At 48.7% G+C, this 71,822-nt stretch overlaps 1 protein-coding gene and 1 pseudogene across 2 annotated transcripts; both read right to left on the bottom strand.

Moving 5' to 3' along the window:
- Nucleotides 1–5,274: 5,274 nt before the first annotated feature.
- Nucleotides 5,275–33,852, bottom strand: LOC115466164 (HLA class II histocompatibility antigen, DRB1-10 beta chain-like). Of its 2 annotated transcripts, XR_003941506.1 has the most exons (7): nt 33,666–33,852; nt 12,110–12,379; nt 10,861–11,139; nt 8,385–8,498; nt 7,139–7,171; nt 6,279–6,514; nt 5,275–6,168 (listed from the first exon to the last, which is right to left on the bottom strand). XR_003941506.1 is itself a non-coding variant. In XM_030197249.1 (6 exons), exons 1-6 carry the CDS (start codon nt 33,769–33,771, stop codon nt 6,501–6,503), a joined length of 816 nt encoding a protein of 271 aa, XP_030053109.1. In that variant the 5' UTR covers nt 33,772–33,852; the 3' UTR covers nt 5,275–6,500. The 2 variants fall into 2 exon arrangements, 1 of the variants encoding a protein (XP_030053109.1); XM_030197249.1 differs by having other exon boundaries at nt 5,275–6,514.
- Nucleotides 33,853–63,046: 29,194 nt separating this feature from the next.
- The window catches only part of LOC115464330, a 20,786-nt pseudogene continuing 12,010 nt past the window's right edge, over nt 63,047–71,822 (bottom strand).

The raw sequence follows: 71,822 nt of genomic DNA on the forward strand, positions 1-71,822 counted from the left end.
ATACCCAGCAATTCTCTTCTCTCCCCTGCCCCCCTACCCATCCATGCCGTGCAATTGTCTTCTCTCCTCTGCCCCCCTCTATCCATCCATGCCCAGCAATTGTATTCTCTCCCCTGCCCCCCTCTACCCATCCATGCCCAGCGATTCTCCTCCCTCCCCTGCCCTTCCCTCCTGCTCCCATCCATGTCCAGCTATTTTCCTCCCTCCCCTGCCCTCCCATCCATGTCCAGCGATTCTCCTCCCTCCCCTGCCCTCCCCTCCGGCTCCCATCCATGCCCAGCGATTCTCCTCCCTCCCCTGCCCTTCCCTCCTGCTCCCATCCATGTCCAGCGATTTTTCTCCCTCCCCTGCCCTCCCCTCCCATCTCATGTCCAGCGATTCTCCTCCCTCCCCTGCCCTCCCCTCCGGCTCCCAAACATGCCCAGCGATTGTCCTTCGCCCCCACCGTCGCCCCTCCATCTTTTTTAAATACCTCCTCGCCATTGAAGCGCCGCGTTAAAGTTCTGCTGCGTCTCTAGCTTTCCCTCCCTGTTTGCTGCAGTTCGCGTGAATTTCGTGCCCTTAGTCCCGCCTTCTGATGCATACATGAGAAGGCGGGACTAAGGGCACGAAGTTCACGCATCGTGAACTGCAGCAAACAGGGAGGGAAAGCTAGAGACGCAGCAGCAGGACTTTAACGCGGCGCTTCAACGGCGAGGTATTTCAAAAAGATGGAGGGGACGGTGGGGGCAAAGGACAATCGCTGGGCATGTTTGGGAGTGGGAGGGGAGGTAAGCATGGTGCCCTCCTGCCATGCTTACCTCCTGCAATGGAGCCGGCTCGCCCCGAACAACAACCGGCTCGCAAGAGCTGTCAAAATTTAACAAGCGGCTCTTGCGAGCCGGCTCCAGCACACCACTGCCTGGAGGGTCCCTGTAGTGAGTGCTGTCAGTCCTCTACACTGTCACTATCAGAGATCTCTCTCGGTTTCTTATCTGGAGGGTTCCCGCAGTGAGTTAAGTGGGTTCTCAGCACAGTCAGGATCACTATCAGAACTGCCAGACTGCAGCCCCCAGCTCCAGGCGCTCGGACAGAGACCATCATGTTTTTATTTATTAAACAAAGTAAAAGAAGTGACTAAAGCCAGTAAAGTCCCATTTCTGGGTGTCAGGGAGACTGGCACTGCTGCCCCTACCAGCACACCAGCAAAACCCCTCCCCTGAAATACTGGAGTGATGTGTGTGAGCCAATCAGGTCTTGAAGCTCAGTTGTGTCATCAGTCACCAGGGAGAGAGAAGTGTCAGTGCTACTGAGAGCCTGGAGTTTGTGCACCAGTCAGACAAGACCCGGGACAGGAGGTACATGATGGGGCTTAGAAGTTTTCTTTTCATTTAATAAGGTCTTTTAACTAAATTAATGTGCAGCGCATTGAACAAATGAACATTGGAAAATGCAACTAATATACAATAAAAAGAGTAAAAACAACTTAGCCCCAAAGTACTATAAAGAGATCCTCCGCTTGCTTTATATCAGGCATAAAGGGAACTAAGCACAACCTCACTTTTCAAAAGTTTTTTTTTTGTGTGGAAAATATCTTTATTGACACCAGGAAATAGGTTTATATTACATTATGACTCCGGGGTTTGTAACATTTGTATACATTTTACGATCAATTGCCACTCATATTCTTTCCATCAACACTTTACTTAGTAACCTCCACCCTGCAAAGCAATACCAGACTCCTCCTGGTTTTTCTCTTTAATAATGTTCCCCCCCTCCTCCTTCCTTCCGTCCCCTCACAATCCCCTCCTCCATTCCCTCCTCCCTCTCCAGGTGCCTTCCGCTGAAGCTTAATCGCAGAGCCGGTAGTGAGAGGCGGGGATAGTGCTGGGCAGACTCATACGTCTGTGCCAGAGCCGGTGGTGGGAGGCGGGGCTGGTGGTTGGGGGGCGGGGATAGTGCTGGGCAGACTTATACGGTCTGTGCCCTGAAAGCGACAGGTACAAATCAAGGTAAGGTATACACAAAAAGTGGCACATGTGAGTTTGTCTTGTTGGGCAGACTGGATGGACCGTGCAGGTCTTTTTCTGCCGTCATCTACTATGTTACTATCTGCTACTATGTTAAAGGGATTCAGTGGGGGTTTGCTCCCTTTGTCATATAGCAGAGAATATGTTTTTCAGATGTCTCGATATGCCTTATGTCTACCCTTAGAAGTCAATGTGTATTGCAACTCTACCCACGCTGCCATCTCCTTCATCAGTTGGTGCCAATTCTGGTTTGGAGGCGGTGCTGGCTTTGCCCAGAACTGCAAAATACATTTTTTGACCAGAAGGTACGCCAAAAGAACAAATTTGCCTTGCGCTTCCGATAAGCCCTCTTCTCTTAGCCGATCTATCCCAGTAGCAGTGCTTGAAATGACCACTCTAATTGCTTCTCTACGACGTTTTCAATGACTTCCAGGGAACGAGTCCATAACTCTGCTAATGCCGAGCACTCCGTAAAGGAGTGAAGAAATGTGCCTTTCCCTCCATGGCATTTTATACACCCATCTTCCTCCCACAGTCCCATCTCTTTTCCCCGCTGTCGGGTGATATATACCTTATGAAGTAAATGAAATTGAATATCTTGTAGCGCTGCGTTAGGCATAGTCTTAGAGATATTTTCAAATACTTCGCCCAACCGCTCCTGTGTTATTCTCTCTCCCAATATGTCACTCCACCCTTCCGCTAATCCAGCTAAAGGCTTCCCCCTCCTGAAGTCAACCATGCTCCGATACCATTGGGAGAGCCCATTTGAGGTCAGCGATGTCGCCAGAAACACCTTGTCCAAGGCCGTAAATTGGATTAGGGAACCTGCCACCCTTGCCAATTTTTGACAGTAATCATGCACCTGTAAAAACTGAAAAAATGTGTTTATTAGTTAGATTCCACGTTCTCCTAACTTGGTCAAATGATGGGAATGCCCAGCTCCATCAACTGTCCTATATATTTACACCCTCCCTCTGCCCAGGATTCAAAACTACTTCGCCCCATCCCTGCAGGAAATGCTGGGTTATCTACCAATGAAAAAAATGGGTAGCCTTTCCTTGCCCCTCCTATCACTCCTCTCCATCATTTCCAGCCTTTCCCCAGGGCCACTATAAAGGGGTTCTTGCGAATATGTGCCCCGATAATCCACCCCCCCCCGGCTCCCCAGAGCGGAAAATACGTCAATAGGGGCACACCAGCTCTGCCAGAACTCCGGGAGCGCAAACCTATCGGATCCAGTGTGACATTCATGAAGCCAGCGTAGCAGAGCCACCACATTATATAACCGGATGTCTCAACCCTCCCTCCCTTCTGATCCGAACTAATTTAGCAAACGCGATTCGGGGACTCTTTGCGGTGCACCACCCATAAGGGTATCATTTGCAATGGGTACAATAACTTAGGAAGGAGTACCATCTTAACCAGTGCTATGCGACCTCAAAAACTAACCGGAAGGTCCTTCCACTGCGTGCACATTCTCCGAACCAGTTCTACTTTCTCTATGACATTTTTCCTATACATCCACTCGTAATCAGAACTCAGGTACACCCCTAAGTATTTTATCCCTGTACTAGCCCATAACAACGGGAAGCCTTCCACAGTAGTGCTAAGACACTGAGCCGACACCGCCAGCGCCTCCAACTTCCCAAAGTTATGTTTCAACATTTTTTATTGATGATTACACAGTGTAACACGTTCTTTTGAATGAGTACATGGCAGGTTTTAAATTTGTTGGTCTTATGTACAATATTCCAAAGTCACTATCATCAATTTTTGTTGTTACAGTTTCCTCCCCTCTCCCCCCTTTTACCCCCTTACTTCCATTATCCAACTTCCCAAAGTTAATACGCAACCCGGCAAATTCTCCGAATTCTCTGATTATCTCCATCACTGCCGGTAATGATTCCTGTGCCTTGTCCAATAGCAACAACATGTCATCTGCGAACATGTTAACCCGATACTCAATACCTCCCATACTTATACCCTGCACCTTCCTTTCTTGACGTATCCGAGCTGCCAATGGCTCTAGCGACAGCACAAACAGCAAAGGTGAGAGCGGGCATCCCTGCCGCGTCCCCCGCCCCAACAACATTTTAGACGTGAGGGTCTCATTTACTAACAGCTGGGCCGTGAGGTTACTATATAATACTCGTACCCAATCCAGAAAGGCCCCTCTAATACCAAAACGCTGCAGGACCCAAAAAAGGTATGGCCACAAGACCTTGTCAAAGGCCTTCTTGGCGTCCAAACTTGCTATTATCGCATCTCCCCGCCTGTGTCTACCTTCTCTTAGTATTTGACAGACTTTCAAAATATTTGCTGATGCGAATCTACCCTTTACAAAGCCCACTTGGTCGAAATATTGGTTCAAACAAATGAAAACAAAACTTGAATAACAGATTATGTTCTGGTGAATATAAACAACCTTTATAAAAAATCCTTTGCTAACTGGCTAAAGAGAGAAACAAAGATTAATGAATCATTAGTATGAAAATAATATAAAGAAATGAAACCACAACTGCCCAGAGAGATCAGCCAATGCTGTCCATCTCAAACTAGCTTCCTACCACTGGTTTCCAACAAATTATACTCGGTAAAAAGAGCAATGAAAAGCTCCCCAAAGGGAGAAAAAATTACTTCCAAAAAAGCAGAGTATAGAAAAAGTATTTAATGGCTCCAATATCCAAGTTCTCTTAATTAACAGACTCACATTATCAAACAGTTTCTCAAAAATGAAGCTTCATTCTGTGCACTTATCTGCTACTACTACTACTTAACATTTCTAAAGCGCTACTAGGGTTACGCAGCACTGTACATTTAACAACGAAGGACAGTCCCTGCTCAAAGGAGCTTACAATCTAAAGGACGAAATGTCAAGTTGGGGAAGTCTAGATTTCCTGAATATAGGTATAATGGTTAGGTGCCGAAGGCGACATTGAAGAGGTGGGCTTTGAGCAAGGATTTGAAGATGGGCAGGGAAGGGGCTTGGTGTATGGGCTCAGGGAGTTTATTCCAGACATAGGGTGAGGCAAGGCAGAAAGGGTGGAACCTGGAGTTAGCGGTGGTGGAGAAGGGTACTGAGAGGAGGGATTTGTCCTGTGAGCGGAGGTTTCGGGTAGGAACGTAAGGGGAGATGAGGGTAGAGAGGTAATGAGGGGCTGCAGATCGAGTGCATTTGTAGGTTAGTAGGCGAAGCTTGAACTGTTTGCGGTACCTGATCGGAAGCTAGTGAAGTGACTTAAGGAGAGGGGTGATATGAGTATATCGGTCCAGGCGGAAGATAAGATGTGTGGCAGAGTTCTGAACAGATTGAAGGGGGGGGATAGATGGCTAAGTGGGATTAACTTCACCACTTTTCCCCTGTTCCAGATTTAACATTTAAGAGGGTGGTGTATCCAAACCATAGTCCTGGTTGCTGAAAGGACTTCAAAATCCTCCACAAGGAATAAGGATCCCCCTTGTTTTGCCCTGATGCATCAGGGGGTTTTGTTTTGATCTTGTACACCGTTCTGTTAAAATATTTTCCAGAGCAATTTCTTATTGAAGCAAAATACTACTATCTATCATTTCTATAGCGCTACAAGGCATATGCAGCACTGTACAGCATACACAAAAAAAGACAGTCCCTGCTCAAAGAGCTTACAATCTATAAACCAATCACTTTCAAGTAGCCCATTTACCTGGCTTAATAGCCACTTATCTGGTAAATGACTTTTGGAAATCGCCTGCATTACATATCACCTTTCAAACAAAGTTTAATATTTAAAAGTGAGAGTCCATTTCTGCATTTTTACAGGATGGATGGATAATGTTGGGATAATCAGGATTGTTCCGTTTAATTGGGAAGATCTCATTGTGCACCAGACCTGTTTCACTGCCCCAATTGAGCAGAAGTTTTTTGTTTTGGCTGCTCCCATTTGCACAGCTACAACTGGTTTCAAAACAAACAAACCAATAACACTGACTGCACTGAAGGACCCCATCCCCTGCTTTAAGGTTCTCACAGTAGGATCCACTTGCATGTCAGTCCTTAGTTGTGACTGTCCTGTTGATGTGATCATATCACAAGTCCACCCAGTCCATCAGCTGGTTTCAGAATGAAGATAGTACCACAGTGCAGTAAGTTTCTTGTGTAGTGGAGGGGAGGATGTTATCCAGTCTAGGGGGTGATAATAAATGGGAGAGAATATTTCTGTCAGTCACATATCATAAAGGAATAGATCTGAGATTCTTAAGTGCTTCAGAACATACGGTGCAGGGGCTCCTTACAGGTGGGGTTCAGTCTTCTCCCCATGGTTAGAGAAGGGGCTCAGCTGTAGGTATAAGGAGCACTGGTGGAAACCCCAAGGTGTCAGTCGGGACTGCAGCGGTTCCTCTAAATCCTGGCTGCTGATGCTGGAGGCGCCTTCCTGATCCTTAGGCTGTGAGAGGCTTTAGACATAAGGTTGCGTTGCTGTCTCAGATGATGGATTGGAGGTCTTGGAGATCAACTTAACTCAGGAGACCTAAGGAGGACAAGCATCAGAGACTATCAAAGGTGATAACTTGAGAAGTTATTTTAGAGGGGTAACAAGAATTAGAAAGCTATAAATGAGAGGTGGGGAGGGGGTTATTTCTCAAAATTCTCCTTTGTCCTGCGATACCTCATTAAGTCCGGGATTTGTACATCTTTCCCCCTCTCTCCATCCCATCCTACAGCTGGGCCAAGTTTCTATGCCTGTGTCTCTCCATCACGGTCTTTCTTTCTGTATCAGCTTCTCATGCTTTATGAAGCAGCTTTCCTTACATATCTCTTACTGGGATTAAAACAATAAGGGATATTCTGAACACAGCCTCCTCCCCACCAATGTTTCCTGCCCAACTGTATTGTGGACAAAGAATCCCCAAGAAATGTTACGGGCAAGGGCTCCCTACCAGGTGAATTCTATGTAGGAAACCATCCAAGGTATATACTGCAAAGCCTTCACCCCCACCTATTGTATTAAGTACAAGGTCCCCTACTCTCTGGGTGCATTCTAGACAAACTCTCTTGGGTGTTTTCTGCACACGGTCCCATTCATCATCTTTCTATATGCTGAAGGAAACCGTCAGGCACAGACACTCTCAGTCCTTCTCTAGGGATTATTTACCTTCATTGGGAGGAATGTGAAGTTCAGTTGTACCTGCAAAAAGAAAGAAAGAAATCAATCAATCAATTCAGAGTTATTCCTAAGTCTAGATACAGGAAGATCAGGAATTTGAGCCTGTGAAGATTTTTAGGTTTAGAGCACACCTTTTTCAGTTGTAGATGAAAGTGAGCTACATTCAAGTGCTGAAGGTATTTTCATGTTCCTAGACAGCTGCAATCAGAGGGGCTGATGCACAATCCATCAGCTCAGCTTTAACCTGGTTTTACTGTGGATTTTACTGGCCAATCAGTGCTCAAATGATATTAACGTGCTGAAACTATTACCGCAGACTACATTAAAATGTATTTAAATGCATGTTAATGTGATCATTATGTACCTTGCAGCTATGCTCATAAGATTCCAATGCACGTTTAGCACAGGAAACTTTTCACCAAGTCCAGGGTAAAGTAGAAGGGTTTGTTGAAAGGAGTGGGTGTCTATCGACACCCCCTTCTCTCCCTTCAATCCAAGCACCCTGCCCCGGAGTTCTTGGTGCACCAGCCTATAGCACCCTAGCAGTCTCCCTCCCTCCCTGTCCCTGACCCTACTCAAATACCTCCCCCCATCCCCAGATTAAAGATTCCTCCCCAGTAGTCTAGTGGGCTCCCCGATTGCTTTCCGACTCAGCTCCCCCTCTCTCCCCTTGACATCAAATCCCCGATGGTCTAATGGCCCCCCATTCTAAACCAACCCATTCCCCCAGTCTGAACTCCACACAAATTCTCTGGTTGTCTAGAAGAAAATCTCTGATAGTCTAGCGGGACCCCATATCCCCCATGACCCTAAGCCTAGCCCCTGACCTTGTAACTTGCCCAAAGAGCAATGCGAACTCACTGCTGCCTATGGGCTCTGATACTGTTGAATTGCACCTCTTCGTTCTCTCTCTCTGTTACTAGTTTCCCTTTTCCTTTCTTCCTTCAACTATTTGAATCTAAACAGCTCACAACAGATCTCTAAATAGGCGGTATATCAAATATTGATTAAACTTGGATCACAAAATTGGAGGAACCCCACCCCACACAGTGTATCCTGGGATGTACCATGCGGGGCCTGTCTACCAAATAAAGGAGAAATTCCCCTATATGGTAGATGGGCCTCACCCACTGCATCCCAGGAGAGATGACATTATCTGGCTGTGAGTGTGGATACCTTGAACAGTGATGTGACAGTAATATGAGGTGAGATTATCGAGTTCTGATTATTTTACCTTTTTTATTCTTCAGGTAAATGATGAGTCCCACTATGATGAACACAACCCCCAACACGAACCCCATGATTCCCGTCAACAGTTTGCTCCTCGCAGACTCCGAGGTCTTAGGCTCTGTATAAAGCACAACACAAAGCCTAAGTGTTCACAGGCTGATTGACAGGGAGAGCAGAAGCATAAACTCAGCTACAGATTGAATGATGGGGAGCACAAAACATTTGCCAATCCCTGGAATTAGAGATTATTAGGTGATGTGTACAACAGACACTGTCTCCTCACACTTGTCTGTCCCTAAAAATGATGGGACTGTGGAAAAGTGATTTATTTAAATAAAAAGCATTTTATTCACATAAATTAGCCATCTGAGAATCATACGCCCTCAGTGCCCTTTGGGGGCATTTTTGAAACTCCCCACACTAGTGCATCATCTTTGGGGTCTTTTCCCCACATGATCTCTGCAACAATTTTCATAAAGAAAGTGCATGAAGAGCTTTACTTTGAAAATAGGTGGGTTCAGAGTATGTTCAGGTCACTGTGCAAGAAGAATTTTGCTTGAATCATGAGAAGAAAGGTCTCCAGAAAAATACGGTAGTTAGGATGTGAACTGGGCTGGGCCATTTTGTAGATGGCAGCCCAGAGAAGCGGGAGTGAGTGGGTATTGCTCCTGCTTCCATCTTACAGCTATGGGGGGGGGGGGGGGGGGGGGGGGGGGGAGGGGAGAACACTAGGCCACCAGGGATAACTTCTGATTTGGGGTGTATCTGTGGCCACCAGACCACCAGGAGTTTTTCTTAGTTATGTGGGGGCATGCAGGAGGGGGAGGCATTTTGGGTGGAGCCTGTAAGGGGAAGGGTGTCGCTGTCTCTTCTCTCAACCAACCCTTCTAATGGTAGCTTGGACCTGGCGTTCAGCTTCCAGTCCTAAATGCACCAGTTAGTCTTTTTTTTTTAAGGAATTGCTGTGGTCTCTGCTAGTGAGTTTAGCGCATGTGCTGAAACCATTAGAGGATAGTAACATAGTAGATGACGGCAGAAAAAGACCTGCACGGTCCATCCAGTCTGCCCAAGAAGATAAATTCAAATGTGCTAACTTTTTATTTGTACTGTCCTCTTCAGGGCACAGACCGTATAAGTCTGGCCAGTACTCTCCTCGCCTCCCAACCACCAACCCCGCCTCCCACCACCAGCTCTGGCACAGACTGTATAAGTCTGCCCAGCACTATCCTCGCCTCCCAACTACCAGTTGCGCCTCCCACCACCAGCTCTGGCACAGACCTTATAAGTCTGCCAAGCACTATCCCTGCCTCCCAACCACCAGCCCCGGCACAGACCGTATAAGTCTGCCAAGCACTATCCCTGCCTCCCAGCCACCGGCCCTGCCTCCCACCACCGGCTCTGGCACAGACCGTATAAGTCTGCCCAACACTAGCCCCGCCTCCCAACCACCAGGATTTGGTGCAAAATAGCGTGACTGCTGACCCGGTGGTAACCCCCTTTCAGCGCCGGCTTTAGTTTTGAGCCTTGACCCTACACAGTGTAAACAATTAATTTGCATTTACCTGCTCCTCAATCATATCCCCCCTTAGCCCTCTCTTCTCCAAGCTGACCAGCCCTAACCTCTTTAGACCTTGCTCACATGAGAGTCATTCTATCCCCTTATTCATTTTGATCTCCCTTCTCTGAATCATTTCTAATTCCTCTGAATCTGATTGAAGATGTGGAGACCAGAACTGAACTCTGTATTCAAGAAGTGGTGGCACCAGAGGTGTCATGATATTCTCTGGTTTCTTCTCCACTGGAACCACAAAGTGAGAGTGAAAAGTGAGGGTCTGGGTTCAATCTGCTCAGACCTAAGAGCCTAAAAGTTCCCATTCCCCCTCCATGTGACAAAGGACCAAGAGCTCTTCACCCTGCTGAGGATGGGGGATGGGAGGCTACACTCCTAATAGGACACTTGGGGGGGCTACACTCTGAATAGAAGGACACTAGGGGGCTACACTCTGAATAGGAAATGGGGGGCTGCACTCCTAATAGATGGACACTGGGGAGGGGGGATCATTTTATAAAGGTGTTTCCTTGCACAAAATCTGTTGTCGGCACATAAAAGGTTTTTTAATGAAATTGTCCCCCTCATGAAAATGTGTCTGGTGACAAAAAGGTTTCTCACTTTTACACGACCCAGGCGTGTTCACGGCCCTAGCTTTTGCACAGTGTGGTTGGAGTCAGGAAATGCACACAAAGGTTATAAAACACTCACTGATGCACATTCTTCAGCTTTATACACTTACACCAACCCCTGAGCAGGTGTGAATGGATCCTGGCTGCATTTTAACCACCGTTTCAGCAGATGTTTTTAGGCCTTTAAGTGTATTTCTAAATCAGCCTTAAAATACGTATCTACTTGTCATTGCAACCTAGGGAATTTGCTATAAAATTATTACTCAGATAAAGAGGAGGGGGGGGGGTAGCCATCTTACCCCAATTCACTCTGAGGGGCTGCTGCAGGCTGCTGTGCTCCACCTCACACGTGTAGGTGTCTCCGTGCTCCAGGACAGTCTCCAGTATCGCATCCACCCGATAGGTCCAGTCTCCATTCTGTAAGAGCTGTGCATAGACCACCCTGCTCTCTTCCACCCCGTTTCTCAGCCACTTCACCTGAATCTCAGAGGGGAAGAATCCGCTGACGATACAAACCAGCAGGTTCTGGTGTTCCAAACTGGGAGACCTCGTAGGGGTGATTTTCACTTTGGGGGGGACTGTAAAACAGACACACAGCCTGATTATTATTCTCTGGGGAGGGGCAGATATGGTCTGTGAGATTTGGGACTCCACATAGTAAATTCATCAGAGCTGATGGGAGAGGGAAGAGGCACCACTGAGACCCCAGGAAGCATTAAATGATGGGAGGATCCTGGCTCTATGCCTGGGGTGGGGAAGGAGTCACTTAATGGTGACATCCAGAGGCTGGAATAAAGATCAATGATTACAGGACTCCCCAGACAAAGGAAAGTCTCTACAGTGACCAGACAAGATAAAGGGGAGGGGGAGGGTGAAGGCTGATGGTGCCTTATCTGAACACTGGCTGGAATTCAGCTGGAGGCTGTAATTGGGGGGGGGGGGGGGGGTCAAAAGTAATAACTGAAGGGGAATTATCTGCCTGCAATGTGGGGAGAGGAGCCTATTGCATGTGGCCAGAGGACAGAAAATGACAGGGGTTCAGGGACAGAAGGAGACAGGGTGACAGATGAAGCATGTCACAGGGTCTGGTAGATGGAGAATAGCCTATGGGGGGGGCATCTTTTTCTTTAATCCCCTGAGCTGGGGTCTGTACTGTACTGGTTACCCCTGTTCTGTTCAGGGAAGAGAAGGGGAGGGAGGGAGTTTGGAGCAAACCGGTCACTTGACTGCTAATCCTTGCTCTTGTCGTTGCCCTATCTGCCCCCTTGTTCCTGGTAGGGAGGGGGCCGTTCTGTTATCACCTCTTTTGCGTGCTGTTAGCACTGGGGGGGGGGGGGGTCTGTCCGTCTTCTGTCGAGTTTCTCAGGGGTCTCTGGTTTCTTCTCTCCCAGGTTTATATGCCCGTTATGCGGGAAGTGGTGAGGAGGGGTTGTGCTCGGGTTTTTTTTTCTTTTGGGAGGGGGGGGGGGTTTGTGCTCTGACCTGGCTCTGGATAATGCGGGGGGGGGGGGTGTTCTGTCTCATCTCCTGTGGTCTCTCTGCTCTCACCTCTCCTCTGCTCGGTGAAGGGTTTATATGCCTCGTAGTTGTGTCTGCAGGATGTCTCCACCTCAGCCCGTTTCTGCTCCATAAACGCTGTGTCATTGTTCCAATAATCCACCTGCCACACTCCCCGCTCTGTTCTGCCCACGTAGCGCCCGATGTCACTGTCGAAGTACGCGATCTCCTCCCGGTTAATGATCTGCCGTTCCAGGAGCCGCATCCCGTGCCCGCCGGCTCCAAAGTGACACTCACCCTTCCACTGATAGAGGAAAACCGCTGCGAGAGAGAGAGAGAGAGAGACTGTAATAGTCTGGCAGAAAAACAAGGAGATAGAAAGAGACCACCTCTACCCGAGAGACAGGAGGAGGCCACCGATCACATCCCCACAGAGAGAGAGAGACCTTGTCATCCTGATAACATGGGCAGGCAGCACGCACTCTCGCCCCCCTCCCTCATCATTATCCCGTCGCCCCACAGACGATGCATGAGATAGGTTTTATCTTTGGGAAAATTTGGCCACAGCTTTATTGCAAACACATTAACAACAACACCTCTAGGAAGCACCCGAGCCTTAGGTATGATGCTGTAGATGCTCCGGCCCTCCGCCATGCTCTCCAGCTAGAGGGCCCATGTCTCCATTCAGCATTGCGGCCAGCCATGTCTCCGCCTCCAGCGTGGCCGCACCTTCATCGGATTTTGGCACGTTGCTCCAGACCAGTGTTCCACCTGCCATGTAAACCAGCGAGGTGAATAGTCTGCCAGCGGTGAGTGCCCCAGTCTCTTGCTAGAAGGTCCGATCTTCCTTCTGTCCGTTGTTCATGCACCTCCCAGTATTCCCAGGCTCGGGTGCCTCCGCTGCTGTGACAGCATTCATAATTGGCAAAGCCATGCATAACAGGTAGCAGAGGTAAGTCTATTAAGGCATATCATTGACAAATCATCTTCACAATAGACACTCAAACTTAACATGGTAAACTTGCCAACAATCCATATCCTATTGCTATACATAACAAACTAACCGTTCCCACCCCGCATTGTTTAGTACCCCCTAACTGGTCGGGACAGTCATAATGGGTAACATGGGTACATGCATTAATGCATATAAGTGACAAATCATGTATTAATGCATATAAGTGACAAATCATATTCACAATAAAACCCAAACCTAACATGGTACAACTCGCTAACAATCGGTACCCTATTGGTATAACATAACACACTACTATTCTCACCTCACATTGCTTATTCTAACATAACAGTAAAATTCTCCTAGTGGCCCCCCTCTGCCCGTCTTGACTACAAAACATGCTTGGGGAGGGTGTGGAGGGAAACTCATGTACCGCCCGCTTCAAAAAGACCGCTCAGACCCGCTCGGCAGCCTTTTCTCTTGTGTCTGCAGCCCACCCGCTGTGACCCCGCCCCCTTCCGGCCCCTCCACCAATGACGCAGCGGGTCACCCGCTACGTCACCTGGGATGGCAGGGAAGCCGGAAGCAGGGGGCAATTCGGACCAGGGAGCGAGCATGCGGCAGCCGCCATGTTATGTCCGGCTGCTCTGCATTCGCTTCGCTTGCCTCTTTTAACATGGGCAGGCAGCACGCACTCTCGCCCCCCTCCCTCATCATTATCCCGTCGCCCCACAGACGATGCATGAGATAGGTTTTATCTTTGGGAAAATTTGGCCACAGCTTTATTGCAAACACATTAACAACAACACCTCTAGGAAGCACCCGAGCCTTAGGTATGATGCTGTAGATGCTCCGGCCCTCCGCCATGCTCTCCAGCTAGAGGGCCCATGTCTCCATTCAGCATTGCGGCCAGCCATGTCTCCGCCTCCAGCGTGGCCGCACCTTCATCGGATTTTGGCACGTTGCTCCAGACCAGTGTTCCACCTGCCATGTAAACCAGCGAGGTGAATAGTCTGCCAGCGGTGAGTGCCCCAGTCTCTTGCTAGAAGGTCCGATCTTCCTTCTGTCCGTTGTTCATGCACCTCCCAGTATTCCCAGGCTCGGGTGCCTCCGCCACAACACGGGGGCCTGACAACATGGCCTCCGGGTCCCCCCTTTTACCCTTTAACAATACCTCTCTAGTGCCTCCTGAAAGTCATTGATCAGAAGGTAATCGGCAGCCTCTGAGAGATGCACTCCATCCGGTAAGAAGTACCCGGGGATGAGGGGTGAAGCCCAATGATGCCATATCTTTGCACCACCGAGTTGCTCCACCCACATGCCAACCTGGCGATTGACTTTGGTGACACCTCTGGCCCATAGCCTGGAAGCACACCCACTCCAACGTGGGATGATGTCCGACCAGAGGATGAGGGTCCCGCACATTGCAATAGAGATTTCGTGTAGATCTCGCTTAATTGTGGCAATCAAGCGGCGGCATGGGGTGTGCCCAATGTCGTTGCCCCCCAGGTGAATGAGCAATGTGCCAGGTGGTGGAGCATTATTCAGCAAACGGAGGACAGAGGGGAGAAGCTGCTGCCATCGCATGCCGGGAATTCCTATCCATGTCAGTGTAACCCCTTTCTTATCCAGCCCCAGGTGCCGGCCTGGCTTCCCATCATTCATGCGCTTGGCAGCGTTGGCGATATAGGAGTGTCCGATGATCCACACCACCCCTTGGTGCGGATGGAGACCTGCAAGAGGAAGGAGAATGGTTAACTGGGCTGTGCATGTCGTGGGGGAGGAGGTGGTCTGATATAGGTGCGGAATGCTGCTGACTTCCAGCGGCCCAGCTGCTTGATTGTCTGTGCGGAGAGACCGTACTGGAAGGCCGCAGTTGCCGCCCCTATCCGGAACGAGTGCGTCCCGTAATTGTCGGGGTCCTGTCCTGCTTCAAGGAGAGCTTGCCGGAAGACGGCCGTGAACTGGAATCTTGTGAGGGGGCTGGCGTCCTGATGCATCAAGAGGGGTGTGCCTGCTGATGGTCTGGCCGATAGGTAAGCAACAAGATTGGCTAGTGGGCAGGTCGGCAGATCCGGGACACCATTGAGTGTGATGGTGTGTCCCCTGCCCATCTGGTCCGTTTTGGACCTGGCGACCCGCAGGGAGACCGAACCTTGTGCAATGGAAACATCAGCCATCTGCAGGCCACCAGTCGGCGTAGCCTTGGATTGTACCGTCAACTCGCTTAGACGCAGTGCAGCGAAGAACGCTAGAGAGAAGGCCGCCCTGAATAACGCAGTCTCATATGCATTCTTGCACACCCGTTCCAGCGCCAACCACAGGTGATGCAGTAGTTCGCACGTGACAGGCCTTCTGGTGTCTGGACGCCTCGGAGCAAACCGAGCCCATCCCTTCAAGAGCGTCCGGATCAGGAAGCTGGCCCGAGGGTTGCCCCAACCGCGCAGCTTGGAGTAGAAGGCGAAGCCGGTGATGTTCGAGGCGACCGCTGTCCTGGAGGAACCCGCTTCAAATGCCTCCGTGATGTACCGGGCCATGAGTTGATCTGGGACTGGTCCTCCTGTCCATCCCTGGCCCTGCAGGTGCTCACAGACTTGGCGAAAAGCTCGCCGGTATGTGTATAGAGTAGTCTTGGCTAACGAGCTGGTGATGAGTAGGTGCATGGAGTTGTTGCTAGCTGCCATAGTTGCTCTGGTACTGGAGTGGGCTGCTTGCTTGCTGATGGTGCCAACTGCTGGAAGAGAGAAAAGTGAAAGCGTGAAAGAGCATCAGCTATTCTGTTATCAACACCGGGTACGTGCTTTGCTCGCGCCGTCAAGTTAAGCTGCAAGCAACGTAGCACGAAGTGGCGGAGAAGCGCTGCAGTGTGGGGACAACGCGCCGTTTGCCTGTTTATGATTTCCACTACAGCTGCATTGTCTGACCAAAGGATAACACATTTATTAGCCAGGGCAGCGCCCCAGACGTTGACCGCAGCAACAATGGGGAATAGCTCAAGGAAGGTGATGTTCTTGGTGAGGCCACTGTGTGTCCACTGCAATGGCCAAGGGGCAGCGAACCAGTCTCCGTTGAAGTAAGCCCCGCACCCCACAGTCCCGGCGGCATCTGTATAGAGGTTAAGGTCTATGCTGGACGTTGGGGCTGATTGGATTAGGGCTCTCCCGTTGAAGTCTTGTAGAAAGCGCATCCAAACGATGAGGTCCTGCTTCATGGGAAGGGTTATGCGTAGATGATGGTGCTTGCGTGAAATGCCTGCAGTGGCTGCCGCAAGCCTGCGGACAAATACCCTGCCCATTGGGAGAACCCTACAGGCAAAGTTGAGGGAGCCAATGAGGGATTGCATCTGGTAAAGGGTGATCTTGGTTGAATGCAGGGTAGCAAGGATTTTTTGTGCTAACCCCTGCAGCTTGTCCTCCGGGAGTCTGGTAGTACGAGTTACCGAATCAATCTCTATTCCCAAGAAGGTGATGACTGTGCATGGCCCTGTGGTTTTGCTATCGGCTATGGGCACTCCGAATTCCCGGGCAACGGTGTAGAAGACCTCCATGAGGTCTCTGCAGGTGCTGGAGTCGCGGGGCCCGACGAAGAAGAAGTCATCCAGGTAATGGACAATTGTGCTCACAGTCGCCCGTTGGGACACCACCCAATGCAGGAAGGTGCTGAAGGCTTCGAAGAGATTGCAGGAAACTGCGCATCCCATGGGCATGCATCTGTCGAAGTAAAACTGGTTCTCATGGGCGAATCCTAACAGCGGGAAACAATCCGGGTGGACCGGCAGGAGGCGGAAAGCAGATTCGATATCGACCTTTGCCATGAGCGCCTTCGGACCCGCCTCCCGCACTAAGTCCAACGCCGCATCGAAAGACATGTACTGGACAGATGTCACTCCCTCAGGTATGGAGTCGTTCACTGATTGCCCGGGAGGGTGTGACAGGTTGTGGATGAGGCGATATTTGCCCTGCTCCTTCTTGGGGACGGCCGTGAGGGGAGAGACAAACATTCTTGGGAAAGGGGGGTGCCAAAATGGGCCCGCCACCCGGCCTGCAGATCGCTCGCCCGCTAGTTTGTCTGAAATGATGCGAGCAAGGCGGGGCCTGGGACGCTCTGGTGGTGCCGAGGGGGAGAATGGTATGTCGCCCCGGAACGGTATAGGGAACCCGTCACGGAAGCCACGCAAAAGTAATGCTGCGGCCTGCCGGTTGGGGTACCTCTCCAACCAGGGCACCATGTCATTCAGCCTGATGGGGGTGGGGGCCCTGGTGAATAGCTCAAGGTTTGTGCTGGCCTCCTTGCCTTTGCACTGGTTTTCTTGGGCAAACGGCAAGGGGGTGCGGAGCTCCACATGTGGAACACAGGTGCTTGAATTTGCAGTCGTGGATGTTGCAGGTGCCTTTGTTGTACTTCCAACAGACCTCTCGAGAGAGCGTGGTAGGCCTCCCGTGCCTGTTCCCTGCCCCGGGTGCTTTGTGCTGGGGGGCACGCCTATGTGCATTGTGTGGTCGCGTGAGGACATTTCGCAGCCACAGGCCGCCGTCGTCTGTATCCCAAGCCATTCTAGGGTTTGCCTCCATCTTGTCCCTAAAGTGCTCGTCATACGCTAACCAGGCATAACCCTCGTGTTCACGGTACATGGTTAAAACTGTTTCTAGGTAACAGAGCATGGGATCCATTTGGTCACGCTGCTTCCTGTACACGATGCTCATCATGCGCGCATAGGATATTACCCAGCACGCAAGGTTCCGTGGGAGCTCTCTGTTGTGGTCTGGTAACAGGTCTCCCTTCTTTGCTCGTTTCTTCGCATGTCGCCTGCGTCTGCCTTCCGCCAGCTTAAAAATGTCAAAATACCTCCGGCGCATGACCTTCTTTCGGAGGGACTTGGGGACTCTCTGCCAAAGCCGCTCTGTGGGGACACCTTGGGTGAAGGCAGGCGGAGGGGCCGTGTGTAGTGCGTTGGCGGCTCCGGTAGGGGAGACATAAGAAGAAGATGAAGAAGAAGACGAGGAAGAAGAAGAGGAGGTGTCAGAAGATGATGTGGAACTGGAGCGACCAGATCGCCTACGCTTCTTACCTTTCTTCTTCCGTTTGACCTCCCGGTGCTTCCGCACTGCTGGGTAGAGGCTGTTGTCTCGGTCAGATAAGGCGTGACCCCTGGGATTTGCTCCGGGGGCCACCTGGTGGCTGCTTGATGCCTTCGCTACTTCCTGTGTCGCCTCGCGGCTTGGTGTGCGCCGGGGGCCGTGTCGTACCACATGGGCATCGTCAGTCATGGGTCTGCAGTGGGGTGAAGCTGTCGGTCCCTGCTTGTCTCCCTCAGACTGGGCAGCTGTCGTTGGGAGTCCACTATGAGGTGTATGCCCGCAGGGGGCAAAGCAAGTAGGAGGTGATCTGCAATGGTCGTTCCTGTGCCAAGCTTGAAGCTCATGCCTGTTGTGCGCTGGGTGGTATCCACCGTGGTGTCGGAGGCTGCAGTATGACGGTGATCTACTCCGTCTACGACGGGAGCGGGATCGTTGGCTCCTGGGCCGTTCGGCTGGCCTGCGACTCCCTGTTGCGCTCCTGGATCTGCTGGATCTCACGACCTGACGCAGGTGGGGGGTCTGCACTCGGGGGTGCTGGTCGGTTCGCCGCGACCCATCTGAACTGCTGCTGGAGACGGACCATCTTCTGCGCCGTGTGTCCCCCGCCCGTCTGCTTGGAGATGTCAAGGCCGAATCCGTGTTGTTCATGCCGTGCAGGTCTGGTAGTTCTGGCGAGGACTGCTCCGCAGGTTGTAGTGGTACAGCGGGCGGTCTACCGCGGGCCTCTATAGCTGCAGGCGCGGATGCCCGTGGCAGGGGCAGGTCAGCCGAATCAATATATCTCTCTGGGCGCCTCCTGCGCCGCGTTGATATGCGAGGAGATGTGGCTGCTGTCTCTGGCAGTCCCTCCTCTGCCCGACTTGGGGGTGGCTGAGTAGCTTGCACACGTCGAGGCATGGTGCAAATAAAAGTCTGATGCTCTACCGATGTGGGCTCCTCTAAAGTAAGTCCCACAGCAATGTGCAAAGCCTGCCAACTGCCTACTTGAACAAAACAAAACAAAAGAAAAAAAAAGAAAAACGCGAGTCTAAGGTCTAGCACGGGCGCAGGGAGCTGGGCACTCAAGAAAACAAAGCTCTACTTGCTGACCTGCCTCGGGGCTCGGTTAAAACAAAAGCAAAGTTCTTTGCTTGCTGAGCAGCAGGGAAAAGAAACCTTTTTTTTTTTTTTTTTTTTTTTTTTTTTGCCGACCTGCCTCGGGGCTTGGTCAGAACAAAAGCAAAGTTCCTTGTCTGCTGAGCAGCAGGGAAAAGAAAACTTTTTTCCCACCGACCTGCCTCGGGGCTTGGTTAAAACAAAGCAAAGTTCTTTGCCTGCTGAGCAGCAGGGAAAAGAAAACTTTTTTCCCGCCGACCTGCTCTGGGGCTCGGCTGAAAATGAAAGTGAAATTCTGTACTTGCTGAGCTGCTGCGATCAATCGATCTGCTGGTCTCACTCCGGGTGCTTTCACTGCAGACTGCACGGTCCTAACCGCACGTGGGGAGACAAAGAAACAGAAGCTGTGCGCCCGTGCACCAAACTCATGTACCGCCCGCTTCAAAAAGACCGCTCAGACCCGCTCGGCAGCCTTTTCTCTTGTGTCTGCAGCCCACCCGCTGTGACCCCGCCCCCTTCCGGCCCCTCCACCAATGACGCAGCGGGTCACCCGCTACGTCACCTGGGATGGCAGGGAAGCCGGAAGCAGGGGGCAATTCGGACCAGGGAGCGAGCATGCGGCAGCCGCCATGTTATGTCCGGCTGCTCTGCATTCGCTTCGCTTGCCTCTTTAAGTTAAAGAGAATCCAACCTCCAGAGAGAAACAGACTGTGTTTACATTATCCTCATTGCAGCTCAGTTCTCTGGTGGTTATCAGATCTTAAAACCTATCTTTTGGGGAGTTTTGTAAATGCTTCTTAAATGTTAATATTGATCAAATACTGTACTTTTCTAGAAATGCCCAGTAATGTGTCTCTAAATGGGGTAAATGTGGAAAGAAATGTCAATTGTATTGTATTATAGACTGTCACACTCCTTGACAGCCAGAAGGAGATAGAAAAAGACACCATCTCACCTCTGGCCCTGAGAGACGTTTAAGAAACCATCAATCACATGCAGAGACAGAGAGATTGAAAAGCCCTTAAAAAGAGAGAGAAAAAAAAGACAAAAAAAAGAGAAAGAGAGAAAAAGAGAAATGAAGTATGAGAGAGAGAGAGACTGTAATAGTCTGGCAGAAAAACAGAGAGATAGAAAAAGAGACAGTGAGAGAGAGAGAGAGAGAGAGAGAGAGAGAGAGAGAGAGAGAGAGAGACTGTTCTACTGAATTTTGGGTGGGGGTAGTTGTACAGGATTAGGGAAGGTACCTTTTTTAAGCTCCTCCAGGTCTGAGAGTCAAAATGATGGATAATGACACTGTTCCTCTCTCAGCCCTCTCTCCTGCTCTTCTCTGCATTTCTTCACAGTTTCTCATATTGGAAGTGGTGTGCTGGTAAATTTTTAACAACAGGCTCTCTCCCCAGTCCACCTCATCGCCCCCCCTCCCGTCCACCACTGTGCCCCCCCCCAAAAAAAATTGCAGAGCTGGCTATAGCCGGGGGGGGGGGGGGGGAGCAATGCATTACTGTCTCCAGGAAAAAAAATTTAAATGATCCCAGGTTCCAATCTAATTCATGTTTAATATGGGATAAAATGCCATAAATAAGTAAATAAATATAAACTTTTAACGTTCAGCACCTGATTCTCAAAGTGGACATATTCCAAACACTATAATGAAAATAAGTACATAAGTACATAAGTAGTGCCATACTGGGAAAGACCAAAGGTCCATCTAGCCCAGCATCCTGTCACCGACAGTGGCCAATCCAGGTCAAGGGCACCTGGCACGCTCCCCAAACGTAAAAACATTCCAGACAAGTTATACCTAAAAATGCGGAATTTTTCCAAGTCCATTTAATAGCGGTCTATGGACTTGTCCTTTAGGAATCTATCTAACCCCTTTTTAAACTTCGTCAAGCTAACCGCCCGTACCACGTTCTCCGGCAATGAATTCCAGAGTCTAATTACACGTTGGGTGAAGAAAAATTTTCTCCGATTCGTTTTAAATTTACCACACTGTAGCTTCAACTCATGCCCTCTAGTCCTAGTATTTTTGGATAGCGTGAACAGTCGCTTCACATCCACCCGATCCATTCCACTCATTATTTTATACACTTCTATCATATCTCCCCTCAGCCGTCTCTTCTCCAAGCTGAAAAGCCCTAGCCTTCTCAGCCTCTCTTCATAGGAAAGTCGTCCCATCCCCACTATCATTTTCGTCGCCCTTCGCTGTACCTTTTCCAATTCTACTATATCTTTTTTGAGATACGGAGACCAGTACTGAACACAATACTCCAGGTGCGGTCGCACCATGGAGCGATACAACGGCATTATAACATCCGCACACCTGGACTCCATACCCTTCCTAATAACACCCAACATTCTATTCGCTTTCCTAGCCGCAGCAGCACACTGAGCAGAAGGTTTCAGCGTATCATCGACGACGACACCCAGATCCCTTTCTTGATCCGTAACTCCTAACGTGGAACCTTGCAAGACGTAGCTATAATTCGGGTTCCTCTTACCCACATGCATCACTTTGCACTTGTCAACATTGAACTTCATCTGCCACTTGCACGCCCATTCTCCCAGTCTCGCAAGGTCCTCCTGTAATCGTTCACATTCCTCCTGCGACTTGACGACCCTGAATAATTTTGTGTCATCGGCGAATTTAATTACCTCACTAGTTATTCCCATCTCTAGGTCATTTATAAATACATTAAAAAGCAACGGACCCAGCACAGACCCCTGCGGGACCCCACTAACTACCCTCCTCCACTGGGAATACTGGCCATGCAATCCTACTCTCTGCTTCCTATCTTTCAACTAGTTCTTAATCCATAATAATACCCTACCTCCGATTCCATGACTCTGCAATTTCTTCAGGAGTCTTTCGTGCGGCACTTTGTCAAACGCCTTCTGAAAATCCAGATATACAATATCAACCGGCTCCCCATTGTCCACATGTTTGCTTACCCCCTCAAAAAAATGCATTAGATTGGTGAGGCAAGACTTCCCTTCACTAAATCCGTGCTGACTTTGTCTCATCAGTCCATGTTTTTGTATATGCTCTGCAATTTTATTCTTAATAATAGCCTCCACCATCTTGCCCGGCACCGACGTCAGACTCACCGGTCTATAATTTCCCGGATCTCCTCTGGAACCCTTCTTAAAAATCGGAGTAACATTGGCTACCCTCCAGTCTTCCGGTATTACACTCGATTTTAGGGACAGATTGCATATTTCTAACAGTAGCTCCGCAAGTTCATTTTTTAGTTCTATTAATACTCTGGGATGAATACCATCAGGTCCCGGTGATTTACTACTCTTCAGCTTGCTGAACTGACCCATTACATCCTCCAAGGTTACAGAGAATTTGTTTAGTTTCTCCGACTCCCCCGCTTCAAATATTCTTTCCGGCACCGGTGTCCCCCCCAAATCCTCCTCGGTGAAGACCGAAGCAAAGAATTCATTTAATTTCTCCGCTACGGCTTTGTCCTCCTTGATCGCCCCTTTAACACCATTTTCGTCCAGCGGCCCAACCGACTCTTTGGCCGGTTTCCTGCTTTTAATGTATCTAAAAAAATTTTTACTATGTATTTTTGCTTCCAACGCTAATTTCTTCTCAAAGTCCTTTTTTGCCCTCCTTATCTCCGCTTTGCATTTGGCTTGGCATTCCTTATGATCTATCCTGTTACTTTCAGTTGGTTCTCTTCTCCACTTTCTGAAGGATTGTTTTTTGGCTCTAATGATTTCCTTTATCTTACTGTTTAGCCACGCCGGCTGACGTTTAGTCTTTTTTCCCTTTTTTCTAATACGTGGAATATATTTGTCCTGAACCTCCAGGATGGTGTTTTTAAACAGCATCCACGCCTGATGCAAGTTTTTACTCTGCGAGCTGCTCCTTTCAGTCTTTTTTTCACCATTTTTCTCATTTTGTCGTAATCACCTTTTCTATAGTTAAACGCTAGCGTACTTGATTTCCTAGTTTCACTTCCTTCAATGCCAATATCAAAACCGATCATATTATGATCACTGTTATCAAGCGGCCCTCGTATCGTTACCCCCTGCACTAGATCATGAGCACCACTAAGGACTAAGTCTAGTATTTTTCCTTCTCTTGTCGGCTCCTGAACTAGCTGTTCCATGAAGCTGTCCTTGATTTCATCAAGAAATCTTATGTCCCTTGCGTGTACAGATGTTACATTAACCCAGTCTATATGCGGGTAATTGAAATCCCCCATTGTTATTGTGTTGCCCAGTTTGTTTGCGTCCCTGATTTCCTTTAACATTTCCGCATCCGTCTGTTCGTCCTGGCCAGGCGGACGGTAGTACACTCCTATCACTATCCTTTTCCCCTTTGCACATGGAATTTCAATCCACAGTGATTCCAAGGAGTGTTTTGTTTCCTGCAGAATTTTCAATCTATTTGATTCAAGGCTCTCGTTAATATACAATGCTACCCCTCCACCAATCCGATTCACCCTATCACTACGATATAATTTGTACCCCGATATGACAGTGTCCCACTGGTTATCCTCCTTCCACCAGGTCTCAGAGATGCCTATTATATCTAATTTTTCATTTAGTGCAATATATTCTAACTCCCCCATCTTATTTCTTAGGCTCCTGGCATTCGCATATAGACATTTCAAACTATGTTTGTTGTTCCTAAGTACATCATGCTTAGTACTTGACAGTATTAATTGGCAATCTTTTGTCTGATTTTTATTGTTATTTAAAGATACCCGATCTACTACAATCTCTTTTGCAACCTCACTATCAGGATACTCTATCTTCCCTGTTATGGTGATATCTTTGAAAGATACCTTATCCCGAACCATGCTCTTTTGAGCGACTGTCGGCCTTCCCCCCATTTCTAGTTTAAAAGCTGCTCTATCTCCTTCTTAAACGCCGATGCCAGCAGCCTGGTCCCACTCTGGTTAAGATGGAGCCCATCCTTTCGGAATAGGCTCCCCATTCCCCAGAATGTTGCCCAGTTCCTAACAAATCTAAAGCCCTCCTCCCTGCACCATCGTCTCATCCACGCATTGAGACTCTGGAGCTCTGCCTGTCTCTTGGGCCCTGCGCGTGGCACAGGTAGCATTTCAGAAAATGCTACCCTGGAGGATCTGGATTTCAGCTTTCTACCTAAGAGCCTAAATTTTGCTTCCAGAACCTCTCTCCCACATTTTCCTATGTCATTGGTACCCACATGTACCAAGACAGCGGACTCCTCCCCAGCACTATCTAGAATCCTATCTAGGTGACGCGTGAGGTCCGCCACCTTCGCACCAGGCAGGCAAGTCACCAGGGGATCCTCACGTCCACCAGCCACCCAGCTATCTATATGCCTAATGATCGAATCACCAAGTACAACAGCTGTCCTAACCTTTCCCTCCCGGGCAACATTTGGAGATATATCCTCGGTGCGAAAGGATAATACATCCCCTGGTGGGCAGGTCCTGGCTACAGGAGTACTTCCTACTTCACCAGGGTGATGCTCTCCTTCTAGGAGACCTCCCTCCTCCAAGGTAGCACAGGGGCTACCTGACTGGAGGTGGGACTTCTCTACAACATCCCTGTAGGTCTCCTCTATGTACCTCTCTGTCTCCCTCAGCTCCATCAAGTCTGCTACTCTAGCCTCAAGAGAACGGACACGTTCTCTGAGAGCTAGGAGCTCTTTGCATCGGGTACACACATATGACACCTCACCAATTGGGAGATAATCATACATGTGACACTCAATGCAAAAGACTGGATAGCACCCCTCTCGCTGCTGGACTGCTGACTCCATCTTAGTGTTTTTTGAGTTTTTCCGTAATTTAAAACTTGCTAAAGTATTAAGGATATCAGCCTATCACTAACTTACAGTTCCTCCTTTAAACCCCAATCTTCAAGTTCCGAAAGCACAAGCAAAATTTGTTCACTTACCAGAGAAATATCCTCTTCTCCCAGAACTTATTAGAAGGAAAGCTTTCGCGGCACCTTGAGCAGAGGCCCCGAGTGGATCGGAACGGACCTGGGAGTCACTCCGGCGAAGGCTCCGAGGATATGCAGATGAGCTGCAAGTCCTCCACGGCACCTGAGAAGGCAACCGGTGGGAGAGCTGGGCACCTCTCAACCAAGAAAAGGCTTACCAGGGGTTAGGCCGAAGCCAGCATTCCTCCCCCTGAGGGTCACCTGATCCTGGCTAAGAAGTACCTGGTAGCTCTGGGTAGGTGGAGCGAAAGCCCTGGGTAACTGTGGCGAAGGCCCTGGGAAGGTCGGGGTGTATTTGGGAGTCACCCCGGATGCAGCTGTGAGGATATGCAGAACGCTGCAAGTCCTCCACAGCACCTGGTAGGAGCACTGTGCACCTTGAGCAGAGGCCCCGAGTGGATCGGAACGGACCTGGGAGTCACTCCGGCGAAGGCTCCGAGGATATGCAGATGAGCTGCAAGTCCTCCATGGCACCTGAGAAGGCAACTGGTGGGAGAGCTGGGCACCTCTCAACCAAGAAAAGGCTTACCAGGGGTTAGGCCGAAGCCAGCATTCCTCCCCCTGAGGGTCACCTGATCCTGGCTAAGAAGTACCTGGTAGCTCTGGGTAGGTGGAGCGAAAGCCCTGGGTAACTGTGGCGAAGGCCCTGGGAAGGTCGGGGTGTATTTGGGAGTCACCCCGGATGCAGCTGTGAGGATATGCAGAACGCTGCAAGTCCTCCACAGCACCTGGTAGGAGCACTGTGCACCTTGAGCAGAGGCCCCGAGTGGATCGGAACGGACCTGGGAGTCACTCCGGCGAAGGCTCCGAGGATATGCAGATGAGCTGCAAGTCCTCCACGGCACCTGAGAAGGCAACCGGTGGGAGAGCTGGGCACCTCTCAACCAAGAAAAGGCTTACCAGGGGTTAGGCCGAAGCCAGCATTCCTCCCCCTGAGGGTCACCTGATCCTGGCTAAGAAGTACCTTTGTTGTCTGGTGACTGTTTCTCTGATCATGCTGGCCCAGTATCTGATTCTGCTGCTATCTGTCCTCTTAACTCCGTTTCCAGGGCTTCATTTCCATTTATTTCTTTTCTTTCCTCCTTTCTTCTTCATTTCTGGTCCTCCGCAGACTTGACTGTACAGTGGATCCAGCTTCTGCCTATTTTCTCCATCCATGTGCAGTTTCTCTCCTCACTTCCTTTTCTCTCATCTTATCTCCTTCCTCTATCTTCCCTCCATGTCCAGCATTTCTTCTCTCTCCCTTCCCTCCATCCATGTCCAGAATTTCTCTTGCCCTCCCCTCCATCCATGTCCTGAAACTCTCCTCTCTCCCCTTCCCCCCTCTATCCATCCATACCCAGCAATTCTCTTCTCTCCCTGCCCCCCTCTATCCATTCATGCCCAGCAATTCTCTTCTCTCCCCTGCCCTCTATGCCCAGCAATTGTCTTCTCTCCCCTGCCCCCCTCTACCCATCCATGCCCAGCAATTCTCCTCCCTCCCTACCCTCCCCCTCCCATCCATGTCCAACAATTTTCCGTTGCCTCCATTCTCCCCTCCCATCCATGTCCAGCAATTCTCCTCCCTCCCCTCCTGCTCCCAAACATGTCCAGCGATTGTCCTTCGCCCCCAACCTCCCCTCCCACCCCATCCATCTTTTTTTATTACCTCCATTGAAGTGCCGCATTATTTAAAGCCCTGCTGCCCGTCTCTAGCCTTCCCTGTTTGCTTCTGATGAGTTCGTGCCCTTAGTCCCGCCTTCTAACGTCATATGTCAGAAGGCGGGACTAAGGGCACGAACTCATCAGAAGCAAACAGGGAAGGCTAGAGAGGGGCAGCAGGGCTTTAAATAACGCGGCGCTTCAACGGAGGTAATAAAAAAAGATGGATGGGAGCGGGAGGGTGGGGGCGAAGGACAATCGCTGGACATGTTTGGGAGTGAGAAGGGTGGTAAGCATGGCCTGTTTATTTTTCATTTGTTTCTATTACCTTGTTTTACTGTATCTGGTTTATTTATCTTCTACTTTAAACTGTTTATCCAGGGAAACATCAGAGAAATCCAAGGGTCATTACTCCATCTTCATTCTCCTCGACCTATCCGCCGCTTTTGACACTGTCAATCACAACTTACTTCTCAACACTGTCCTGTTTTGGATTCCAGGGCTCTGTCCTCTCCTGGTTCTCCTATTATCTCTCCCATCGTACCTTCAGAGTACACTCTCATGGTTCTTCCTCCACCCCTATCCCGCTCTCTGTTGGGAGTCCCTCAGGGTTCTGTCCTTGGACCCCTTCTTTTCTCTATCTACACCTCTTCCCTGGGCTCCCTGATCTCGTCTCATGGCTTCCACTATCATCTTTATGCTGACGACACCCAGCTTTATCTCTCCACACCAGACATCACTGCAGAAACACAGGCCAAAGTATCGGCCTGCTTATCCCACATTGCTGCCTGGATGTCCAACCGCCACCTGAAACTGAACATGGCCAAGACCGAACTTCTTGTCTTCCCACCCAAACCCACTTCTCCTCTATCTCCAATCTCTATCTCGGTTGATAACACCCTCATCGTCCCCGTCTCATCTGCCCGCAACCTCGGTGTCATCTTCGACTCCTCCCTCTCCTTCTCTGCGCATATCCAGCAGATAGCCAAGACCTGTTGCTTCTTCCTCTATAACATTAGCAAAATTCGCCCTTTCCTCTCGGAGCACACCACCCAAACTCTCATCCACTCTCTCATTACCTCTCGCCTTGACTACTGCAACCTACTCCTCACTGGTCTCCCACTTAGCCACCTATCCCCCCTTCAGTCCGTTCAGAACTCTGCTGCACGTCTTATCTTCCGCCTGAACCGATACACTCATATCACCCCTCTCCTCAAGTCACTTCATTGGCTTCCGATCAGGTACCGCATTCAGTTCAAGCTTCTGCTACTAACCTACAAATGCACTCGATCTGGAGCCCCTCCTTACCTCTCAACCCTCATCTTCCCTTACGTTCCAAACCGTAACCTCCGCTCTCAAGACAAATCCCTCCTTTCAGTACCCTTCTCCACCACCTCCAGGCTCGCCCTTTCTGCCTCGCCTCACCCCATGCGTGGAACAAACTCCTCGAGCCCATACACCAGGCCCCCTCCCTGCCCATCTTCAAATCACTGCTTAAAGCCCACCTCTTCAATGTCGCCTTCGGCACCTAACCACTACACCTCTACCCAGGAAATCTAGACTGCCCCAACTTGACATTTCGTTCTTTAGATTGTAAGCTCCTTTGAGCAGGGACCGTCCTTCTTTGTTATTTTGTACAGCACTGCGTAACCCTAGTAGCGCTCTAGAAATGTTAAGTAGTAGTAGTAGAAACAAAGAAATACTCAGAGGGTGAGACAGTGGCAGAGACATGAGGAATTGGAGGAGAGAGAGCTTTACTAGAGGCAGGTCTTGTCACATGTATCTGATTAATTTCTTTGCCTTGTCCAGGTACCAGAGAGTTGGACTGAGGGAGAGGCTAGATGTGGTTTATTTAGATTTTAGCGAAACCTTTGACATAGATGACTTATAAGTAAACTGACTGATCCCCTGACTGAGGGGCCGATGCTCAAAGCCATAGATGGACCCACAATGCAACAGTAATGCAAGAAACTAGCTCAGTGATGCTTGAAGCAAATTATATTTACATTTGATGCCAGTTAAATTGCACTATTAAACAGGAAGTGGAGGGAGGTGTTATGGTATAAGCCAATCATCAGAATTAAATGTGTAGCATGATCAGATACATATATATACACCAATATATTTGTGCAGCTTTTAAATATATATATTTGACACTGCAGCAGAGAAAATGGCTTTCATTCCAAAAGCCCTCTTCCCTCTCCCTTTGGGGAATATTTAAAAGACATTTACAAAGGTACTGTTGCAGGGACCTCACCTTGCCTTTTCTCATTCCTTAAACAAAAGACTTAAGATTCCTCTGATCAACACAACAAAGATTGGACCTAACCAGTAGAGGCAAGGAGACAAGCAGGTGGGAAAGGTGTGAATACCCCATTGAAGACAAAGACTTCAGAGGGGAAACCATAAACAGGACATTTGCTTGTCAAAGGTATACCTGCCCCTCCCATCAGCTTTCAGACATGTGTAGAAAGGAAGGACTTGTAATGTGTATCTGCTCCAGAGGCTGAGCAGAAAGCCTTTTCACATCAAAAGAACATTTGCCAGCAAAATCCAGACAGCAAGTCTTGTGATGTCATAAGACATGAGACCAAGATACCACAATGCTTTGCAAATGCCCAAGGGTCGTGTGCAAAAAAACCAGGAAGCCAGCAACCAGATCCACATGGCATATCCTCCTGCAGCTTGCAAGATATAAAAGCAAAAGCTTTTCCCCAAGATTCAGATTCTCTTCAACTGCAAGCAACTCAGATCCACTCACTGCAGAAGCTCTCCAGTCCTGCAAACATGTGCTTACCTAATGCTGTTCATACTGTGTAACAAGGACTTGTAAGTAACATAACTTTTGATCTAGACCTGCTACTTTGCCTTACTTAAGCACAGATTATCTGTAAAGATCTCTTAAAACCTACCTCTCGTGTCCAATTGTATATTAAATCAACCTTTTTGAAGCTAAAAATACGGTCTCTTTGTGTTCTGAGTATATGGTATCTTTTATATATACTTAATTTATTTAATTTATTGCAATTATCACCTTTGGTGATTGGTGGAGAAATTAATATCCTAAAACTTATAAATACAGCACCTGCTCTTAAATGATAAACAGTAGCGAGTGCTCTCTAGAGCTCTTTTCCCCAAATAAATCATTTTTTTTAAGTACATGAATTTTAATTAAATCCTGAAAAGAACTACATCAACAGTGCTAGAAAACAGAAGTATTCTATTCACTGTCCCGCTAAGCACAGAAGGTCTATTGTGTAGATGCACGGAGGGTTGAACACCTACAGAAATATTTCCACCTGTGGCCAGCTGAGAGCCACATTTTGGTGTCTACAGAATCGTGATACACATATTTATTGGTGCAGAACGTGGGCAGATATTCTGTGCCAGTTGAATAGGGTAACAGTGTTCTTAAATTATATTTTTGTATTTTGCTGCTTTATAGAGAACTGAGTATCAGGTTTCATTAATTAAATTTCCGATTGATAAATTGATAAGGTTTTCAGGGCATTTAGAATATTTAGAATGCTGTGCTGGATGGATGTTTGGTCTTATTTAGGTACTTATGCACTCATGTACTTTATGTATTTCATAATCAAATCTTTAGGCATGCTCTGGCATAAAATAAAAACCAATTTTGCAGTACCTTTGTAAATGTCTTTTAAATATTCCCCAAAGGGAGAGGGAAGAGGGCTTTTGGAATGAAAGCCATTTTCTCTGCTGCAGTGTCAAATATATATATTTAAAAGCTGCACAAATATATTGGTGTATATATATGTATCTGATCATGCTACACATTTAATTCTGATGATTGGCTTATACCATAACACCTCCCTCCACTTCCTGTTTAATAGTGCAATTTAACTGGCATCAAATGTAAATATAATTTGCTTCAAGCATCACTGAGCTAGTTTCTTGCATTACTGTTGCATTGTGGGTCCATCTGTGGCTTTGAGCATCGGCCCCTCAGTCAGGGGATCAGTCAGTTTACTTATAAGTCATCTATGTCAAAGGTTTCACTAAAATCTAAATAAACCACATCTAGCCTCTCCCTCAGTCAAACTCTCTGGTACCTGGACCAGGCAAAGAAATTAATCAGATCCATCTGACAAGACCTCCCTCTAGTAAAACTCTCTCTCCTCCAATTCCTCATGTCTCTGCCACTGTCTCACCCTCTGAGTATTTCTTTGTTTCTACTACTACTACTACTACTACTACTACTTAACATTTCTAGAGCGCTACTAGGGTTACGCAGTGCTGTACAAAATAACAAAGAAGGACGGTGGGACAATGTGGGATACAAATGCAATAAATAATAATAATAATAATAATAAAATGGGAATCTTTCAGGCAAGTTCAAAAAGAGGGGGAAAAAAAGATCAGATTACTGTTTTCAGAGAACAGTAACTCCAGATAAATCACCCTGTTTTAATGCCCCTGTATAAGACGTTGGTGAGGCCCCACCTGGAGTATTGTGTTCAGTTTTGGAGGCCGTACCTTGCGAAGAATGTTAAAAAAATGGAAGCGGTGCAAAGAAAAGCTACGAGGATGGTATGAGAGTTGCGTTCCAAGACGTATGAAGAGAGCCTTGCTGACCTGAACATGTATACTCTGGAGGAAAGGAGGAACAGGGGTGATATGATACAGACGTTCAAATATTTGAAAGGTATTAATCCGCAAACGAATCTTTTCCGGAGATGGGAAGGCGGTAGAACGAGAGGACATGAAATGAGATTGAAGGGGGGCAGACTCAGGAAAGATGTCAGGAAGTATTTCTTCACGGAGAGGGTGGTGAACGCTTGGAATGCTCTCCCGTGGGAGGTGGTGGAGATGAAAATGGTAACGGAATTCAAACATGCGTGGGACAGGCATAAAGGAATCCTGTGCAGAAGGAATGGATCCACAGAAGCTTAGCTGAAATTGGGTGGCGGGGGGAAGAGGGGTTGGTGGTTGAGAGGCAAGGATGGGGGAGGGCAGACTTATACGGGGACTGTGCCGGAGCCAGTGATGGGAGGCGGGACTGGTGGTTGGGAGGTGGGAAATACTGCTGGACAGACTTATACGGTCTGTGCCCTGAAAAAGACAGGTACAAATCAAGGTAAGGTATACACATATGAGTTTATCGTGGGCAGACTAGATGGACCGTGCAGGTCTTTTTCTGCCATCATCTACTATGTTACTATGATAGTTACAGGCTGAGAATATTCACATCTGATGCAACTCAAATTCTTCACTGCCAAAAAAGGCAGACCAAGAAAGACATACCCCCCCCCCCCCTCCAACACACCCTCCATACTTGGACACCTTCCCTCCCTATACACTTCACCCCCCCCCCCCCCCCCACACACACACACTAGCACACTCTCCTCAATCAGATCTCTCACATCATCACATGCACAACTCCAACATATCCCACCTCATACATAGCCACTATCCAAACTCATAACTCTAGACCCACAAACACCTACTCACAAATCCCACACACAAAACAGACCCCAGACAGACACACTCTCCATGCACACCAGTCTGTCTGCCTATACTACTACTACTACTTAACATTTCTAGAAAGCTACTAGCAGTGGTGTGCTGGAGCAGGCTCTCACAGGCTCTCGAGAGCCGTTTGTTAAGTTTTTAAGAATTTTGGGAGCCGGTTCTCCATGGCTACTTTAACAAATGGATCCCAAAATGTGGGCTTGGGCCCCTCCTGAATTCTCTTTTACTTTGCTGGCGAGAGAGAGCCCACAGATAACAATTTACCAGCACACCCCTGGCTACTAGGGTTACGCAGCGCTGTACAGTTTAACAAAAAAGGGCAGTCCCTGCTAAAAAGGAGCTTACAATCTAATGGGCGAAATGTCAAGTTGGGGCAGTCTAGATTTCCTGAATAGAGGTATGGTGGTTACGTGCCGAAGGCGACATTGAAGAGGTGGGCTTTGAGCAAGGATTTGAAGATGGGCAGGGAGGGGGCCTGGCGTATGGGCTCAGGGAGTTTATTCCAGGCATGGGGTGAGGCGAGGCAGAAAGGGCGGAGCCTGGAGTTGGCGGTGGTGGAGAAGGGTACTGAAAGGAGGGATTTGTCTTGAGAGCGGAGGTTACGGGTAGGAATGTAAGGAGAGATGAGGGTAGAGAGGTAAGGAGGGGCTGCAGATCGAGTGCATTTGTAGGTTAATAGGAGAAGCTTAAACTGTATGCGGTACCTGATCGGAAGCCAGTGAAGTGACTTGAGAAGAGGGGTGATATGAGTGTATCGGTCCAGGCGGAAGATAAGACTTGCAGCAGAGTTCTGAACAGACTGAAGGGGGGATAGATGGCAAAGTGGGAGGCCAGTGAGGAGTACGTTGCAGTAGTCAAGGCGAGAGGTAATGAGAGAGTGGATGAGAGTTCGGGTGGTGTGCTCAGAGAGGAAAGGGCAAATTTTGCTGATGTTATAGAGGAAGAAGCGACAGGTCTTGGCTATCTGCTGGATATGCGCAGAGAAGGAGAGGGAGGAGTCGAAGATGACTCCAAGGTTGAGGGCAGATGAGACGGGGCAAAACATCCCCCCCTACACACACACATATAGAGGCTTCTTTTCAGAGCACCTAGATTTACAAAGTTACTTCTTCAAGCCCCAAACATCACCCTCCTCCTCAATCCCTCATAGATGTTTAAGTGAAGAGGCCTGTAATGAGCTATGTCAGTTCTCAGCACTATCAGCATCAAATATTTCCTGACCTTTGATTTCAGAGCCCCTAAATGATCTTTATCTGTGGGTCCCTGCAACCAGTTGTGGTGGTGGGTTTTCCACAGTGTCACATCTCTTATCCTTACCTGGAGGGTCCCTGTAGTGAGTGCTGTCAGTCCTCTGCACTGTCACTATCAGAGATCTCTCTCGGTTTCTTACCTGGAGGGTTCCCGCAGTGAGTTAAGTGGGTTCTCAGCACAGTCAGGATCACTATCAGAACTGCCAGACTGCAGCCCCCAGCTCCAGGTGCTCGGACAGAGACCATCGTGTTTTTATTTATTAAACAAAGTAAAAGAAGTGACTAAAGCCAGTAAAGTTCCCTTTCTGGGTGACAGGGAGACTGGCACTGCTGCCCCCCCTCCCCCCCCCCCCATACCAGCACACCAGCAAAACCCCTCCCCTGAAACACTGGAGAGTGGTGTGTGAGCCAATCAGGTTTTGAAGCTCAGTTGTGTCATCAGTCACCAGGGAGAGAGAAGTGTCTGTGCTACTGAGAGTCTCTGGAGTCTGTGCACCAGTCAGACAAGACTCGGGACAGGAGATACATGATGGGCAGGGCCGTGCCAACACAGTAAGCACGGTAAGCGCCACAGGGGGGCGCCTGCCTTCAAGGGTGCCGCGCCGTAGTTGTATTTAAAAGAAAAAAAAAACTTACTCCTCTGCTCCATCCCCGATTCTTCGGCGCTTTAAGTTTACCTCGCTCTGCCTCCGATGTTTGCGCAGCGTCAGTGAAAGCGCTTCTTGTCTGACGTCTTTCCACCAGCCTTCCCTTCGCTCGTTCATTTCCTCTGTGTCCCGCCCTCAAGGAAATGATGTCAGAAGAAGGCGGGACACAGAGGGAACGAACGAGCGAAGGGAAGGCTGGTGGAGAGATGTCAGACAGGCAGCGCTTTCACTGACGCTGTGCAGACATCGGAGGCGGAGCGAGGTAAATTTAAAGTGCTGGGGAATCGGGGCGTGCACGCGCCAACTGATAGTCTGCAGGGGGGCGCCAGAGACCCTAGGCACGGCCCTGATGATGGGGCTTAGAAGTTTTATTTTCATTTAATAAGGTCTTTTAACTAAATTAATGTGCAGCACATGGAACAAATGAACATTGGAAAAAGCAACTAATATACAGCAAAAAGAATAGAAACAACTTAGCCCCCCCCAAAGTACTATAAAGAGACCCTCTGCTTGCTTTATATCAGGCATAAAGGGAACTAAGCACAAACTCACTTTTCAAAACGTTTTTTTTTTATTAAGGTTTAAAACACTCACTCCCTCCTCCCAAAATAACTCCACCCTCCCACCAGGAAGGTGGGCATCGAGATGGCAGGTGACCTTTAATGTGAGCAAGTGCAAAGTGATGCATTTTGGGGGAAACAGGAACCCGAATTATAGCTACGTCATGCAAGGTTCCACGTTAGGAGTCACCGACCAGGAAATAGATCTAGGTGTCGTCGTTGATAATACGTTGAAACCCTCTGCTCAGTGTACGGCGGCGGCTAAGAAAGCAAATAGAATGTTAAGTATTATTAGGAAAGGAATGGAAAACAAAAATAAAGATGTTATAATGTCTTTGTATTGCTCCATGGTCTGACCATACCTCGAATATTGTGTTCAGTTCTAGTCACCGCATCTCAAAAAAGATGGAATTAGAAAAGGTACAGAGAAGGGCGATGAAAATGAAAAAGGGGATGGGATGACCGCTATTAGGAAAGGCTAAAGCGGCTAGGGCTCTTCAGCTTGGAGAAGAGATGGCTGAGGGGAGATTTGATAGAGGTGTATAAAATATTGAGTGGAGTGAAATGTGTAGATGTGAATCGCTTGTTTACTCTTTCCAAAAATACTAGAACTAGGGGAGCACGCAGTGAAGCTACATAGTAGTAAATTCGAAACAAATCAGAGAAAATATTTCTTCACACAATGTGTAATTGAACTCTAGAATTAGAAAATTTCATAAAAGCAGTTAGCTTAGTGAGGTTTAAAAAAGTTTTGGACTGCTTGCTAAAGGAAAAGTCCATCGACCGTTATTAAAATGGACTTGGGGAACATCTGGGGGCGGAGCAAGATGGCGGCGGTGCCAACTGTTCGCGCTTGTGACTAGCTCAATGCTGCTGGGGGTTGATCCTTCTCTTCAAGATTCTCTTACCTATTTTGTTATTATGCCACACACAAAGAGGAAAGGGACTGTTAGGACGGTGGCCCAGCCGTCGCTAACGTCAACGCCCGACCAGCAGACGATTGAGCAGTTCCTGACGCGTCAATCCACTGATTCAAGGTTTGGAGTTCCCGCTGATGTAACGGCGATAGGAGACGCCGTGATCCAGGGAATAGACACATCGTTGTCTCCTCCAACTCTCTGCCCGCCTTTGCAACCGGCGATACCCGATTTGAGGGGTGGATCGTTGACCCTGGAAGTCGGAGAAGGCGCTCCGCCGCTGGGCCAGGAAGTCGGGTTTTTGGCCGGGGCTTCCTCGACATCGGAGCCGGAGGGTGTAGCCGCTCTTCAGGAAAGGCCAACAACATCTAGGGCCTTAAGTTCGAAGGTAATGCTGGAGACGATATGGGAGGCGCTCCAGCGTTTGGATAATGCGGTGAGGACTTCAACAGGCAAGATTGATACTCTTTCTGAAAATGTGCAAAATTTAAATACTGCATTTACTACAGTGAAAAGTGAGGTTAATGAGAGAATAAATCTTTTGAATATTGAGTCCACTAAAATGAAAGAAACAACTGTGAAATTGATACAGGACAATATACTAATACATAATAGACTTGAGTATTTTGAAAATTACAATCGAAGATTAAATCTTCGATTGTTAAATTTTCCTAAGACATCAGTGTATTCTCCAATGGATATGTTCAAAAGGTATTTAGTGGAAAATTTAAAATTTACTTCAGTTAAAATACCACCTTTGAACAAAATTTATTATCTACCATCAAAAAAAATCAATGAAGATCTACAGATTCCACAAAGTGACTTATGTTTAAATCGTTTTTATTGGTTGTAACTGACAATTAAACAGCTGTTTGTCGAAAAAGGTACATACAAGAATTGTCATCCAACAAATTCAATCAACATATCGAGTTACAGTGTGGCGTTTATATTTCTCCCCCTCCCACCCTCTCGGTGCCCATTGATACACCTTGTGCAGTGTCACACCCCAATATTAACAAGTATAACGCAAGCAACAGCTAACAATCGCCTGACTAAATTACTCTAGAATAAACTCTTCATTATCACTGCAACGTGTGTGAGTTATCTAAACTATATTAACCCTGAGGTGTATCCCCCCCCCCCCCGCCCACCTGCCCTGCCTGACCCTCCCTCTGCCCTTCCCCCCCTCCCCTAGCTCCATTATGAGTTCAACGATACATGTGGTTCGGGTCTCTCAGTGATCAAATGTCAAATGTGATGGTATTTATCATTGCGTCCTGTATGTGATGTGGTCTGGACCATAGGCCCTCTTATCAGAAAGTATTATACATCCTGCACTGCTATCAACGGCTCTCTGCTTAGTGACCCGGATCCGCGGGGCACCCGAGAGGAGTCAAAAATTCAGCAATAAACTTCGCGCCCTGGACGGTAGAGTGACCCAAAGTACCTCCCATTGTGCCCTAAACCTAAGGCCCGCAGGGCTTTCCAAATCAGTCACTCCACACCGGTCTATTCTCATTTGTTTCACTAACTGTGCGCGCCATATCTGTAGAGGAGGCATTTCCCTTGCTCTCCAAAATTGCAAAATAGTAGTTATTCCAAAATATATGGCCATCTTTGCAAATGCTCTAAAGCCCTCCGGGGGTTCTGCAGTGTATTTAAAATTATTAAATAAAATTAAAGGTTCACAAACAAGGGTACAATTCCATAATTGGTCTACCCCCCTCGTAACCTGCCTCCAGAACCGCTCCACATAGGGACAACTCCAGAACATATGCCCCAGAGTAGCCGCACCCTGATTGCATTTTGGGCAGGTTCCTTCGGCAGCAAACCCCGCCCTTTGTGCTCTGTGAGGAGATATATGTGTTCTAAGCAGCCATCGATATAGCCTCTCTTGCTGTGGTATGGAAAGCCGCTGCTTATAGATAGATTTCAAATATGACCTACACTCCTCCTCTGTAAATGTACAGTCCAAATCCCTTGACCACTCCCGCGCGAGCTGCCGGAAATCTAATTCTGCTGTCGTATCCTTAAGTTGTTGTTGGTGGAATCTTAGTGGTACTGGAAGCTGCGCTCCCAGAGTAAACTCTTCCGAGAGAACCTCCACCACATCTTCTGTAAGATCTGCCCACTTTAGGGAAGCTACATAATGGCTCAACTGGCAATACGCAAATTGATGTGTCGGGGGAAGCCCATACCGGGACTGAAGTTCCAGGTATGGGAGAATTCATCCCTGTTCTGTAACTATATGTGCCAGGTATACAATCCCCTTTTGTGCCCATCTGCTGAATATGCTGACCCCCTGGCCTGGTGGAAATGCTGGGTTGCCACATATTGATAGCCAGGGGGATGCACGGGAGGAGAAGTGATGACGTCTGCACACCCACCTCCAAGTTTCCCTAAGAGATTTCAATAGAGGGTGTCTCTGAAATGCTGCGGTAGGCAGGGGAGACCCGGAGTGGAGCAAATGGCTGAAATGTATATCCGGGAACACCGAGGTCTCCACCGACGTAATAGAGAAATCAGATGTCCCCCGATACCAGTCATTTATGTGTCTCATGGAACTTGCAATTGCCAGTAACTTGATATTTAAGAGCCCCATGCCACCCCCCCTCCCTTGGAGCTGTTATCTGATAGTAAGGTATTCTGGATTTCTTCCTCTGCCATAGGTACGTTTGTATCAGGCGCTGAAACAGCTTTTCTTCTTTGCGTTTCAAAAACAGTGGTAATTGTTGAAAGACATATAGAGGGGCATAATCGAACGAAAACGTCTATCTCCATGGGCGTTTATCTCCGAGAACAGGTCCGTGAAGGGGCGGACCGACCGTATTTTCGAAAAAAAAAAAATTGACGTCCATGTTTTATTCGACAATTTGTAAGCTGGGCGTTTTTGTTTTTCAGCGATAATGGAAAATGAAAGCGCCCAGCTCAAAAACGAATAAATCCAAGGCATTTGTTCGTGGGAGGGGCCAGGATTCGTAGTGCACTGGTCCCCCTCACATGCCAGGACACCAACCGGGCACCCTAGGGGGCACTTTTACAAAAACAAAAAAAAGGTAAAAGAGCTCCCAGGTGCATAGCACCCTTCCCTTGTGTGTTGAGCCCCCCAAATCCCCCTCAAAACCCACTGCCCACAAGTCTACACCATTACTATAGCCCTAAGGGGTGAAGGGGGGCACCTACATGTGGGTACAGTGGGTTTGGGGGGGGTTGGACGACTAAGCATTAAGCAGCACAATTGTAACAGGTAGGGGGGGGATGGGCCTGGGTCCACCTGCCTGAAGTCCACTGCACCCCCTAACAACTGCTCCAGGGACCTGCATACTGCTGCCAGGGAGGTGGGTATGACATTTGAGGGTGAAAATAAAAAGTTGTGAAACATCATGTTTTGTGGTGGGAGGGGGTTAGTGACCACTGGGGGAGACAGGGGAGGTCATCCCCGATTCCCTCTGGTGGTAATCTGGTCATTTAGGGCACTTTTTGGGGCCTTATTCGTGAAAAAACAGGGTCCAAGAAAAGTGCCCTAAATTCTAGCTACAAACGCATAAGTTTTTTCCATTATCGGCGAAAGGCGCCCATCTCTCCTCGGCCGATAACCACGCCCCAGTTCCACCTTCGCCACGCCTCCAACACGCCCCCGTCAACTGTGTACGCTTCCGCGATGGAGTGCAGTTGAAAACGTCCAAAATCGGCTTTCCATTATACCGAATTATTCGTTTTTGTGAAATAAACGTCTATCTCCCGATTTGGGTCGAAATCTAGGCGTTTTTCTCTTTCAATTATAAGGTGGATAACCACCTAGGGGCAACCACCATATTGAATAATGCTATTCTACCCCAAATAGTAAGTGGCAATTCCTTCCACATGGACAATTTGTTTCGAGTCATCTCTATCAATGGGGCTATATTATCTCTGTGCATGGAGGACCTGTCATTAGAAATGTACACCCCTAAGTATTTCATTTTTGTTGTCTCCCATCTAATTGGAGTCTCTCCCTGCCAGCATAATTTGGTATCAGTATCCATGGGCATCGCACAAGATTTGGAAAGGTTAAGGCCGAACCCTGACAGCCACCCATTCTCCTCGATCAGTGCCAGGGCAGCTTCAAAGGACTCCTGTGGGTTGGTCAGAACCAGGAGGCCGTCGTCGGCATAGGCCAGAGCTCGGACTTCCTGCTCTCCCAACTGTACTCCCTGGATTCTTGGGTCGGAATTCAAAAGACGTAGTAGCGGTTCCAGTGTTAGATCAAACAGGGGCAGCCCTGTCGCGTTCCCCTGCCTATCTGAAACCTCTCCGAGAGCCCCCCGTTAGCTGTTACATATGCTTCCATGCCGGTATATAGAGCCTCAATTGCTTGCCTCACTCCGGCAGGGATTCCTATCCAGTCTAGTATATAGAACAAAAAATTCCACCCAACCCTGTCAAAAGCCTTGGTGGCATCAAGGCTCACCAGAACCCCAGGAGTCTCCCCATACCGGCATTGTGCCATTGCGAGTAAGACCCTCCGAATATGCAATACAGAGTGCCTCTTGGGGATAAATCCCACTTGTGCGGGCTCAATCACACCGCGGAGACAAGTATTGAGCCGTGTAGCCAAAATCTTTGCTAAGAGTTTGATGTCAACGTTAATTAACGAGATAGGCCTATAGGATTCTGGCTCTTCTACGCTTTTCCCCGGCTTCAGTAATAGTGATATGCAAGCAGTATTTTCATACAAGGGAAATTTCCCCTCCTGTATCACCGCCTGGTGATATTCAAATAGCAGGCACAGCAATTGGGGTTGTAGCAATTTATAAAGTTCTCCAGAATACCCATCCACCCCTGGTGCCGAGAAAGACTTTAACCCCTTTATTGCCTCTGATAGTTCCTTAATCTGGATAGGGGCCTCTAGGCGTGCTATCGCCAACTCTCCTAACCTTGGCATTTGTGCCCTGCTGAGGAATTCGCTCATGTGTGCCTCCCAGGTAGACTGGTCGGCACTGTATAACTGAGCAAAATGGTCCTGTAGTATTTGAAGAATCCTATCTGGGTTATTGGTAAGGCCTCCCGTCTTTTCTTTCAGAGCCGATATAGCTCTGCCCCCTCCCCGTTTCCGGACTACCCGAGCCAGCATGCCCCCTGCTCTGTTTCCAAATCTGTGGAACCTATATTTTTGAAAGATCCTATTTTTTAACATTCTTTCATGCAACAGGGAGTTAACAGCAGCCTGCACAGACAAGAAGGCCTCCCTGTTAGCTGCGGTTTGCCGTTCCGTGTAACGGCGTCTGGCCTTCTGTAATTGCCTATTCAGGAGTAAAAGGCTAGCTGTATTCTTTTTCCGTTTATTTACTACATACGCTATCAGGTCCCCTCGGAGTACCGCTTTACCAGTGCACCAGAACAGTTGGGGGTTCGATTTGTGTTCTCTGTTAAACAATTCGTATTCTTCCCACTTTTTGACCAGGAATTTTTGAAAGGATTTGTCTTTTACTAAGTAGTGAGGGAACCTCTACCGTCTGGCCGGCTGGAAGCTGCCTGGAGCCTCCAGCTCCAACCAGACAGGGCTATGGTCAGATATCAGAATTTCTTCGATTTTGGCGTCTCGGACACAATGGAACAAGGCTGTTAAAATGAACATATAGTCTATTCGTCCCCATGTCCCGTGCGCCCTGGACTGATGCGTGTAATCTCTAGCATCAGGGTGCAAATTCCGCCATGCATCTACCACAGAGAGGGAATTGGTGAATTCTTTTAGCATCTGTGACCCCCTTCGACCCTCCATCCCTCTGCCTCCCTCCCCGGAATAATCAATCTTGGGGTCTATCAGTACATTCATATCCCCCGTTATGATCAAGTGTTTGTCTTCATAAGGGAGCAGACGCCTTAATAATCCGGGGAAGAAGGAGCTGTCGGGGGGGTGGGAGTGGGAGCGTAGACATTTAGCAGGTATAGTTCCCTCCCCTGTAACCACAATTTAACCAGAAGGAATCGCCCATTGGGATCCTGCAGAACTGTTTCTACCGTGCAAGCCAGTCACCGGTGAATGCAGATCGCCACTCCCCCTCTCCGCCCCTCTGAGGATGCATAGATCACCTGGCCTACCCAGCCCTGTTTAAGCTTTTCATGCTATGCAGCAGTCAATTTCGTTTCCTGCAGACATGCTATATCTGCTTTGAGGTGTTTTAAATGTGCCAGGATCTTTTTCCTTTTAATGGGAGACGTGATGCCTCCCACATTCCAGGTGACTAATTTACAGTGTGCTATCGCTTGGGCACACTAGCTCCCTGATAGTAATCTCGAAAAACTCAGCCCCTGGGTCCCAGCCCCTCCCCAGCAGCTGCAAATATCGCACCTTCATTCTCACTCCATTAATCAGAAGCACACAGTACCAACATGTTTTTGCCTTTTGTATGACCTGTTTCGGAGACCCATCCCATGTATATCTAGAACCCTCCCTCCCTGGACATTGATTCTCTTCAGATCTCCGTCTTCCCCACCCATTAGCCATCCCGTTGCCTAAACCCCCCTCCCTCCTCTCCCTATCCATATCTTCTCTCCTTCCAGATGACATGGTACCGCTACGTGGTTCCCCCTCCCCCCATCCTTTCAACCCCCTCCAACCTTAGCGGGAGTCCCCCCCCCCATCATGTCGGATCTATTATAGCAACCAGGTAGAAGAGCTCCCTCAACAGCTGCTAGTATTATTGGAACATATAACATGGTAACATTTAATCAACATTGTATAGACAAAAGTTATATAACCTTGTTTGTTCACACCATCGCCACTTTCTCGTGAGGTTGAAAGTGGTGTAAGCACCTTTACTCCAGTAAGAGTCTTCAGGACATGTGATCAAGGCGGCACTGCATCTGGCGCCTGCAGTTCAGTATCTATAAACTGTTGGGCCTCCAGGACCGAGTGGAAAGAACGCCATCTATTTTCGTGTTGGATCTTCAGAACAGCCGAGTAAAGCAGCATAAATCTTGCTTTTCTGTTTACCAGCGTTGTACAAAGCGGATGAAACCGGCGTCTTTGCTCTTGTACTCCAGCCGAATAATCTTGAAAGATTTTTATCTGGGCCCCGTCATATCTCAAAGTGTCTCTTTTCAGTCGAAAGCCCCTCATGATTTCTTCTTTATGCAGGTAATTGTGCACTTTGATTATCACCAATCTGGGTCTTTGTTGCCCTTGTTGCCAACGGCCAAGCCTATGGGCCCTCTCTATGCATAGTTCTCCATAGCTGTCTGACAAGGCCAGTTCTTTTTTAAGCCATTGTTCCAGCAGGGGCCCCAGTGATTTCTTGGGGATTGCTTCTGGCAGGCCAACAATTCGCAGGTTGCATCTCCGTGCTCTATTCTCCATGTCTTCAATCTTGTCTTGCTGCGCCTTGAGTTGGTCCATCATACGGGTGACATCTTGGACACTCTGCGCCCTTGTGTCTTCCAAGACTGAGATTCTGCTTTCCGCCTCTCCTATTCGCTTCACTGTGTCTGCCATAGTAGCTTCTAGGCTGCTCATTTGGCGTTCCAGTAAATCAAATCTTGGGTTGAGTGCAGCACTTACTGCCATAGTGATCTGTGCCAGTTGTTTATCAGAAAAATCACTAAGCTTTTCGAGCTTCCCTTCTGCCATCTTGGCCCCTGGGGGTGAAGGGGGTTTTTTCCCTTTGTCGTACTTAGTGCAGCTTCGAGTTGTACCAGCAGACTTGGCTCAAATATTGCTCCATATAGCGGGTGTTCCACCCCTCTGCAAGACTCAGCGCGTGGACCTAGGGGTGGTGAATGCGCGGTATATCTCGTTGCCAGTGAGAGTTACTGCGCCACTTCGTACAGTTGCGTGGTCATTGCAAAGTAGGTACTAAACTTTTATGTGAATTCAGCAGCAGCTGGTCTTTACTGAAATATTGATAGTAGCACCAATCTTCTCCACTGGCGACTGCTATCTTAATATTGAAAGTTCAATGGAGCTGAAATGATAGGCTCTCCTGTATTATAGGAGCTATTAGTGCAGCCCCCGTTTCTGCTCTGCTGCGGGCTTAAATTCACCTCACCCCCGATAAGGAGGATTTGGTGCAGGGCTGTCTGATGTCTCCGGCGTCCCTTCTTTGCTCTTTCGTCGGGGGGGGGGGGGGGGCGGGAGGGAGATGTAATCAATTTTACCGCTCCCTCTGTGGTAACGCTCCTCCGAGTTCCCCCAATACCCAGCCCCGGGGATCGCTTGCCGTCCACTGCTCACCCGCATTGTTGTCTCCCCGCCATCCTTCCTGCTGTTACTCCGGCCGCCATCTTGGATCACGGCACATGCGGCTCGAGCGACTTCTATTGTAGTGCTGCGGGGAGCGTCGGATGGCCTCCGGAGGTACCTTTTTGTTCTGGGGAGCTGTGGGTAACGCCGGGTTGTTGCGGAGGGGGTCTAGAAGATGGGGCGATGGATGTCCCACGTGCGGTATAGCGGAGCTCTCTAGATGGCGGCCATCTTCCCGCCCGGCTCCACCGGAAGTCCCCACAAAGTGACTTAAATATCTCAGAACTTTTGGAAACCTCCTTGACTTCTATAACTGATAGACAAACATTGTTGGTGTCATTTGTATTTCAACAGGACTTGGAGCTGGTGAGGAAACTGGCTCTAAGAAACCTACAGAATCTTTTCTATGGAGGAAAAATCTGGGTTTTCCCAGATGTTACTAAATTGACACAAACAAGAAGGAAAGATTTTTTATCTTTACGACCTGCCGTTCTGGCATTAGGTGCTACCTTTAACCTAAATTATCCGTGTAAATGCATTATAAAATATATGGATGTAAAATATATTTTCTTCTTACCGGATCATTTAAAACAATGTATAGATCAGAAAAAAATATCATGAAAGCTGTTTTGGAGTCAACCAGTATTAATTCCAGGGATAAGAAATGTAGATAAACAGTGGATATCTGTTAAGCCTTTCTTTATTGTTTCTTTAATTCTCTTCTCCTGAGTGTTATTGGCTCTATCCCCCTGCTTTTGGTGGTCTAAGACAAGATGGAAAAGATTTTGTTTTCTTGTTTACTATATATTTTGGTAAATTGATTAATCTGTTTTTCCTATTCAAGTGAAATAGCTTGTAAAATGTTTAAATGATCCTATATAATAATTCTCACCTCCAACATTCTGAGGCTGCCTGGAACTGTGGATCATTTTGGAGTAGATAAAGAGTAGTTACTTACCTGTAACAGGTGTTCTCCGAAGACAGCAGGCTGCATATTCTCACAAGTGGGTGACGCCACGTCAGCCCCGGAGGATTTTAAAGCAAAATCTAAAAATCTCTTCTACGGCGTTCCGTCGCGCGAGCGATCGCACTGCGCATGTGCGCACACCTCTTCCCGCTCGCTGTGCGGACACGCCCCTCAGTTAAATCCAAAAGATGGAGGAGACAACTCCAAAAGGGGAGGTGGGAGGGTTTGTGAGAATATGCAGCCTGCTGTCTTCGGAGAACACCTGTTACAGGTAAGTAACTACTCTTTCTCCAAAGACAAGCAGGCTGATATTCTCACAAGTGGGGTATCCCTAGCTTCCAGGCTTACACAACACAACAAAGAGTGGTCAATTGAGTCTCGCAACGGCGAGGCCAGAATAAAAATTGACCTGAAAAGAAGAAACATCTAAATGAGTGTAGCCTGGAACAGAACAAAAATGGGCTTAGGAGGGTTGGAGTTGGATTCTAAACCCCAAAGAAGTTCTGCAGTCCCGACTGCCCAAACCGACTGACGCGTCGGCTATGTTACTGAAGGCAGTAGTGAAATGTGAATGTGTGGACTGATGACCACGCCGCAGCTTTGCAGATCTCTTCAATAGTGACTGATCTTAGATGAGCCACCGACTCAGCCATGGCTCTAATTTTGTGAGCCATGATATGGCCCTCTAGAATCAGTCCAGCTTGGACAAAAACGAAGGAGATGCAATCTGCTAGCCAAGAAGAAATGATGCGGTTTCCGACAGCAACTGGCATTAAAGAAATAAACAACTGGGCGGACCATCCGAGGGAGCTCGTCTGCTCCACGCAAAAAGTGCGCAGCTTGCTTTCGCCAGGGCTTGTAAGATGAGGGAGAAAGAATGTTGGCAAGACAACTGACTGGATCAGCTGGTACTCTGATACCAGCGCCAGTAAGAACTTTGTCTGCATGCGGAGAACTACTCTGTTAAGATGAGAAGTAAGGTAAGGCGCTTGAGCTACTAGAGACTGAAGCTCACCGACCTTACGAGTTGAAGGAACAGTCACTAAGGAAAACGACCTTCCAGGTGCAATACTTCAGATGGCAGGAATCCAGTGGCCCGAATTGAGCTTGCAGCAGCTGGATGAAAACGACATTGAGACCCCAAGATACTGGATAAGGAGTGATAGGGACTCTGACCGAAGCATAAGAGCCAACTGTCAAAATTATTGGGGGTGCTAAGCCCAACAGAAATAATCTCCCCTATACACATACAAGGAATTCTCTCAATATTGGGGGAGAAATAAACCTCTCATGAAGTGGACCGCTAAAGGCTGACCTTTCACACGTTGATGATAAGCTCTTATTGCACGAAGATGAATACTGACAGAGTTGGTCTTGAGACCAGACTCAGACAGGTGTAGAAAGAACTCAAGCAAGGTCTGTATAAGACAAGATGCAGGATCTAGGGCCTTGCTGTCACACCAGACGGCAAACCTCTTCCATGAAAAAGAATAACACCTCTTTGTGAAATCTTTTCTGGAAGCAAGCAAGAGTCGGGAGACACTCTGGAAAACTCAACGAAACCCACACTCTCAACATCCAGACCGTGTGAGCCAGAGATTGGAGGTTGGGATGTAGAAGTGCCCCCTCGTTCTGCGTAATGAGAGCTGGAAAACATTCCAACTCCAGAAGAAGAGGGAATCCTATCTGACGCAGCTAGAAAGGAGCAATCAGAATCATGGCTCCACAATATTGCTTGAGAATCAGCAAAGTCTTTTCCACCAGATGTATGGGAGGATACGCATACAGAAAACCTGTCCCCCAAAGAAGGAGAAAGGCATCCGATGGTAGCCTGCCGTGAACCTGCAGCCTGGAACAGAACTGAGGGACTTTGCGATTGGACTAAGTAGCAAAAAGATCCACTGAGGGGGTATCTCACTTCCGGAAGATCTTTCGAACTATAGGCATGCTCAACAACCATGACTGTAGCATTATCCTGCTCAGTCTGTCGGCCAGACTGCTGTTTACGCCAATTAGATAAATGGCTTGGAGAAAACATGCCGCGTTGCGGGCCCACCGCTACATCTGCATGGCATCCTGACTCAGAGGGCAAGATCCAGTACTCCTTTGTTATCGAGTGCATCACAACCCGATTGTTTGGTTGAATTAAAATAATTTGGTTGGATAGCCAGGAGGGATGCAACCTTCGTCAGCAGCTTTTGACTGAGTAAGGTGGATGGGACGCCTCAGAATCAAAATGGAGAGAATTAACCACCTCTGAGGGGAATTCCGAAGACTGGCGAACAGTTGGGTTACATCCTCTAGACACCCTAAACTTGATACCACTGGGAAGCTAGGATGCACTGAGCGGATGTCATGTGCAAAAGTGCCATGGGAGTTACGTGAACTGTGGAAGCCATGTGTCTAGAAGTCTCAATATGTACTGTGCTGTAATCTGTTGAGACGGGCAATCATCGTGTTAAGGGAACACATGCACTCCCAGTCCACGAAGATACGCTGCAACAACAGCCAGGCACTAGGAAAAAACATACTCTGGATGCAAAGAGAGTATAAGTATCCTGTAAGTCCAGAGAGCATAACCAATCGTTTTCCTGAAGTATGGGAAGAAGGATGCCCAGGGAAAGCATCCTGAACCAAAATCTGTTTAGGCCCCTTATGTCTATGATGGGACGCAACCCACAAGGAAGGACCTGGAACAGAATCTCAACCCTTCTTGCCCTGGTGGAACGGGCTCGACTGCATTGGCGCTGAGAAAGGCAGAAAGTTCCTCTGCAAGTACTCACTTTTGATGGAAGCTAAAGGATTAAGCTTCCAATGAACAATGTGGAGGGTTTGATTCCAGATTGAGAATGTATCCTAACCGGACTATTTGAAAAAACCACCGGTTGGAGGATAAAAGAAGTCACCTTTGGTGGAGAAAATTTAAACTTCCCCCCCGACAGGCAGATTGGCCGGCACGGCCAGTCAAAAACCCCTCTCTGGTTCCTGGGGAATAGCTGCAGGGGCCTGATTAGGTGCACGCCGCTGACTAGAACGAGCGTGCTGAGGCATAGCCTGAACCGGCTGTCGAGAAGTAGGAGTATAGGTACGACCCCTTAAGGCACAAGGAAAACTACTCTTCTCTCTAAGAACTTCCGAGATGAGGAAGTGTATGCACAGCATATCTACAATTTTCTGCTGAGTCTCCTCCTCCAGGTGAGAGGCACACAGTCATGAGAGTCTGCGCATCACTGTACCTAGAGCAGAAATCTAGGTGTTACATTACAAGTGTCGAAAATGCCCTTGGACAGGAACCTGCGACACACCGTGTGCTACCTGACCACTTGGTGAAAAGGTTTAGCCTACTCCGGTGGGAATACTCGTAAAGATCTGACAGGACTTGATTTTGGACGCGATCATGCCAGCCTGGCACGCCATTCTCCAAAAGAGGCTAAGGATGTATGCTCTGGCCCCGGGGGCGCCGAAGTAAGTTCTTAGAACTCCTATCTGTTCTGAGTGGCAGAAGACTCAGGTGAAGATGGTAGTCCAGGACCTCGAGCATCTGGGCATTGGGATTCACAATCTCCACTGTAATGTCAGATGAACCATCATTGAACTGAGCTAACTACTCAAACAGAGCAGCTCAGATCCAAACGCGTCCGATATGGAGGCGCGGTAAGTTCTACTACGGGGTCGAGAAGTTGCCCCAGTAGGGTGCGAACACCCATACCAGAGGCAGCATCGGTGAAGGAGATCAGGTGAAAAGCTAGATGCCGTAGGAGGCGGTAGCACCCATGGCATCCAATGGTACCCATGGTCCCGAAGCTAAGGACAAAATCTGGAAATGCAAGGGAATCGAAACCAGACTGCCAGACCATGGCACCGACGGTACCGATGATACACATGGTACCGATGGCCCCCGGTACCAATGGTACCCATGGTACTTGGTACCGATGATAGTCATGATATCTGGTATCGATGGTACCCATTATACCTGGTACCGATGGTACCCATGACATGTGGTACCGATGGTACCCATGATATCCGGCACCAACAGCACCGACGGTACCGATGGTACACATGGCACCGACGGTGCTCATGACACCTGGTACCAATGGCACCCATGGCACTGATGGTACCTGGTCATGATATCTGGTATCGATGGTACTCATGTGCCGACGGCATCCATGATACCTGATACCCATGGTATCCACGGTACCGACGATACCTGATACTATGGTACCGACGATAGTCGATGGTGCCCATGATACCTGGTGCCGATGGTGCCTATGATACCCGGTACCGACAGCACCCATGGCACTGATGACACTCGGTATCGACGGCACCCATGGTACCGATGATACCCGGTGCCGACGGGACCCATGGCACCGATGATACCCGGTACCGACGGGACCCATGGCACTGACCATGGTACCAATGTTCCTGGTACCGATACTCCTTGGTACCGATGATATTCGGTACCGACAGTACCCATGGCACCGATGATACTCGGTACCGACGGCACCCATGGTACCGAAGATACTCGGTACCCGACAGTACCGAAGATACTCGGTACCGACGGTACCCATGACACCCGGTACCGATGGTATCCACGGCACCAATGATACCCGGTACCGATGGCACTGTTGATACCTGGTACCGGTGTATCGACGTCCAATGCCAGGATACCTCCATAACAGAGGGAGCAACGCTCTCGGCACCGACTGATGTCTGAAGCCCGGATACCTCCATAACAGAGGGAGCAAAGCTCTGGGCACCGATGGTACCGACACCCGCTGATGCGCCCGAATGACCTGCCAAGCAGGAGGCGCCGAGGCAGGTGGAGACCTATTCGATGCATAACTATACCCAGCGTGCATCGGTCTCTGTCGGACTCCAGAATGATCTCCTTTGGGCATCCCTGGCAGAGTAGAATACGTCTCGTCTTTGAGACACTACTTGCGCTTCACAGGGAGATGATCCGGCCCAAGACACATCCGCCGATGCGCCCGAATGACCTGCCAAGCAGGAGGCGCCGAGGCAAGTGGAGACCTATTCATTGCATAACTATACCCAGCGTGCATCGGTCTCTGTCGGACTCCAGAATGATCTCCTTTGGGCATCCCTGGCAGAGTAGAATACGTCTCGCCTTTGTGGAGACTCACTTCAAAGGTTACACCACTGATATTGTGTCACCAGGTTGCCCATTCAGTGGCTTACCAGGGATGCACCTGCTTAGGTTCCTGTTTTTTCCTGTGACATACACCTTCACCACTTGTGGGGCTTAAAGACAGTGGTGTGCTGAAGCAGGCTCTCACAGCTCTGGAGAGCCATTTGTAAAGTTTTAATAAATGGATCCTAAAAATGTGGGCTTGTTTAGTTTGCTGGCGAGAGAGAGCCCACAGATAACAATATACCAGCACTTTTATAAGAAAAAAGAAAAAGAGAAGCTTATATGCTTTGTTTTCCTTTCAGGCACAGCCCCTTGTGACTCTGGCAATTACTTAACTTTTCCTTGCCCCAGGTACAAAAAGTACCTGTATATATAAGCCACAATGAGCCTGCCATGAAAGAGTACAAATGAAAAAATAAAGAACACCCAAAAGGGTAAAATAAAAAAAGAGATTTTACTCCGAGGACCTGAAGAAAACACGAAGCACTAACGAACTCCGTGTCTCCTCAGACGCGGAAAAAGAAAAACTGAGGGGCGTGTCAGCACAGCGAGCGGGAAGAGGTGTGCGCACATGCGCAGTGCGATCGCTCGCGCGACGGAACGCCGTAGAAGAGATTTTTAGATTTTGCTTTAAAATCCTCCGGGGCCGACGTGGCGTCACCCACTTGTGAGAATATGCAGCCTGCTTGTCTTTGGAGAATAGTGATGTCACACAACCCACACCAGATTGGCCAGTAGAAGGGAGAGGGGCAGAGCCACGATACAGGGAGCAGCGAATCAGCACAACACGGGGAATGCACAGCAGCAGGAACAGAAGCCTCTCTCACACAGTCACTCTCACATACACTCTCTCAAACATACACACTCAGAGGAAAACCTTGCTAGCGCCCGTTTCCTTTCCAACAGAATAAATAATTTAAAAAATGGACTTGGGGAAATTTCTAGAATAAGCAGCATGAAATGTATTGTTCTGTTTCGGGATCTTGCTTCAGTTGTCACATCTGAGAAATTATTCACATCTGAAGAAGGGACCTCAGTGGTCTTAGAAGCTCATCCTATATAATAATTTGCACCTCCATCTGGATGCCTGGATTCGTAACATAGTTCCCATTGGTCCGCCCTGGGGATGACATCACAGGGCGGACCAATGGGAAGTGAGAGGGAAGGGAACCCAGCAGCAGCCACCGGAGGTGAGTAAAGAATCGAGCCCCCAAGTTCCATGACCCCCAACCTCCCTCCCTCCCTCCTTCCACTTCCGTCCGTCCGAGTTCCATGGGCCCACTGCAGTCCGAAGGCCCCACTCCCGTCCGTGTTCCACTCCCCCCTCTCCTCCGATTTCCGCACCCCCTTCTCCAATTTCCGCTGCCCAGCGCTTCCCTCCCTCTCTCTCTGTGGCCTCCAAGTGCAAGCAGGACGTGTGCGGGTGCCCCAGCCCTTCGTAAGTGCCAGCTGTTGTTTAAAACATTTTACCTCCTGCTCCGCCGGCAACAGTGAAGTCCAGCACGCACGGACGCCGCTTCAGACTGCCATTGCTTTTGCTTTTGTTTCAGCTGTTCCTCTGGTCCCACCCTTCAGTCTGAAGCGGCATCAGTGCGTGCTGGACTTCACTGTTGCCGGCGGAGCAGGAGGTAAAATGTTTTCAACAATAGCTGGCACTTACGAAGGGCTGGGGCACCCGCACACATCCTGCTTGCACTCGGAGGCCACAGAGAGAGAGGGAGGGAGGCGCTGGGTGTCGGAAATCGGAGGGGGGGGGGGCGGAAATCGGAGGAGAGGGGAGGCGTGGAACTCAGACGGGAGTGGAGCCGTCGGACTGGAGTGGGCCTGTGGAACTCAGACAGATGGGAGTGGAAGGAGGGAGGGAGGGAGGTGTCATATCCTCAACCTCTCTCTCTCCACTGCAACTGTCCCTGACACCTTCAAGCACGCCGTAGTGACACCTCTCCTCAAAAAAACATCACTTGACCCTACCTGCCCCTCCAACTACCGCCCCATCTCCCTCCTACCCTTCCTCTCCAAAATACTTGAGTGCACCGTTCACAGCCGCTGCCTTGATTTTCTCTCCTCTCAGGCCATCCTCGATCCGCTTCAATCCGGTTTTCGCCCTCTACACTTGACAGAAACAGCACTCTCTAAAGACTGTAATGACCTGTTCCTTGCCAAATCCAGAGGCCACTACTCCATCCTCATCCTCCTCGATCTATCCGCCACTTTTGACACTGTCAGTCATGATTTACTTCTTGCCACACTGTCCTCATTTGGGTTCCAGGGCTCTGTCCTCTCCTGGTTCTCCTCCTATCTCTCCCACCACACCTTCAAAGTACACTCTCATGGATCTTCCTCCACCCCCATCCTGCTCTCTGTTGGAGTTCGCCAGGGATCTGTCCTTGGACCCCTTCTTTTTTCAATCTACACCTCTTCCCTAGGCTCACTGATCTCATCTCATGGTTTCCAGTATCATCTTTATGCTGATGACACCCAGCTGTATCTCTCCACACCAGACATCACCGTAGAGACCCAGGCCAAGGTATCGGCCTGCTTATCCGACATTGCTGCATGGATGTCCAACCACCACCTGAAACTGAACATGGCCAAGACCAAGCTTATCGTCTTTCCACCAAAACCCACTTCTCTTCCTCCGCTCTCGATCTCAGTTGATAACACCCTCATCCTCCCTGTCTCATCTGCCCGCAACCTCGGAGTCATCTTCGACTCCTCCCTCTCCTTCTCTGCGCATATCCAGCAGACAGCCAAGATCTGTCGCTTCTTCCTCTATAACATCAGCAAAATTCGCCCTTTCCTCTCTGAGCACACCACCCGAACTCTCAGCCACGCTCTCATTACCTCTCGCCTTGACTACTGCAACCTACTCCTCACTGGCCTCCCACTTAACCATCTATCCCCCCTTCAATCCGTTCAGAACTCTGCTGCGCGTCTTATCTTCCACCTGAACCGATATACTCGTATCACTCCTCTCCTCAGGTCACTTCACTGGCTTCCGATCAGATACCGCATACAGTTCAAGCTTCTCCTTCTTACCTACAAATGAACTCAGTCTGCAGCCCCTCATTACCTCTCTACCCTCATCTCCCCTTACGTTCCCGCCCGAAACCTCCGCTCACAGGACAAATCCCTCCTCTCAGTACCCTTCTCCACCACCACCAACTCCAGGCTCCGCCCATTCTGCCTTGCCTCACCCTATGTTTGGAATAAACTTCCTGAGCCTCTACGCCAAGCCCCCTCCCTACACATCTTCAAATCATTGCTCAAAGCCCACCTCTTCAATGTTGCTTTCGGCACCTAACCTTTATACCTTTCAGGAAATCTAGACTGCCCCAATTTGACTGCCCCTACTTGACTGACTGTACATTTGTCCATTAGATTGGAAGCTCTTTGAGCAGGGACTGTCCTTCTATGTTAAATTGTACAGCGTTGCGTAATCCTAGTAGCGCTTTAGAAATGTTAAATAGTAGTAGTAGTAGTAGTAGGTAGGGGGGTCATGGAACTCGGGGGGGGGGGCGATTGTTTACTCACCTCCGGTGGCTGCTGCTGGGCAGTGGCATTCCTAGGGGGGCTGACACCCGGGGCGGATCGCCGATGCGTCCCGCCCCCCGGGTGCAGCGCCCCCCCCCTGGATGCAGCGTGCCCCCCCCCCGGCGAAAGGACACCCCCCCCGGGTGCACGCCACTGGGGGGTGCTGCGCGCGCCTGTCCTTCGTTCGTTCCATGCTCCCCCTGCCCCGGAACAGGAAGTAACCTGTTCCGGGGCAGAGGGAGCATGGAACGAATGAAGGACAGGTGTGCGTGGCACCCCCCCCCCCCCCAGCACTGTGCACCCAGGGTGGACCGCCCCCCCCTTTGTTCGGCACTGCTGCTGGGTTCCCTTCCCTCTCACTTCCCATTGGTCCGCCCTGTGACGTCATCCCCAGGGCGGACCAATGGGAACTGTGTTACGAACCCAGGCATCCAGTCGGAGGTGCATATTATTATATAGAATGAGGTGGTTCCTCTCTCACCCATCTCTTCTGCTCTTCTCTTAATTTTTACCATAGTTTCTTATATATACATTTTTTTGGTTTGTTTGTTTTTATTGCCTTGTTTTACTGTATCTGTTTTATTTATCTTCCACTTTAAACTGTTTATCCAGGGAAACAGCAGAGAAATAATGAAATACTCAAGAGGGTGAGACAGTAACATCCTGAGGAATTGGAGGAGAGAGAGTTTTACTAGAGGTAGGTCTTTCCCTCTATCATTTTTTACTGCTCTTCTTTGAACCTTTTCTAATTCCGCTATGTCTTTTTTGAGATATGGTGACCAGAACTGAACACTATACTCAAGGTGCGGATGCACCTTGGAGTGATACGATGGCATTACAGTATTTTCGGTCTTATTCACCAACCCTTTCCTAATCAGCTCTCTCACATCTCATACACAACCCCAACGCATCTTACCTCATATGTACTCTCTCTCCAAACTCATATGCCCAGACCCTCAAACACCCTGCTCACAAATCCCACCACTCACCCTCTCCCTCACACACCACCACTACACAACCCTCATATAAGATCTAAATACCCCCACACATTTTCAATCCACGTCCCCATATGGTCTTTTCTGCTCCCCACCCATCTCCCAACCCCTCATAGATTCTTATGTGAAGAGTCCCTCCCTGTTCTCAACACTATCAATACCCTCTGGCTTAGAACCCCTCAGATTCCTACATTCCAAGCCCTGTAATGAGTGCTATCGATTCTTATCATTGTGGCAATTAGAAATCCTCTAACCTCTGACCTTAGACCCTAAATGATCCATACCTGGTGTGTTTCTGCAGCTGTAGGTGGGTTCTCAGCACTATCACTATCACAGATCCCCTGACCCAGACCCCTTCTCTGATCTTTACCTGGAAGGTCCCTGTTGGAGGTCCTCTGACCCAGAGCCCCTGTCTGATACTTACTGGGAGGGTCCCCACAGTGAATTATGTGGATTCTCAGCACAGTCAGAACTGCCAGACTGCAGCCCCCAGCTCCAGGCACCCACACAGCAGGGTTGCCAGGTGGAAAAATTTTTTCCCACCCAAACCAGCCCAAATCCAGCCCAAAACCCGCCCAAAGTCAAACCCCGCCCCTGACACCCCCACCTCCGCCGTCATCAACCCCGCCCCCACCGTCATCGGCCCCCCCATCATCGGCCCCGCCCCCCGCAGCCTAAAAAAACGCTTTAAAAACCGCCCAAAAGACACAAAAGAAGCCCAAAAAACTGCAACCCGCCGCGGGCAAACATTTCCCGCAGCAGGTCGCGGAAAACCGCCCACCTGGCAACACTGCCACACAGAGATCATCATGAAGTATATTAAATAACTGGAGTCACGAAATCCCTTCACTGGGTGAAAAGGGACCATCCCACTGACACCAGACCCCAAAGAGAACTGTGTGAGCCAATCACCTTCTGAGACTAAGCTGCATCATCAATTACTGGGCAGCTTCCCATATGTACCAGCCAGAGCTGGTATTTAAAGAGAGAGTGTTAGATTTTCAGCGAGATTTTTTACAAATCACATTGTTGAAAACATTTGCAGACCCTTTCAAAGCCTCCTAGGAATATACAGACTCAGATGGGGATATCCTGAACTCATTTCTTTTAGAATCACCATGTGATTAAGTCAAAATTCAAGAAGGGAGATTCAGACTTTTTATTTATGGCCCCCCCCCCCCCAACATCATAGGAGCTATCTCTGTGGGTGCCAGGTCCGGTCTTAGGCAGGGGCGATAGGGGCGATTGCACAGGGCCCCGTGCTCCTAGAGGTCCCACATCTAACACCCCCCTACTCTGTACCTTAACGTGCATCCACATTTCAGTAGAGAGCATCGGGCAGCATTGCTGCGTCCCGCCCCCTTTTGATGTCACTTCCTGCTTCTGCAAGGGCAGGATACAGCAGCGAGGAGGCTCTGGGCTCGGCAGCTGACGGGATATGAAAATCGCTGCCACTCTCTACTGAAACGTGGTGAATGCACATCAAGGTAGGGGGTGAGGTGAGGTTCCGAGATCTCTAAACCTCCTTTTAAACTTTGATAAATTATGGCTTCTGGTAGGGGGCACAGGCGGGGGCGGGGGTGAGGGGCACGGGTGCAGGGGGGTGGGCCCCACTGAACTGGTCTGCACAGGGCCCCACAATTGCTAAGACCGGCCCTGGTGGGTGCCAGTGAGGGCTGAGCACCCCCACCCAATATTGAGCAAGCTCCATCACTGTTTCCAGGGAGGAGTAATGTTACCTTGCTTGGCACTCCCAATCAGTTTGAAATGTTGACACCGACGCTCCCCGGTTGCAGCGAGAGAAGCAGAAATGCACGGATAAGCTCCTGGCTTCATTTCTCTCAAGAGGGAGAGCTTTCCATGTTTTATCCATGGGTTTATCCCAGGGGAAAAACAGCCGAATCTCTGGCGAAAAGTACCTCTTCCCTCCCATGTAAGAACCAGCACTGGGGCCAATGCAAAAACCTTGCGTTAGAGCTGCACGTTCACCCTTTGTGCACGATTTTCCATAATGCAAAAGTAAGGCCAAATATCTGCTCCCCAATGCAGTAACCAAATAGGCTGCGAGGAAAGAAACGAGCGCTAACACTGGTGCATCCACTGGACACAAGCTTGCATGGGTCTGAGCTTGTAGCCACTGTACGGTTACCATATTTACCCTAAGAAAAAAAGAGGACATATGCTCCACCCATCACACCCCGCCTTGCCCCCAAAGAAAGCCAGATTCCATTCGCCACCCCTCCCCTCCCCTCTTGTACCTTATTATAGTGCCCTGGTGGTCTAGTGGCCTCTTCAGGGCAGGAAAGAGCCCCCCTCTTTCCTGACCAGCGTGGCTGTAGACCTCGCAAGACTTATCATTCATTTTAATACATTGGGCGACTCTGCCACAGTGAACCCCTTTCTGCATTGTTGACCCAATAACGTGTGCGCAGAACACTCGTTAACTGTGCACTTCTGTTCATAGCTTTCAGCTTTGCCCCCCACCCAGTCACGTCTCTTTTACCCCTGCTGTGCAGCTCCCAGTAAAGAGGACAAACTGCACTTTTAGGCCTCTTCAAGTCACCAGCTTCGTGCTGAGCTGTTTGGTGCCTGTGCGGTTCTTTCTCTGCACCTGCGCTGAATTGCTTCAGTAGCGTGGATTTAAAGGTGCTGTGTGCTGGTATCTACGCAGGACTTTTCACCGTTAGCTTGTGTGCAAAACCTTTTTTGCATTGCACACAACCAAACTAACCAGTGTGCAAGGCCTTGTGCACTACTGCATCAACCCCAAGGTGGGTGTGAGGCTAGACCCAGAGAGGAAGACAGCAAGGAAGGGGTGTGTTTCATTCTGAATGTGCTGTGCACGTGTTCTGTGAGTAGATTTTCACGTACTTTTCCCCATTGCTACCAAGGCCAGCTCCGTTTTGGGGGTGGTGTTTTGGGACTCCTGGGAGGAATGGCTGTGCCCCCACTGCTGCTCCATGGAGTTAAGGCACTTTCTTTCTAGCTTGTTTTTTTGGGGTGGGGGGGCAGTAGTGATAACCCAGAAGGGTTGAGAGCAGCAATGGAGAAACCAGAGAGGCTGTGGGTTGTTTGGGGAGCAGTGGGAATTTTCTTTTTTCTGCTTGCATACACTGTCATTTTCTCTCACTTCCTTCCCTGATGCCAGCACCCCCTTGAGCCCAGTGGCCCTTTCCCCATTTCCCTTAAATTGACCTTAGTTCCCACCAATTTTAGTGTGTATTAAAACCACTACTACCATTTTGCATGTGCTAAAGGAATAAAAATGAATAAAAAAAAAATGAAACTAGCCAAAGTCCATGTGTACTTGCAAACCTCTCCTAACTCCTGCTCCCAGAAATGCCTCTTCCTAGTGTGAAAGGTGAAACGCAATGTTAACCATACAGAGCGTGATCAATTTTCAAAGACCTAATTTTCACAACTACACAGCTACTCACCCCAGAAATGCCTTTTCTAAATGATCTTGTCTGTGCTTTATTGACTTGGCACATTTAAGACTCATTCTGCTCCCATCATCATAAGAACATGAGTAGCCATTCTAGGTCAGACCAATGGTCCATGTAGCTCAATATCCTGTTTCCAATAGTGGTCAATCCAGGTCACAAGTACCTGAGAGAAACCCAAATAGTGGCAACATTCCATGTGGAACCCCAAAGAATAGCAAGATTCTGGAATCCTAAAGAGTAACAAGATTCCATGTAGAACACCAAAGAGTAGCAACATTCCAGGCACAATCTCAAACAGTAACAAGATTCCATTCAGAATCTCAAAGAGTATCAACATTCTATGCTACCAATCCCAGGGGGAGCAGTGCTTCTCCATGTCTGTCTCAATAGCAGACTATGGACTTTTCCTTCTGGAACTTGTCCAAACCTATTTTAAACCACTAACTACTGTTACCACATCCTTTGGCAAAGAGTTCCAGAGCTTAACTATTCATTGAGTGAAAAAATATTTCCTCCTATTTGTTTTAAAAGTATTTCCATATAATTTCCTCGAGTGTCCCCTAGTCATTGTATTTTTGGAACAAGTAAACAATCGATTTATTTCTACTCATTCTACACCACTCCAAATTTTGTAGACCTCAATCATATCTCCCCTCATCCGCCTCTTTCCAGTGAAAGATGCCCAAGGATTTCACTTCCCTCAAGGGGAAAATGTCAGTACAAGGACAACAGTGTGGAAACATCTGAAGGTTACACAGCAAGAGGGCAGAGGTGGGATTGGAACTCTGCTCCAAGTACCAGACTGACAGATAGAAGATGGGATTTTATCTTACCCAAAACACCTTTAGGGAATGTCTTAAAGCCACTATTTAGTCTGGTTAGAAAAACAATAATAAAACTTGGTAACTTTAGAAGGAGTATTTATTTACAGTGAGAAAAGACAGATTTATAGAATAAGTATGTAAGAATGCAGCCATGACATGTCAAGAAGAAGAAAGGGTTACCTTTGAAAGCTAATCAAAAAATGTATTGTTAGTCCAATAAAAAAGGAATCATCTTATTTTCTTTTCTCTTTGTTGTTTTAATTCTATTTATTACCTTTGAGAGAGGACTAACACAACCACCAGCCCACTATCCTCGGGGGAGGAAGCGACTGCATTCAGCTCGGGTTCCTGGGAACCGCACCAGTAATGTTCATGAGATGTATCTACATCAATTTGGCGTAAGAGCCAGATTCGTTTGCATACTCTAGTGAACCTGAACCGAGCCTGGGCTTGGCTCCGGAAGGACCCCTGAAGACCCCACCCCTCATGATTTAACTGAAGAAAACAGATGGCATTATTTATTTATTGATTAGGATTTATTTACAGCCTTTTCGAAGGATTCACTCAAGGCGGTGTATAGTAAAAATAGATCAAACATCAGCAATAGACAATTAAGACACTAAAAATATTGACATAACAATACAAAGTATGGCCTAATATACTACTTACAATGTCACCACAATACGTAATAGAACATTTTAATTGATAGTGAAGGGTAAAGCAAAGACGGAACATATAGCTAGGTAAGAGAGTAAGAAGAGTTAAAAAGTAAGGTGACTGATTTAAAGAAAGTTGCACATGAGGTCAGAGAGATGGTTAAATATTATCTCAGATAGGGTAGGAGTGGATAAACATGTCTTGCTGCAGCCCCTGTCACTCCTTGTGTGTGTGAGTGAGACTAACAAGTTAGTTACTTCTTCCATTAATCATTAACTTACTAAAAAGTGACAAGAATATACACTTGAGTGGATTACACTGGCTCAAACGTACAGTCAGCGGCATACCGAGGGTGGGGGGGGTCCACCCCGGGTGCATGCTGCAGGGGGGTGCAGGGGGCAGCCGCATAGCTGTCGGCTATGCCGATTCCCTGCTCCCTCTGATGTTACTTCCTGTTCCGGGGCAGAGGGAACAGGGAATCAGCGGAGCCAACAGCTGCACGGCTGCTCCCAGCACCCCAGGAGGTAAGAGCAATGCACCCGGGGAGGGGGGTGTTTTGAGGTGATGCGCCGGGAGGGCGATGACACTGCATCCGGGGGGTGCACAGTGATGATCCATCCGATCAAGGAACACCACTGTGTACAGTGCATGTGAAATCATTTCTAATACACATATTTGGGTCACTATTTAACTCTGGGGTTCAGCATTTCTTTTTTTTAAACAACGGCCACCACAATTAAATTAAAACTGGATACTCAGTGCTGGCATCCAGATAGTGGCTGACGCACAATATCCGCTCGCTGCAGCCAGTGGTGACATTACGCAACAGCTGTGTTCACATAAACGCATCAATGACAGTCTTCAAGTCATGAACATGGGTATTGCCCTCTAAATCGAGACAGAATGAGGCAGAACTGCAAGGTATCCTTCTAGAGGTGATTTTCTGCAACGCCTAGGGGGAAGATCTACAAATGCTCCTTTTGCCATGCTGGGAGCGCCTATACTTTAATGGCACCTGGGCGCCGAGACGCAATTATCGAATACGAGCTCAAGCCGCCACAGAGCTGATGCCTGAATGCGGTTAAGGAAGCCTTTTAACATGGAGATCCACCCATGCATGTCTGCGCTACAGCATTCGCACCCTCCCTGACAGAATGGCACCCAGGCGCTTGTGGGCGAAGCGTGCGTAAGCACAGGAACCACTTACGGAATTAACCCTTCAAATGTTTAGAACAGCGTTTTTCAACCAGCGTGCTGCGGAAGTTATTTTCTTTATCTCTAGTGGTCAGTGACATTGGTAAAATGCTCACCAACACATGGGCCAGCATTTTAACTTCTCCTCCCCCACCACCACAAATAGTACAGCGTTTACCTTCCCTTACCCCTCCCTCACAACTATTCCAGTATATCTCCCTCCTGTCCCCTCTCCATCCGGTGACAGGGCATCTCGCCTTGTGTCTCTTGAAACCCCTCCCCCCCCGTACACTTTTTAAAAGTTGTCCTGTCTCTAGCTGTCAGTGACACTGAGTATCAATTCATACAGCCTGCTCGCATCAACCTTGGATCCTTCTCTCTGATGTAATTTCCTGCTTCTCCGTAGGCAGGAAGCGTCAGAGAGAAGGCTCCAGGGTTAGCGGGAGCAGGCTATATGAATTGATACTCACTGTCACTGGCTGCTAGAGACAGGAAAACTTTATAAAAGTACGTTGGGGAGGAGGGGGGAGGGCAAGAGAGACAAGGCGAGATGCCCAGTCACCGGATGGAGAGAGATACTGGAATATTTTTTTGGGGGGGGGGGGGGGGAAGAGAAGGTAAATGCTGGACTATTTGGGGGTGGAGAAGGTAAAATGCTGGATCATGTGTGCGTGGGAGGAGGGGAGGGAAGAAGGTAAAATGCTGCTGGACCGTGAGTGTTGCTATGCCTTGACAATTTTAGCGCCATGTAACTATGCCATGAGACAAAAAAGGTTGCAAATCTCTGACTAAGAACAGCAAAAATTGGAAAATTGTTACTGTCTAGATAAATCAGTGATTCCCAAACCCCAGGTAGCCAGGTTTTCAGGATATCCACAGTGAATATGCATGAGAGAAATATGCATGCAGTGGAAGCAGTGCATGCAAATCAATCTCATGAATATTCATTGCCGCTATCCTAAAAACCTAACTGGCTGGGGTTCCCCCAGGAGAGGTTTGGGAGCCATTGCGCCAATTCTAGACACGATAAGTTGCATACGAGTGGGTGGAGCCTGGGCCTGGCACTCATTTACATATGTAATTGTGCAATGCTGTCCTTTACACACGGTTTTAGCCATCTAGAAGCAAACATTACACCAGCTCTATGGCTGGTATCAGCGACCATGTCTGAAACATGCGCACGCATCTTCCCCTCCTGCGCCTACCTGAATGTCCCTGACAAAATATGTTCCTTTATAGAGTTACCCTCTAGTGCTGAGGTGATCAGAGAGAATAGTCAGTGATGCTATTCATAAAGGACCCTTTGACCAAACCACGCTAAAAAGTGGCTGGCACTGTTGTTAGTGCGTGGATTTTCCACACACTGCAGGAAGTCTCAGCATGGCAGTAAAATGGCCGCATTTTCATCTGTTTCTTTATTGGCCACGTGCCAATTTCCAAATTAGTGCGTGGTCATTACCACGGGAGCCCTTACCAACACCTATTTTGTTGGGGCTAAGAGTTCTGCACTAACCCCATGGTAATCCAATTAGCACAGGGTCCGCCTACTTGCCGCCCACAGTCACGCCTCCTGCGCTGAAAAATAAAATATATTTCTCAGTGCGGGATTAGCGCACAGATGAGCACATTATCGTGGGACACCTCAGCATGTCCTGTGGCAGTACGGTAAAAGGGTCCCATTAGGGCTGCCTAATGTTCCGTTCTGCAGCACTGATCCACTTGGTAGGTACTGTTAACCGGACAAAGCTTTTGAATATAGTCTCGTAGATTTTTCATTTGCTGTATTCGCCTTTAATGACGTTTTACTTGACCCAAACACAGATATTCAGTGTATCAACTTCTTTGGCCCTTGAGAGTCCTACAAAAATGAACCCGGAGCAAGGAAAGTGGCCAATCCCCTCTCCCACCCAGCAGTCTGCCCCTCAGAGAGACAGAGAGTGAGCCCCAGAAGAACATCACCCTGTCACCTGGCATCACAAAGGACAGGATCCCAAACTCCACCCCACTGAGAGATGCTACAGGAGCCCCCCCCCCCCCCCCCCCCCCCCCCCCCCCCCCCCCGTGTCTCCCTCAAAAGGGCACAAAGAAGCAGAGAAACATTAGTTCACCATCTCGCTGTCAGGATCCCACATTGCAGCCCACTGCAGCCACCAAATCAACAGGAAGACACGGAGAGCGAGGGTAGGGATTCATCCAGGGTATCCTAAAATTCTAAGCTAATCTAGCTGCGACCACCTCTCTGGGAATTACACAAGCCAAGACTTTTGTAAAGGTATTTTCACGCTTTTACATCTGGATTTGCTCTGAAGCCGTCACACACAATATCAAAACGCAGCGTGGAGAGGAAAAGCAGCTCAGGTGACGTTGGAAGAAACGTTTCCTCAAGCACAGCTGAGTTTCAGCAAGCTCACAGGAAATCTCTGTTCATCTGGAAGGTTTCATCTGAAAATAAAAAGATAAAAAGTATGGTTATATTAGACTCTGAATAGATAGTGTGTGTTGGGGATGGGGGAGGAGCGGGCAAAATGGCCATACTCAGCACCCTTGTCACTTTCCCAGACGTAAAGGATGGACCTTATGGAGAATGCGCTATACGGCAGCCCCTCCTCCTCACCCTCCAGCCCAATCATAGGGGACAATGACCCATAGGAGCTTTTAAACAGAGAATTCATACATTGGTTCCAGGAGGAAACCAGGGGTGTAGGCCAGACAACAGATTTTGGGTGGGCCTAGGCAAGAAGTGGTGGGCACCAAGGGTTCTCCCCCCCTCCCCCCCAACTCCAACCCACACAAAAAAAAAATATCTCAGCTCATAGGAGCCAACTTTTCAAAATGATTGGGGGTGCTGAATTTTTTTTTTTTTTTTTTTACAGGTGGTGTATTCTCCCCCTCCCTCCCCCTCCATGTCCCCCTCCCTCTAAGTTCGGCCCCTCCTCCTCTGATTTCCAGTCCCCTCCCTCCCAGTTCCAGTCCCTCCGAGTTCCAGGCCCCCCTCCCTCCCTTCGAGTTCCAGGCCCTCCTCCCTCCCCTCTCTTTCTCCTTTCCCTAACTCCCTTTGAGTTCCAGGGCCCCCCTGCCTTCGAGTTCCAGGGTCCCACCTCCGAGTTCCAGGGTCATCCCCCTCCCTCCGAGTTCCAGGGTCCCCCTCCTCTGAGTTCCAGGGTCCCTCCGAGTTCCAAGGCCCCACTCCTCCCTCCCGAGTTCCAAGGCTCCCCTCATCCCTCCCGCCCTCCTTCGAGTTCCAGGCCCCTCCCTCCGAATTTTAAAAGTCATCTACCTCATCGGGGTTATGGCGGCAGCAGCGGTGAAAAGCGTGCAGGCTCGGCACTTAGTTCAGTCTTCCCTTCTCTCTCAGCTCTGGTCCCGCCCTCGAGAGAGAGAAGGGAAGACTGAGCTAAGCGCCGAGCCTGCACACTTTTCACCGCTGCTGCCGCCGTAACCCCGACGAGGTAAGATGGATGACTTTTAAATTCGGAGGGAGGGGGCCTGGACTCGAAGGGAGGGAGGGAGGCGGGGACCAAGGGAACTTCCAGTGGGTGAAATATTGGGGGTGCTCGAGCACCCACAGCACCCACGGAGTCAGTGGCCTATGTCTCAGCTGATGGGATACACTTCTTTCCACCTTGGCAATCTGTAGCAAGCATGCGCTAAAAAGAATGTGCAGGTGCCGGTATCATGGAGAGTAACATTTTCGTTACCATCAGCTGGCAGAGCTTGGGCTCCCCACCAGCTACGCTAAACATGTGCTACTGTTGAGTGGGCCTGAGCCCTAAGTGGGTGGGCCCCAGCCCACCCAGGCCCACCTGTGGCTATGCCACTGGGAGAGAATCCAGTGACTAAAAAAAAAATGTCTCTCTGGTGAACGTAGATGTATCCATCTTCCCTATCCCCCTACAGACTGGGACCACAGCCATTTAGAATCGTAGGGTCTGATTTTCAAAAGCACTCATGGTTGGCAGTGGTGCCAGCCACAAAAAAAAGCTTTTTCTTTAAAATTGCCAAAAAATTTGGCGTGATTTGGGTGTGGCTAAATCTTCAAAGACAGTCCATAAGTATTTCACCAACATATACATATACTGTAACTTTAAATAGTTTAGAAGTTAAACGCTGGCCGTGCCACTGATTTTGGTCAGTGTTTATGGGGACATTATCAAAAGTTTTACCTGGGTTACTGTGTTTGAGAACTGCTTCCTTATCCACATGGCTAAAAACTATCCACCATCAAATGAAACTCGTGTTCTCTTAGCTGCACTGAAAGTGGGCGGAGGTAGAGTTGGGGCGGGGTTTAATTATTACATGCCAGCTAGAGTTTGGGCGGGGTTTAAATTATTACACGCAAGCTGGAGTTGGGGCGGGGTTTAATTTTTCTTTCTACTTACTCTTGCTCAGTTGACTCCTCTCCTGAAGTCTCTGGTTTTGCCTCATCCCTTTGAATATAAGGACGATTCCCGCAATTATTCCAATGATCCCGACGGCCAGATCCCAGGGCGCAAACCACCGTCTGAGCCGCTTCAGAGGGAGGAGAGGGGACATCAGCACCTGTGGGAGAAGAATGACACACATAATGATGCAGGGACCCCTGAACCCACATTCCTGTCTGTGTCGCGTGCACAGGGACCCTCAGCAGCATTTTCAGAGGAAGAACACAGATTCCGAAAACAGGTACGGACCTCGTCCAACCTCTGATCCTGAGTTGTTTCGCTTCCTCACATTAGGGGTCCTCCGGCCCTGTCCTCGGTCTTTCCTGAATCCTGTCTCTGTTTTGACCCCCACCTCTGCCTCTGTTAATCACCACCCTTTCTGTGAAGATGTACTTTTACTCCTGTGTCACACACACAGGGACTAACACAAGCAGGGGCGGACTGACCATTCGGGCAACTGGGCAGTGCCCGAGGGTCCAGAGGCTCTGCCCCAGATGCCCACAGCACACTACAGCCCTCCCCAGTCCTACCTTTAAATGCATGCTGCTGGTGATCTAGTGGCCTACGCAGGGGGGGAACATGTTCTTTCCTGCCTGTCGTGCTGCCGCTATTCCCCCTGTCCAGCACTGCCATACTTTAAAAATGGCAGAAGAGACTCCCTAGACCTGTGAGACTACTGCGGGAAGTCTCGGCCGCCATTTTTAAAGTACGGTGCTGCTGGCAGGTGGGGGAATAGTAGCAATGCAGCGGGCAGGAAAGAACATGCTCCCACCCCCTGCAGAGACCACTAGACCACCAGGGTCCTTCAGGTAGGACCATGGGAAGTGGGGGTGTTGAATGCAGTGGTAGGGGGGCAGCTGCGGGGGCGGCTGCGGTTGTAAGGGGGGGTGTCGGGCAGTGGCCAGGTTGGGGACCCAGACCACCCTCAGTCTGCTCCTGCACACAAGGACTAATGCCGACTGTACATACAGTAACAGGACTCGATTATATACTTCTACCCTAGCCGAAATTCATTCTCCCGCACCTTTTCTGCTATTTTTCCTTACGTTAGTCACCCTTAGCTGTCCTCTGTGCTCCACCTCCGCTGTCTATTAGCATATTTTATTGTGTATTATATTGATAGTATAGCATAGTACGATAATTAGTTTTTCCTGAAGGGGGTGCTCTCCCCCCTCCGTAGAAACTAATTCTCTACAGCTAAGAATCTTTCTTTCAGTTGTTCTTTCTTTCTTCCTTCTTTCTCTCTGTTCTGTGACCTTTGTATGAGGAACAACTTTCCTTCCTTCTTTTTCCTCTTTTTTATATAATTAGTCTAATTACTTATAATTACCAGAGGTACTGATGTTAGATTTTGTAGTCTGTTATAACTTGAAACTGATGTCTATGTTGTGCTGGTGACTAAGAATAAAAGACTTTTCTCTCTAATTCCTGTACAATTTTTCTATAATATTTGTAAGATGATTTAGAGAATAGCAAACCGAATTCGCAGGCTAGTACAAAATTCTAATGAAAGAATTCTATAAACGGCGCCAAACTTGAGTGACGAAAATATTCAGGGCTAAGCGCTATTCTCTAAAGCCTTACAAAGATAACGTTCAGTGAGGATCCTGTGCCCGACTGCAAATGCCGGCATCCAACCTAGGCACGTTTAGGCCGTATTCCACTAACTGCGCTCGGAACTTTGTGGAATGCCCCTGCCACGCCCCCTTTTCAGATACACGCCCTGAAAGGTGCAGATCGCTATGCAATAGTGCACAGCCAGATGTGTGCGCAAATTCCTAACTGAGGCCAAATTAACTGCAATAATTATTGCTAATCAAAGAGTCCTTAATCAATTGCGTCCACTCGCATTTTGGGCACCTGATAAAATATCCGGGAATTTGTATTGTTATCTGAATATGTTACTGCTTTATTGTGTAAGACGTATGTCCTCGCTTATTCTTGTTGTACATCGCCTTGGGTGCATTTCTTCTTCAAAAAGGCGGTAAATATATTCAAACAAATACCCTATCCATAGTTAGGACAGAGCTATCCGTGGAAAGCTCTAAGGCAGAATTACACAAGGTTTGCAGGGAGCTACACAGTCTGGTTTGGGGCCCCTCAGACCTCTGCGCACCAGTATCACGTGAGATCACACTGTTCCTCAGTGTGTCTTTCACTTACTCCAGAGTTTCACCCACTGGACTCTTCTCCAGCCCATAATGCTCCACAGAACAGGCATATTCGTCCTTCTCATCCGGGACAAAGGTCAGGTAGTGGAACTTCGGAACGACTGATCCTTTGTGGGGAAATAATCCGTCTCCCCCGACCCCATCGACCACACGCTTTCCATTCTTCAGCCAGGTGACATTGATTATGGGTGGGAAAAATGAGTTCATGAGACAATCAGCGTGTTGGGCTCCCCCAGCTGCACGGGATCCTCGGGGTACACCATGACCTCGGGGGCCACTGCAGAAAGGAAAACAAGAACAGTTATTCACCAGCGCTGGCTACCAGGGATTATTAAGCTGAGAAAGAGAAGCCTTTGAAGATCCAGTGACCTGTGCTTTGGGTGAGGTACAGGTCAGTCTCCTAACTTTTTGTGGCTGAATATCCCAAGTGAGCTTTTAAAGAGCTGGAGACCAGGGGCGTATCCAGACTTCACAGCGGGAGGGGGCCAGAGCCCAAGGTGGGGGGGGCAGATTTTGGTCTGTTGCTCCCCCTCCACCTCTCCGCTCCCCCCCTCCACCGCTGCCTTGCCGCTCCCCGCCACTGCAATTTAATACCTTGGCTGGTGGGGGTCCCCAACCCTCGCCAGCTGAAGCCATTATCGAGCATGCTCAGTTTCACTAAAAGGAGCGTGCCGGATGTGAGGGGAAGGGCGAGCAGGGCAGGCAACACGGCGGCGCCAAGACCAGCGCTGGCTGAAGGCTCAGCTGGCGGGGGGGTTCGGGAACCCCTGCCAGCAAAACCAGGGACCCAGAAGAAATTTGGGGGGGGGGGCCCAGGCCCCCATGGGACCCACATAGCTATGCCACTGCTGGAGACAGAGGAGCTTTCATCACACCCCATTCTGTAATTGGAAAACAGGGTGAGCTCACAAACGCAGGCAACCCTCATATACACTCAACCCAAACAGGAGAAAGGGAGAACGAACTTGTTTTTTCAGACACTGGTATTATAATATACTACCCGTTTCTGGCGCCGATGAAACGGGCGCTAGCGGGCACGGGACTCCCTTCCCCTCCCCTTCCGGTACCTGTTCCGTCGGCCCAGGAAAGAAAGAGCCCCCTGTTTCCTCCCGTAGCGGTGGCTTCCTTGCTGCATGGTGTGGGAGTCCGCTCTCGGCATTTCAAAATGGCCACCGAGAGTTGAAGTCTCGCAAGGCAGCTTGAACTCTCGGCGGCCATTTTGAAACGCCGAGAGCCAGACTCCCACACCATGCAGCAAGGAAGTCACCGCTACGGGAGGAAAGAGGGGGCTCTTTCTTTCCTGGGCCGACGGAACAGGTACCTCTAGACCACAGGGAGACACGCGTAAGGGGAGGGGAGGTGACAGGGAGGGAGGGAGGTTGGTGAGGTTAAGCGTGTGCTACCGTGGGCGGGGCTATGTGGCAAAAGGGGCGGGGTTCATGTGCACGTCAGCGGCGGCTGGGATTTGTTGGAAGGGGAGGAGTAGGGAAACTACTGCTCCCCGTGCGTAAATTTGTTTTCGTGTTCCGCCCTCGATGTCATCACGAGTGACGCGAGGGCGGGGCATGAAGATGTTGTGGTGGCTTCACCACCATGAAACCACGAACCGGTGTGTGAGTGACTTCAGTGACGTCAGTGTCCTCAGAACGTTGAGGCTGCGTTTTATTATAGTAGATAATAATGCAGGAGACTGAGCGCTCCTGAGCTGAGAGTCAGTCCTGCTGTAACCTCCACAGAGGGGCAGTTATGGAAACAGCAGTAACAAAATGAATCACAATCTCAAAGAATCACAAAACCTGCCTTTATTACAGGACTTCTGTGTGATGGTTGTGATTGTTGAGTTTGATTATTAAAATCTTACAGGGGCCTGAACGTTAATTGAAAGGGACAGGGGTGTAAGTCTAGGGCACCCCCTGACCTTTCACTGGCTCTGCCACCTCAGAAAAAGACAGATATAGGGAGGGGGAAACAGAAAGGCAAGAAGAGATAGAGGACAGGAACGGATCAACTCCTACCAATGAGACCAGGCCCCCTCGAAACCTCCCAAAAATTTCACAGGGATTCTACAACAATCACAACCAGCATAAAAAGAGCTGTGTCAGCACCCCCCCCCCAGCTCTGTAACCAGCTACAGAGAGGACACGGCCAAGTGATTAAAGCAATGAGCCAGGGAAGCTGGGCTTTGAATTCCACATGTTTAGTTATTATGTAGATTTTGTCTTTGTAATTTTTAGGTATGTTTTATTTGTTACGAATATATTGCATGTTCAGCGCTTACACTTTTAGATAATGAAGTACATAAAGGTGGTAAAAATAAATAAATATATCCACCACTCCGTGGGCAAGTCACTTTCTCTCCCATTACTTCAGGTTCTTAATTATAATGTAAGCTCTTAGGGGTAGGGACACAGTTTACCAGACTATTTATCACTGCTGTCCAGCACTATATTGAGGTAATTCTCTACAGGTCACCTAAAGTAAGGCACCAGGATGATGTGCGAGAAGCGTGAATTCGATAATGACAATTACACTCAAACTTGCCAGTGCAGGATATTAGCGTAATACCGCAGTTATGCACCAGCTCTGCACCGGTATAAATGCATGTGCCCCTCCCAGGTCCCCACCCTGCTTGCAGTTATGCAGTACGGATTTTGTGCACTCAGATGCCCTTTTCCTAAGCCGTGGTAGGGCTAACATGCAGGTAGCACACTCCAACTTGGCACTACTGCGTGGCTAACTTGGGCGCCAGGCAGTAATTTCGAAGTTGGCGTGTTGCTGTATCCTGCAGTAGAAATATTTTTCTATTTTCTACCACGGGAGGCGTTCCCGGCGGTAATCAGCAGTGCAGCCACATTAGCAAAAGCTACCTGATTTGGTGCGCAAGTAGTGCGTGAGCCCTTACCGCTAGATCAATGGGTAGCGGAAAGGGCTCAGGCCGTAATTAGCCACACACTCATTTAATTTTAGTACGAAGCCTCTTACCGCCCAGCGCACACCAATTTCAGGCATATAGACTACCGCAGGCCATTTTTTACCGAAGCTTAGTAAAAGTGCTTCTCCAGTTGTAGAATCCTAACAGCAGTTATGTGCATAATTAGTGCCAATCAGAACCAATTAGCAGCTAATTACTACATTCACGTTATGTACGTAACTGGTACTCTTCTAGTTCTCGCATGCACAACATTCCACGCTACATGTAAAATTTTATAGAATAGGAGGTGCATGTCCAGCAGTGCTTGTAAAAATACGTATTATTATTTTCTCGTGTCTCAGCTCTGTATACACACACATTGCAAGCTCTGCACACCGCTGGTACTTGTTAAAACAAACAAACAACCAAAAACTAGGAGGATACTTCACAGCACATGAAACAACCAACACAGCGAAGGTGGTCAAAGGAAGGAGAAGTCACAATGGGGGTCTTTAATAAGGCGCGCTCATGATTTTTACGCACGCTAAAATTGTGGGCGCGCTAAATGTAGCGATGCCAATGCATTTCTATGGGCGTCTCAACATTTAGCGCGCACTGAAATGGTGAGAGTGCCTTAGTAAAAGACGCCCATAGGTAGCCACCAGATCAATTTTATTGAGCGAAACCCCATTCAGCCAAGTTTTGACTTACAGCCTGCATCAACTTGGCCAAGTTTCTGTCAATTAAATTGTTGCCTGGTGACTCCCTCCTTCCTTAGGCCACCTTCGATGATGTTGCTTTCTTCACTTGTTAGAAGAAAGACAACTTTACCATTCTCGCCGGCTGAGATGTTCCAGCTGGTCCTGAGAATATTCAGATTGTAATAACGGTTGACATTATCCCCAGGGCTCCCTGTGCATCAAACGAGGTATAGTCGGTGAAATCCTTGAGTCTAAAGACGGATTCTTTCTTGTCCAAATCCACATGGAACATCTCGTCTTCATCGTAATTCTGGGTGTACTCCCCTCTTGGGTTCTCTGACTGACAGAACACAGCCTGGTCCATGATGTGCTCCACTAGGGAGAAGAAAAGAGAAGAGCTGAGGTTAAAAGAACTGAAAGCAGGCTAGAAGGATTTCATGCAGGTTTTGAAGATTTTTTCATGGGGAGGGGGGGAGGCCACCAACGAAATCACTACTATCAGTAGGGGAGAAATTAAGGATACAGTAGGGGAAATCATTCATTAAAGTGAGCCTTGGAGCATAAACAGAAGTGATAATGTGAAAACAGCCAAAGGAAAGAAAAAAGACTTTGAGGGAAAAGCATATATATATCTGTTAAGGGCAGGCACCTACGGTATGTGGAAACTCACTTGGGCTAAAAGACTCTCTAGAGACGAGAACCAAGACCAAGAGAGCCACTTCTCTTGACAAGTGCCTGCCTAGCTCTTTTCACCCTCCCAGCAATAGACAAGAACATAGAATAGCCATACTGGGACATACCAATGGTCCATGTAGCCCAATATCCTGTTTCCAACAGTAGCCAATGAGTTCATAAGTACCTGGCCAGTCACAGTTTCAAGATTAGCAGAATGAATATGTATGAGATGGATTGCCATACAGTAAGGTTTGGAGGTACACAGTGTTTTCAGGGAGCAAAGGAAGTGTGAATGGAGGACTGG

The sequence above is a fragment of the Microcaecilia unicolor genome, chromosome 3, assembly GCF_901765095.1.
Source record: "Microcaecilia unicolor chromosome 3, aMicUni1.1, whole genome shotgun sequence".
NCBI lineage: Eukaryota > Metazoa > Chordata > Amphibia > Gymnophiona > Siphonopidae > Microcaecilia > Microcaecilia unicolor.

What these genes read in the sequence shown, in the direction of transcription:
- LOC115466164 (XM_030197249.1), bottom strand. Translation starts at nt 33,771, where the DNA reads ATGGTCTCTGTCCGAGCACCTGGAGCTGGGGGCTGCAGTCTGGCAGTT. An exon ending in GCCCCTCAGAGTGAATTGGG is followed by an intron (nt 8,499 to 10,860) that starts GTAAGATGGCTA and finishes TGCTTTATACAG; the next exon opens with AGCCTAAGACCTCGGAGTCT. An exon ending in TTACCTGAAGAATAAAAAAG is followed by an intron (nt 7,172 to 8,384) that starts GTAAAATAATCA and finishes TTCTTTTTGCAG; the next exon opens with GTACAACTGAACTTCACATT.